A 71618-nucleotide genomic window follows, 5' to 3' on the forward strand; every position below is an offset into this window, starting at 1 on the left:
ACTAAGCCAGCCACAATCGATGACATGTGGGGCCAGCCAAAGTCCAGTCAGCAGTACAGTCAGCATTGACTTGGTCAATGTTGACCAGTCAACAGGGTTAATGGGGCCCCATATGTCAGTGTCACATGTGTTTTAACAAAAAGCTTAAAACAGTCTAATTAGAGGTGAGGCCCTACTGTAATTGACACATCAAGCTAATTACAAGTTAATTAGCTAATTAAGCTACATTAATTAATTTAATTTATTAATTGATTAGTATCATTTTCCTTTTACCCCATTTTTTCATTTTACAGGGGCGGATCCCATATGGCAGTGGCCTATAGGGCCACCAAGGGGTTGGATGGGCACGGACGCGTGCGTGCTCGCCGGTGACAACAGAGCGATGGGGTCGGTATGGAAGTGGTCCACTGGCGTCGGCCGGAGCCGCAACAGGCAGGCAGCGGAGCAGCAGAGCTGCAACGTGGTGCAGGAGCAGGCGGGGATGGCGTGGGGTGTGGCCGGGCGGAGACGGGGCAGGCGCGGCTGTGTGCGGACAGCAGGCCGCAGCAACGGCGCGGCGAGGGCAGCGGCGGGGTCCGGGCACGCGCGCAGGCGCAGCCGTGGCTTGCGTAGGGCGCGAGGACGATGGGTGCTGGGCGCGCGCGGGCAGCCAAGGTCGCCGCCGGAGCAGGGGACGCGGTCGACGACGAGCTAGGAGGGGCGGTGGCGCGTCTGTAGACCGGGGCGGTGAGCGCGGCGATGTCCAGCGGGCGCGGATGCTGCCGTCGCGGGCGAGGGAGCGACGCAGGGGAGGCGAAGCGAGGGCCGCCGTGGTGAGGTGCGAGGCACGGGAAGAAGGAGGACCGGGGTCCTCACCGGGGTGCGTAGGGACGGGGCAGCGGTGCGTGAGGAGGAGGATGGAGACGGTGTGTCATGGAGGAGGCAGACCGGCGGCGAGGACGGGGGCAGGCCGGCGAGGTGGTCCTGGTCGACGGCGAGGTGGCGATCCAGTCGGCGGCGCGGTCGGCGCGAGGCGTGGCCGCGGCTTCCGGCGGGCGTCGCGCGAGGGAGAGGAGGGGCGAGGGGTCAACGGGGGTGGGGGCGTGGTCGCCCCCGCCCCCGATCTGGATCGGGGGAGTGGGGGAGAGAGTGAGTGGGGGAGGGAGTGCGTGGTGGGGGGGTTAGGGTTTCAGGACGTGGGGGATAAGGGAGTTGGTGGTTCGGCCGGTTAGGCCTCTTTTAGTTAGGTGGGCCAAATGGCCCAGTAGGTTAGGTCCTCCGTTTTCTTTTCCTTTTATTGTTTTGTTTTATTTTTACTTTTTCTTTTCTGCTTTCTTTTATTTATTTAATAATTTATAGTTTTACAAAAAGTAAAACCCATACCTAAAATAGAGTTACAATTCCAACTACTTTCACAGAAAGTTTTGCCCCTGATCAAAATAGTTTAGCATTTTATAATATTCAAAAGGCATTTATTTAATAGTTTTACCTACTATTTTAATCATTTAAGTGCATTTAATCCTTTTATAAAAATGTGGTTTCTCCATAATAATTACCTATGCATTATTTGGCAACACCCCAACATTTTAGTTTTAATATTTGAAAATCTTTACCGTTTGACTTTATTTTAAGTTTGAATTTCGAATCGATTTTGAACTAACACGAGATTAACAACAGTAACCGTGGTGACGTGGCATCATTAACGTGGGATTATTGTAGCCTAATTATCCGGGCGTCACAGCGGCGGCGGGTGGTGGGGCGACGGGGCAAGGGGGGTGGCGGGTGGTCTGGGCGACGGGGCGAGAGGCGGTGGGTGGGCAGGTGGCGGCGGCGGGTGGTGGGGGTGGCGGCGGGTGGCTGGTGGCGGGGGCGGCGGTGGTCGTCGGGGTGGGGAGGACGGAAAGAGAGAGAGAGGGAGGGAGCGGGGTGGGGGGACGGCCGTTAGTTAGATTATCTCTTTGCCGTCCGCCCCCCTTTGCCGTCCGCTTTTTTGCTCTTTGCCGTCTGCTAGCAGACGGCAAAGAGGGGGTCGTTAGGTTTTTTTCTAAACAGCTCGTTAGTGGGGCCCACCTCTCTCTTTGCCGTCCGCCAGCTGACGGCAAAGATTCTTTGCCGTCCGCTAGCAGACGACAAAGAATTGGCTGATGGCAAAGACATTCTTTGCCATCAGCCAGTTCTTTGCCGTCCGTTTTTTGCAAGCTGACGGCAAAGACCTTCTTTGCCGTCCGCCAGCAGACGGCAAAGAATAGGCAGACGGCAAATAAGTAAATTCCAGTAGTGCACTCAAGCTTTTTCCTTCACACATTTTAATTATATTTATCTTTGTCGCACTAAATATTATCATACATTAATTATTCCGAAGCTATAATTTTGCCGACCCTACTTTTTAGCCAAGTTGTACAATGAAGGATCACTCAGATCGGCCATCATGGCAATATGTATCAATAGCAACCAATAATCAGCAGTCAATTCATGTATTTTTTATTACAACTCTATCTCCTAAAAAAATATTAGCAATCAGACTTCTTGAAAGTTCATCTCTATCGATCAAAGATTACCAAATACAATGACAATTGGCAGCAAAACAAACAACAATGCAACTTTGATGCTCTTCCCCTGTCTCTTCTATGTGTTGTCAATAGCAAAGAGCAATATAGTCAATAGCACTATTTCTTCTTCCACTGACTGGTACATTACATATTACAATATGCATGCGGATGACCAAACCCCTGAATAATGTCATCATCAGTCATCGAAGCATAAGTTTAAGTACATTGTACCTGACATGAGATTCAAAACAACATTGTACATGCAAACTAAGTTTATATATCCTTCATGTATGGAGAACGGAAGTTTGGCTCTTGGCCTCCATGGAGGCCTTTTTTGAAAAAAAATCAAAATTCAAACTTGTTGGTATAAAAAAAAGCTGAAAAAATTTGTGCAAGTAAATAAGAATGTTATATGTATGTGTGTAAAATTTCAGGAAAAAAATGTTGAAATGCGACCTGTACAAAAACACAAATTCATGGTTTGGGAGGATGAATAGTATCGTTTGTTAGAAAGGCCCGGATTTGTCCTTTTTGTGCAGCCCTCATTTGAACGCATTTTGCCCTGAAAATTTACACACATGTGTGTTATGCCTTCATGTATATCTGTGTATTTTTTTAGATTTTTTGAAATGTAGAAAATATGAAATTTGATGAAATTTGTTTTTTTTTTTCAAAACCGAGCTCCATGGAGCTCGGCCTCCAAAGACAATATTTGCTTGATGTATTACTTACTTTGCACGCTAAAAGTCTCCCAAGTAAGCAACAATGTACAAAACAATTTCGACTATTTTCAGTTATCATTTGTCAAGAAATGAAGAGGCAGCACATCAACCACACAAATCATCTGGCGCTTTTCAAGCTCCGCCACCAGCTAGATTTGGGAGGAAATGGCTTTCTGAGATAATATAGAGTGAAGAGTGCTCTATGCATTGAGAATTCACATATCTTCTATTATCAATGTCAGATTATACTTACGCGCGCCTCAACAAATATCTAATGATTAAACCCAACAATTAGTTAAGCCATGTCCTTTACATAAATTCTAAAAACAGATTCTATTCAGTGGTAGTAGCTCATTCTGTTGACATAATTTATTCTTTCTTCTCCTCTCTTTAGATGCAAGGTCCCTAATTTGATGAGTTTGTTACTGAACTTCCGCACACACTTATGGCCCCGATGACTATGGTCTAGAGAATAGGCACTGACCTGAAACTTGACAAAAAGTGGTCTGCAACACATACATCACTTTGACGAGAATACGAGATGCTGCCAAGCTTATTTTGTGGTGACTTGTATTTACGCGCCCCTGTTGACTTAAGATAAAGAAAACTATCTGTTTAAATTATATCAATGAAGGGCAAGAATGAAAAAAGTCTAATAAAGGAAGAAAACACGAATAGAACCTGGTTTGTTGAAGTGGTTGGATGTGTACTATGGAATATATGGAAACATATCAGAAATTGGTTGATCATTGAGGGGAAGGTGCATTCCATTGCACATTGAAACGTTATGTTTAAGAAGGATCTTTATTTTATCTCTTTTAGAGTTGAAGAATAACACATAGATTCTCTTGTCCTGTAGTTGACATCTTATTTGTAATTCTTCTTCCCTCTTCTTGTATATTACCATGCAAACCCCCTTTAGTCTCTCTGACTTTGTTAGCCGAGCCCTAACTCTGGACTCTTTTGTACATTTTTGCTAACTTATTAGTGGAAAAAAAATTCAATAGAGCAAACATGTTCATCATCTTTCTCTATCTCAAAAATAGCAAGATGTTCATATTTATTCCTTATATTTGCAACTCCTTGTTGACAAGTCTCGATAATAATAGCCGTTGTAGTTCGTGAAGTCGACGATGCCATTATGCTGTACTGTGAAACTGATCATGGAAATACATACTCCCAAGAAAAAAAATCTGAAGTTCATAAGCTAGTTATATGTGAAGGAAAAAAAATACAGATCTGCACTTATTTTCATACAGGGGACCACTGTGGACAAGTGCTCCCACAGTAATATGTAACCTATTGTATGCAAACTTGAGGCACTTAGACCTGGAGATAACTTTGCCATCATCATATTACAAAGAAAAACAATCCCACATGTCAAATGTTGATCATCCTAATCATATGTTTGAACTTGGTTTTGAGATTTAGAAGTATACAAATTCATGCACCGAAGAGTTACACTAGTAGGAAAAGGGGCTTTTACCCCGGTTGGTAAGGGCCTTTTGTCCCGGTTTTCGAACCGGGACTAAAGGGTCGTTACTAAAGCCCTAACCCTTTAGTCCCGGTTCTTACACGAACCGGGACAGAAGTGTTGGGGATCGTAGCAGAAATTAAAAAATTTCTACGCATCACCAAGATCAATCTATGGAGTCATCTAGCAACGAGAGAGAGGAGTGCATCTACATACCATTGTAGATCGCGAGCGGAAGCGTTCAAGTGAACGGGGTTGATGGAGTCGTACTCGTCGTGATCCAAATCACCGATGACCGAGCGCCGAACGGACGGCACCTCCGCGTTCAACACACGTACGGTTGGGGAAGACGTCTCGTCCTTCTTGATCCAGCAAGGGGGAAGGAGAGGTTGATGGAGATCCAGCAGCACGACGGCGTGGTGGTGGACGTAGCGGGGATCTCGGCAGGGCTTCGCCAAGCTCAGCGAGAGGGAGAGGTGTTACGGGAGGGAGAGGGAGGCGCCAGGGGCTGTGGTGCGGCTGCCCTCCCTCCCCCCTTTATATAGGCCCCCTAGGGGGCCGCCGGCCCTGGGAGATCCCATCTCCAAAGGGGGCGTCGGCCAAGGGGGTGGCTTGCCCCCAAGCCAAGTGGGGCGCCCCCCACCCCTAGGGTTTCCAACCCTAGGCGCACGGGAGGCCCAAGGGGGGCGCACCAGCCCACCAGGGGCTGGTTCCCTTCCCCACTTCAGCCCATGAGGCCCTCAGGGATAGGTGGCCCCACCCGGTGGACCCCCGGGACCCTTCCGGTAGTCCCGGTACAATACCGGTGACCCCCGAAACTTTCCCGGTGGCCGAAACTGGGCTTCCTATATATAATTATTCACCTCCGGACCATTCCGGAACTCCTCGTGACGTCCGGGATCTCATCTGGGACTCCGAACAACTTTCAGATTTCTGCATACTAATATCTCTACAACCCTAGCGTCACCGAACCTTAAGTGTGTAGACCCTACGGGTTCGGGAGACATGCAGACATGACCGAGACGACTCTCCAGTCAATAACCAACAGCGGGATCTGGATACCCATGTTGGCTCCCACATGTTCCACGATGATCTCATCGGATGAACCACGATGTCGAGGATTCAATCAATCCCGTATACAATTCCCTTTGTCAATCGGTACGTTACTTGCCCGAGATTCGATCGTCGGTATCCCAATACCTTGTTCAATCTCGTTACTGGCAAGTCACTTTACTCGTACCGTAATGCATGATCCCGTGACCAGACATTTGGTCACATTGAGCTCATTATGATGATGCATTACAGAGTGGGCCCAGAGATACCTCTCCGTCATACGGAGTGAAAAATCCCAGTCTCGATTCGTGCCAACCCAACAGACACTTTCGGAGATACCCGTAGTGCACCTTTATAGTCACCCAGTTACATTGTGACGTTTGGCACACCCAAAGCACTCCTACGGTATCCGGGAGTTGCACAATCTCATGTCTAAGGAAATGATACTTGACATTTGGAAAAACTCTAGCAAACGAACTACACGATCTTGTGCTATGCTTAGGATTGGGTCTTGTCCATCACATCATTCTCCTAATGATGTGATCCCGTTATCAATGACATCCAATGTCCATAGTCAGGAAACCATGACTATCTGTTGATCAACGAGCTAGTCAACTAGAGGCTCACTAGGGACATGTTGTGGTCTATGTATTCACACATGTATTACGATTTCCGGATAACACAATTATAGCATGAACAATAGACAATTATCATGAACAAGGAAATATAATAATAACCATTTTATTATTGCCTCTAGGGCATATTTCCAACAGTCTCCCAGTTGCACTAGAGTCAATAATCTAGTTACATTGTGATGAATCGAACACCCATAGAGTTCTGGTGTTGATCATGTTTTGCTCTAGGGAGAGGTTTAGTCAACGAATCTGCTACATTCAGGTCCGTATGTACTTTACAAATATCTATGTCTCCATTTTGAACACTTTCACGAATTGAGTTGAAGCGACGCTTGATATGCCTGGTCTTCCTGTGAAACCTGGGCTCCTTGGCAAGGGCAATAGCTCTAGTGTTGTCACAGAAGAGAGTCATCGGGCCCGACGCATTGGGAATCACCCCTAGGTCAGTAATGAACTCCTTCATCCAGATTGCTTCTTGCCCTGCCTCTGAGGCCGCCATGTACTCCGCTTCACATGTAGATCCCGCCACGACGCTTTGCTTGCAACTGCACCAGCTTACTGCACCTCCATTCAAAATATACACGTATCCGGTTTGTGACTTAGAGTCATCCAGATCTGTGTCGAAGCTAGCATCGAGCTCTTCGTCACCTCCATAAACGAGAAACATATCCTTAGTCCTCTTCAGGTACTTCAGGATATTCTTGACCGCTGTCCAGTGTTCCATGCCGGGATTACTTTGGTACCTTCCTACCAAACTTACAGCAAGGTTTACATCAGGTCTGGTACACAGCATGGCATACATAATAGACCCTATGGCTGAGGCATAGGGGACGACACTCATCTTTTCTCTATCTTTTGCCGTGGTCGGGCATTGAGCCGTGCTCAATTGCACACCTTGCAATACAGGCAAGAACCCCTTCTTGGACTGATCCATATTGAACTTCTTCAATATCATGTCAAGGTACGTACTCTGTGAAAGACCAATGAGGCGTCTTGATCTATCTCTATAGATCTTGATGCCTAATATATAAGCAGCTTCTCCAAGGTCCTTCATTGAAAAACATTTATTCAAATAGGCCTTTATACTTTCCAAGAATTCTATAACATTTCACATCAATAGTATGTCATCCACATATAATAAGAGAAATGCTACAGAGCTCCCACTCACTTTCTTGTAAACACAGGCTTCTCCATAAGTCTGTGTAAACCCAAACGCTTTGATCATCTCATCAAAGCGAATGTTCCAACTCCGAGATGCTTGCACCAGCCCATAGATGGAGCGCTGGAGCTTGCATACCTTGTTAGCATTCTTAGGATCGACAAAACCTTCCGGTTGCATCATATACAATTCTTCCTTAAGAAAGCCGTTAAGGAATGCTGTTTTGACGTCCATTTGCCATATCTCATAATCATAGAATGAGGCAATTGCTAACATGATTCGGACGGACTTCAGCTTCGCTACGGGTGAGAAAGTCTCATCGTAGTCCACCCCTTGAACTTGTCGATAACCCTTAGCGACAAGTCGAGCCTTATAGACGGTCACATTACCGTTCGCGTCTGTCTTCTTCTTAAAGATCCATTTATTTTCTATGGCTCGCCGATCATCGGGCAAGTCAGTCAAAGTCCATACTTTGTTTTCATACATGGATCCTATCTCGGATTTCATGGCTTCTGGCCATTTGTCGGAATCTGGGCCCGCCATTGCTTCTTCATAGTTCGAAGGTTCACCGTTGTCTAACAACATGATTTCCAAGACAGGGTTGCCGTACCACTCTGGCGCGGAACGTGTCCTTGTGGACCTACAAAGTTCAGTAGGAGCTTGATCCGAAGTACCTTGATCATCATCATCATTAACTTCCTCTCTAGTCGGTGCATGCACCACAGGAACATTTTCCTGAGCTGCGCTACTTTCCGCTTCAAGAGGTAGTACTTCATCAAGTTCCACTTTCCTCCCACTTATTTCTTTCGAGAGAAACTCTTTCTCCAGAAAGGACCCGTTCTTGGCAACAAAGATCTTGCCTTCGGATCTGAGGTAGAAGGTATACCCAATGGTTTCCTTAGGGTATCCTATGAAGACGCATTTCTCCGACTTGGGTTCGAGCTTTTCAGGTTGAAGTTTCTTGACATAAGCATCGCATCCCCAAACTTTTAGAAACGACAGCTTAGGTTTTTCCCAAACCATAATTCATACGGTGTCGTCTCAACGGATTTAGACGGTGCCCTATTTAAAGTGAATGCGGCTGTCTCTAAAGCATAGCCCCAAAATGAGAGCGGTAGATCGGTAAGAGACATCATAGATCGCACCATATCCAATAGAGTGCGATTACGACGTTCAGACACACCATTTCGCTGAGGTGTTCCAGGCGACGTGAGTTGTGAAACTATTCCACATTTCCTTAAGTGTGTACCAAATTCGTGACTCAAATATTCCCCTCCACGATCTGATCGTAAGAATTTTATTTTCCTGTCACGTTGATTCTCAACCTCACTCTGAAATTCCTTGAACTTTTCAAAGGTCTCAGACTTGTGTTTCATTAGGTAGACATACCCATATCTACTCAAGTCATCAGTGAGAGTGAGAACATAACGATAGCCACCGCGAGCCTCAACACTCATTGGACCGCACACATCAGTATGTATGATTTCCAATAAGTTGGTTGCTCGCTCCATTGTTCCGGAGAACGGAGTCTTGGTCATCTTACCGATGAGGCATGGTTCGCACGTGTCAAATGATTCGTAATCAAGAGACTCCAAAAGTCCATCTGCATGGAGCTTCTTCATGCGCTTGACACTAATGTGACCAAGGCGGCAGTGCCACAAGTATGTGGGACTATCGTTATCAACTTTACATCTTTTGGTATTCACACTATGAATATGTGTAACATCACGTTCGAGATTCATTAAGAATAAACCATTGACCAGCGGGGCATGACCATAAAACATATCTCTCATATAAATAGAACAACCATTATTCTCGGATTTAAATGAGTAGCCATCTCGCATTAAACGAGATCCAGATACAATGTTCATGCTCAAAGCTGGCACTAAATAACAATTATTGAGGTTTAAAACTAAACCCGTAGGTAAATGTAGAGGTAGCGTGCCGACGGCGATCACATCGACCTTGGAACCATTCCCGACGCGCATCGTCACCTCGTCCTTCGCCAGTCTCCGCTTATTCCGCAGCTCCTGTTTTGAGTTACAAATATGAGCAACCGCACCGGTATCAAATACCCAGGAGCTACTACGAGTACTGGTAAGGTACACATCAATTACATGTATATCACATCTACCTTTGGTGTTGCCGGCCTTCTTGTCCGCTAAGTACTTGGGGCAGTTCCGCTTGGAGTGACCACTTCCCTTGCAATAAAAGCACTCAGTCTCAGACTTGGGTCCATTCTTTGGCTTCTTCCCGGCAACTGGCTTACCGGGCGCGGCAACTCCCTTGCCGTCCTGCTTGAAGTTCTTCTTACCCTTGCCTTTCTTGAACTTAGTGGTTTTATTCACCATCAACACTTGATGTTCCTTTTTGATCTCCACCTCCGCTGATTTCAGCATTGAATATACCTCAGGAATGGTCTTTTCCATCCCCTGCATATTGAAGTTCATCACAAAGCTCTTGTAGCTCGGTGGAAGCGACTGAAGGATTCTGTCAATGACCGCGTCATCCGGGAGATTAACTCCCAGCTGAGTCAAGCGGTTGTGCAACCCAGATATTTTGAGTATGTGCTCACTAACAGAACTGTTTTCCTCCATCTTACAACTGAAGAACTTGTCGGAGACTTCATATCTCTCGACCCAGGCATGAGCTTGGAAAACCATTTTCAGCTCTTCGAACATCTCATATGCTCCGTGTTGCTCAAAACACTTTTGGAGCCCCGGTTCTAAGCTGTAAAGCATGCCGCATTGAACGAGGGAGTAATCATCAGCACGTGACTACCAAGCGTTCATAACGTCTTGGTCCTCTGGGATGGGTGCGTCACCTAGCGGTGCTTCTAGGAGATAATCTTTCTTGACAGCTATGAGGATGACCCTCAGGTTCCGGACCCAGTCCGTATAGTTGCTGCCATCATCTTTCAGCTTGGTTTTCTCTAGGAACGTGTTGAAATTGAGGGCAACGTGGGCCATTTGATCTACAAGACATATTGTAAAGATTTAGACTAAGTTCATGATAATTAAGTTCATCTAATCAAATTATTCAACGAACTCCCACTCAGATAGACATCCCTCTAGTCATCTAAGTGAAACATGATCCGGGTCAACTAGGCCGTGTCCGATCATCACGTGAGACGGACTAGTCAACATCGGTGAACATCTTCACATGTTGATCGTATCTTCCATACGACTCATGCTCGACCTTTCGGTCTTCCGTGTTCCGAGGCCATGTCTGTACATGCTAGGCTCGTCAAGTCAACCTAAGTGTATTGCGTGTGTAAATCTGGCTTACACCCGTTGTATTCGAACGTTAGAATCTATCACACCCGATCAGCACGTGGTGCTTCGAAACAACGAACCTTCGCAACGGTGCACAGTTAGGGGGAACACTTTCTTGAAATTATTGCGAGGGATCATCTTATTTAAGCTACCGTCGTTCTAAGCAAATAAGATGTAAAACATGATAAACATCACATGCAATCAAATAGTGACATGATATGGCCAATATCATTTTGCTCCTTTTGATCTCCATCTTCGGGGCGCCATGATCATCTTCGTCACCGGCATGACACCATGATCTCCATCATCATGATCTCCATCATCGTGTCTTCATGAAGTTGTCACGCCAACGATTACTTCTACTTCTATGGCTAACGTGTTTAGCAATAAAGTAAAGTAATTTACATGGCGTTATTCAATGACACGCAGGTCATACAAAAAAATAAAGACAACTCCTATGGCTCCTGCCGGTTGTCACACTCATCGACATGCAAGTTGTGATTCCTATTACAAGAACATGATCAATCTCATACATCACATATATCATTCATCACATCTTCTGGCCATATCACATCACAAGGCATATGCCGCAAAAACAAGTTAGACGTCCTCTAATTGTTGTTGCATGTTTTTACGTGGCTCTTATAGGTTTCTAGAAAGAACGTTTCTTACCTACGTAAAACCACAAGTGATATGCCAATTTCTATTTACCCTTCATAAGGACCCTTTTCATCGAATCTGTTCCGACTAAAGTGGGAGAGACGGACACCCGCTAGCCACCTTATGCAACTAGTGCATGTCAGTCGGTGGAACCTGTCTCACGTAAGCGTACGTGTAAGGTCGGTCCGGGCCGCTTCATCCCACAATGCCGCCGAAACAAGATAAGACTAGTAGTGGCAAGAAGATTGACAACATCTACGCCCACAACAAGTTTGTGTTCTACTCGTGCATAGAAACTACGCATAGACCTAGCTCATAATGCCACTGTTGGGGATCGTAGCAGAAATTAAAAAATTTCTACGCATCACCAAGATCAATCTATGGAGTCATCTAGCAACGAGAGAGAGGAGTGCATCTACATACCCTTGTAGATCGCGAGCGGAAGCGTTCAAGTGAACGGGGTTGATGGAGTCGTACTCGTCGTGATCCAAACCACCGATGACCGAGCGCCGAACGGACGGCACCTCCGCGTTCAACACACGTACGGTTGGGGAAGACGTCTCCTCCTTCTTGATCCAGCAAGGGGGAAGGAGAGGTTGATGGAGATCCAGCAGCACGACGGCGTGGTGGTGGAAGTAGCGGGGATCTCGGCAGGGCTTCGCCAAGCTCAGCGAGAGGGAGAGGTGTTACGGGACGGAGAGGGAGGCGCCAGGGGCTGTGGTGCGGCTTCCCTCCCTCCCCCCTTTATATAGGCCCCCTGGGGGGGCGCCGGCCCTGGGAGATCCCATCTCCAAAGGGGGCGGCGGCCAAGGGGGTGGCTTGCCCCCCAAGCCAAGTGGGGCGCCCCCCCCCCCCCCACTCCTAGGGTTTCCAACCCTAGGCGCAGGGGAGGCCCAAGGGGGGCGCACCAGCCCACCAGGGGCTGGTTGCCTTCCCCACTTCAGCCCATGAGGCCCTCCGGGATAGGTGGCCCCACCCGGTGGACCCCCGGGACCCTTCCAATGGTCCCGGTACAATACCGCACTACTAGAAAAAGGCTTACTAGTGGCGCACCAGTTTTGCCTACTAATGGCGCACCACTGGTGCGCCACTAGCATCACGCCACTAGTAATTTTTACTAATGGCGCACCGCTGGTGCGCCATTAGTATCTGGTACTCTAATGGCGCACCAGGCAGTGCGCCATTAGTATAGGCCCCGGTGCGCCATTAGTATGCCTCCCAATGGGCATGTGCTTTGCCATACTAATGGCGCACTGGTGGGCGATGCGCCATTAGTATCCTTTGGCATACTAATGGCGCACGTCTGGGTGATGCGCCATTAGTATGTATATTAGGGATTTTTTTTCTTTTCTGATATTTGCACAGATTACAAAATATATTATTGGACAGAATATAAACAGCACCACACAGCAACAGCAGATTCATCGAATACAATAGAAGATTAGTCTCCGAATACAATTCATCATATTAGTCTCCGAAATCAAAAGACCGAACAAAGATAGAACATTACAAGTCTCGAGACCGCGAGTAGCGAGTTTGTCGAAATTAATACTAATCCTAACAAGTCCTACTAATCATCATCATACAACTTCTACTCGTTATTAATAACAAGTCATACGATCATCATCCTCACAGTCATCGAACCAACCCTACTTAATTGTTCTTAGCACATGATCATCAGTATTAGGTAGGACCGAAATACCCTCTTTAAGGTAAAATAGCATAAAACAATATAGACCCTGACTCTCCATTATGGAGAATGGAGATCATCCTGTCTCCAATTCTTGCGCCTCGCTTCCTTTTGCTTCCAAGAAGCTCCTTGCGACTGTCCATACATTTTTTTCCATTCTTTGATTTGCATGTCTCCACTTCTTTTAGAAATCCGGTATGGACAGTTGAGATTCGTAGGATGACCTGGTTGTATATTCAAAACATCAAGCCTACCATTCTGATACATCAAATGAGGCACACAATCCTCTGGGATTATCTGTTGAAAAACATAGTAATAACTTCATAGTTAGCAATGATAATGTACTAGTTTTAGAACTATGCAAAATATGCACGGATGTCGTAATAGTAAGAAATCTTACCAGGGTATCTCCATAGTAGTTACCGTAGTTCAACACGTGCACTAGTGGCATGTATTGAGGACCATAATGATGAGGAGTTTGATTGTAGATATTGTAATTCTCAATATCAGTACAAAATCCGACCAGATGAGTTTTCTCCTTATAAGTTAACTCAGAGCCATCGGTGTAGTAGGTTCTGTCTACCATGTTCCGCACATTGTTTGAACAATCAAAATAAGCTGTCAATGAAAATAAGCTGTCAACTATTTTGAAATGAACAATATAAATTAGTTATAATTAACTATGTTTGAGAAACTCACATAGCGGTAGAACTGGAGGCGTATCAACAATGACCCAAATGTCCATATTGTCTTGGTCGATGCGAGGATCACCAAGATCCATGGTGACAAGCATACCCTCATCAAAGCCATACATCTTGCAAAATGCTTCCCAATTTTTGCAACCAAAATGGGTTACGCTCTCAGCATTATACAGATTTACTTCAAAATCCACATCATGATGTGTCCTCAGGTGAATTTTCTTCGTTTCAAAATTTTCATGATCTTCAAAATCCATCCTCTCCAAGACATAGCGTCTTGCATGGCATGGGATAAACTATACTCGAATTGTAAAAGATGAAATTACACGTTGGAATAGTTGAAGTCATGCTTAATTATGAAAAAAACACTTGTCGTCGTTGCGTACCGTTTCAACTTCGAAGGTCTCCTCGAGCTTAATGCTGAAGCGCCGATCATCGTCCAGGTGAGGCCTGTCGCACAGACCTCGACCGTCGTGGCACTAGTCGCACTCCCCCGAGAGACTTTCGTCGTCCGATGACGACATTTCCTATGTTCATAATTCAAAACTACATCATCTCTGTTGGGTCCAATAAGATAATCCACAGTGTGGTGAAAACACGCCCTTCGAACTGGTTTGAGCAATTGGTGAATGGAGATGGTCTATGATTTTCAGTAGTAAGAAGTGAAGTGGTAATTTTGAGAGCTAATGGTTAGGATGAGTGGTTCCTCTTTCCTGTTTAGCTTTACAATAGAATATTGTTAGTCATGCACACTTGTGCATTTTCAGCCAGGCCCAGTGGAGTTGGCCTAAAAACATTTCTTTCTTTAAGCCTGCTACATCCATCTCAAGTATTTATGGTCAAGGGTTAGCAGGGCCATCCAAATAGAATATGTTGGGGTTTGTCGACGCCGAGGCACCCTAAAAGCCTAAGCTTTCATCATTTAGGTTTTTATCGACACCGAGGCACCCTAAAAGCCAAGGTTTTATCCTTTAGGGTTTGTCGACGCTGAGGCACCCTAAATGCTAAGTTAAGTTTTCATCATTTAGGGTTTATCGATGCCGAGGGACCCTAGGTTGACTGTTATATATGGGTATCTTCTAATAATACACCCTATCAAGAAAAGGGAAGGAGAATTCTAAGTTGGGCCTAATCACTTGGCTCTATTGCCACCTATGGTTTAATGCAGCAAGAATAAAGGGGCAGTTGATCCTACTTAATTAAGTACTAAGATACCCCGGCCCATGCATTAGTCGCAAGTGCCCCATATGTCCTATTTTTAGCAAAGTCATGCTAAAATTCACGGAAAATTTCACCATGACCTTTGCTGAAAATAGGACATATGGAGTACCCGAATTTGCCGGAACGGAATTCAATCGACATTTCGGCAAACTCAAGGGCCTCTCAGGGTACAGCAGCAGCATCACAAGTTGACAAAATTCCCAAGTAGTACATTTCTGCAAGTAGAAGCACAAGCACCACTCAAGGGCTAGTAGTAAAGCATTGATGTATATAGCAGCAGTAGTAAATTAGATTGTACCACTCATGGTACATTTCTGCAAGTAGAAACACAAGCACCACTCAGAGCAATGGAGAGGAAAATCTGACAATAACTTAACTTAAACCAAAGAAAGACCAAGCAAACTATTGCAAGTACAGTACACTAACTACTTCACTAAACACAAATTCTAATGTTCTCCATGAAGTTAATTGTGCAGCACAACTCCACGAAGTGTCCCAAACCGATGCCACAAATGCAGCAAATCTGAGAGGCTGCATTTGAAACTTTTTTGAGTGAGGGTCTTGTTTGAATGGAGTTACATGAATTTTGTCTGGTGTTTTCTGCTTGATATATTTTTGAGTGAGGGTCTTGTTTGAATGAATCTGTTTTCTGCTTGATATATTTTTAGTAAGTGGTGTTTGCCACCTTGTGCAACAGTGCAAGCCATGTTTGTCACTCCTCGAAGGTTTTGTCTGGTGTTAAATGCTATGTTGCTGAGTGTCTTGGCAGGTCTTGGCAGGGACCTCGAAGGTTTGTCACTCCTCGAAGGTTTCGTCTCTAAATCACACTTGTACTTTTTATTATTACTCAAACAATAATTAATTATCTGGAGGTTATTCATGCCAAACATGGCCAGGACCTAAAGAGTAACAGATTTCATGGGCAGCAAAGCTTGCTCCCTTTAAACTAACAACATCACTGCTTTCAACAAACAAACTGTCAAGCTGGAACATAAACTAACAAATTGATGTGGGCATTATAGGTTCTGATTTGGACCAAGTGAAGCTCTGTAAATATTGCCTATACTCCTTATGATAATGAGAAATGAGACTTGCTTGAGATACAATATGAATCTACTTTTCAGAACTGGAGATACCATATGAAAGTGCTGAACTTGAACTTGAAAGGCGGGATGGGCGCGTCGGGGCCGCGCTCACCGGCTGCTGCAGGGGCTGGAGGAGGCCCTCGCTCGTCGGAGGGAGGAGGAGAGGAAAGGAGCGGGCGGCGCGCGCTCGGCCGATCCCGTTCGGGGGGCGCGGGGGTGGCGGGGGTGGAGTCCCGCGGGGGTCGGGGCGGCGGCGTCGAGGCAGCGCAAGACCACAGCGGCGGCGGCGTCGCCGACGGCGTGCAGGCGCGGCGGACGGAGGGGGCGGCGGCGTACGGTTGGGGTCGAGGAATGGGGGATCTTGCGAGCGAGGGAGGGAGGGAGGCGACAGTGCGAGGGGAACAAGTATAAAAATTCTAATGGCGCACCTCCCCCTGGTGCGCCATAAGTATGTCGATTCTAATGGCGCACCTCCCCTTGGTGCGCCATTAGAATTTTGTTTTACTTACAGCCCGACTGGTCAGGTTATATCCCACCTAACCCTATCTCCATCAGAACACGCCCACTAGCCCGACTGGTCAGCACGCAGCACACACACTAGGAGGTCCTGGGTTCGTTTCCCAGGCTCCCAAATTTTTTTATGCATTTAAAATGCTGTTTGATATTTATTTGTGTTTAAATATGTTCAAACTTGTTTAAATCATAACAGTAATTTTTTTATATAAAAACAGTAATAATTTTTATAAAAACAGGGTGCGGGGGGTGCTCGGCGGCGGTGGAGCGGGGGAGGGTGCGGTAGGTCGTCGGGGGTTGCGGGGGGTGCTCTGTCCTTGTCGTTACCGGTGTAGGATTACATCGTTACCCCGGAGTTCTGATAACCATCGCTCTTCATGTCCTTGTCATCGGTGTAGAATGTGTAGTTGTTGAATGCGAGGCGGAGGTTGCGGCGCGCGCGGGTGAGGGCGAGGTTGGTGTCGGCCCTGCGGCGCTGCTCCGGCGAGAGTGGGGTGGGGTCGGAGGGGAGGATGGGGAGAGGGAGGCGGCGGGGGCGCGGATTGGGAGCGGACGGAGAGGAACTGGCGCGGGGGAGAGGGACGAAGGGGAACTGGCGAGGGAGAGGGAGGAATTAGCTATAGCATTCATTTGTGACGGTGGAGCAGGCCGGAGAGGGTGCAGGGGGTCGTCGGCGGCGGTGGAGCGGGCCGGGGAGGGTGCGGTGGGTCATCGGCGGCGGTGGAGCAGGGGAGCTAGGGTGCGGTGGGTCGTCGGCGGCGGTGGAGCAGGGGAGGGTGCGGTGGGTCGTCGGCGGCGGCGGTGGAGCAGGGAAGGGTGCGGTGGGTCGTCGGCGGCGGTGGAGCGGGGGAGGGTGCGGGGGGTCGTCGGCGGCGCCCGGTGGAGCGGGGTAGAGGGTGCAGGGGGTGCTCGGCGGCGAGGGGGACCGGATCTGGCGAGGTGGGATAGCGATCGAGATGGAAGGGGGATCGAGATCAAGTGTCCATGAAATATACACTAATGGCGCACGGGGAGCAGTGCGCCATTACTAGCTTAAACTAGTAATGGCGCACTGCACCAGGTGCGCCATTAGTAGTTTTGCATAAAATTAAAAAATAAAAAAAATATTTTAGTGGCGCACTATGTTGCTGGTGCGCCATTACTAGTTACAACTAGTAATGGCGCACAATGTCCTGGTGCGCCATTAGTATGTCTGGCAAAATAAAAAAAATTGTTACTAATGGCGCACCGTTTGTCTGGTGCGCCATTAGTGTCTTTCACACTAATGGCGCACCAGCACATGGTGCGCCATTGCTATATAGCAATGGCGCACCACATTTCTGGTGCGCCATTAGTGGCCATTTCATCTATAGCCCTTTTCCTAGTAGTGCCGGTGACCCCCGAAACTTTCCCGGTGGCCGAAACTGGGCTTCCTATATATAATTATTCACCCCCGGACCATTCCGGAACTCCTCATGACGTCCGGGATCTAATTCGGGACTCCGAAAAACTTTCGGATTTCCGCATACTAATATCTCTACAACCCTAGCGTCACCGAACCTTAAGTGTGTAGACCCGACGGGTTCGGGAGACATGCAGACATGACCGAGACGACTCTCCGGTCAATAACCAACAGCGGGATCTGGATACCCATGTTGGCACCCACATGTTCCACGATGATCTCATCGGATGAACCACGATGTCGAGGATTCAATCAATCCCGTATACAATTCCCTTTGTCAATCGGTACGTTACTTGCCCGAGATTCGATCATCGGTATCCCAATACCTTGTTCAATCTCGTTACCGGCAAGTCACTTTACTCGTACCGTAATGCATGATCCCGTGACCAAACACTTGGTCACATTGAGCTCATTAGGATGATGCATTACCGAGTGGGCCCAGAGATACCTCTCCGTCATATGGAGTGACAAATCCCAGTCTCGATTCGTGCCAACCCAACAGACACTTTCGGAGATACCCGTAGTGCACCTTTATAGTCACCCAGTTACGTTGTGACGTTTGGCACACCCAAAGCACTCCTACGGTATCCGGGAGTTGCACAATCTCATGTCTAAGGAAATGATACTTGACATTTGAAAAAGCTCTAGCAAACGAACTACACGATCTTTTGTGCTATGCTTAGGATTGGGTCTTGTCCATCACATCATTCTCCTAATGATGTGATCCCATTATCAATGACATCCAATGTCCATAGTCAGGAAACTATGACTATCTGTTGATCAACGAGCTAGTCAACCAGAGGCTCACTAGGGACATATTGTGGTCTATGTATTCACACATGTATTACGATTTCCGGATAACACAATTATAGCATGAACAATAGACAATTATCATGAACAAGGAAATATAATAATAACCATTTTATTATTGCCTCTAGGGCATATTTCCAACAAGAAGGTCCTCCACGTGGCCGCTGCTGCCAGCCCAGGCAGGGGGACTTTGGTCCCGGTTGGTGCCACCAACCGGGACCAATAGGCAGGGCCTTTTGTCCCAGTTGGTGTCATCAACCGGGACCAATAGGCATCCATGCGTCAGCATTTCAGGGGCTGGGGTTTTTGTTTTTTTTAAGGGGAGGGGGGTTGGGGGGGGGGGGGTTTGGGGGTTTATTTAGGTGTTTCATATATTGTGTTAGCTAGCTAATTAATAGAGAGAAGTGTCATCTCTTATCTCCGTGCTTGGTCGACGCTACGTACTATATACGTATGGAGAGGACTAGACACGCTAGCTAGTAAGCAAATGAAGGAAACAGAAGATCGTCATGAACATATGCATACAGAGAGAAGTGATATCGACCACCTCTCCTTCTCCGAGAGATTGGTCGAACAACAAGTTCTCGTATATCTATCTGACACTACCGGCTACATATATACAATAATTATCTCTTACAATATAATCTCCTAATTAAATTGTAAGAACACAGGGTCCACATAGTATTCTCCGTTTTCAGCGATCATGTGGTCAAGGAAGAATGCCGCCAATTCCTCTTGAATTGCTCGCATACGATCTTCTGCTAGGAGTTCATCCCGCATCCGAAACATCTAATTTGAAGAAGGGGGTCAATACATATATATATGAATAAAAAAACGTATTTATTTTATTCCATTTTGTTTCTAATTACTTATGTATTTTACTTTATTTATTTTATTTTTATTTATTTTACTGCTGCTATTTTTATTTATTTTACTGCTGCTATTTTTATTTATTTTATTAAGGTTTATTTATTTTATTTACTATAGTTTATTTTATTTTATTTTATTAAGGTTTATTTATTTCTATTTATTTTATTAAGGTTTATTTATTTTATTTACTATAAAAAAATGAACATAGATGCGCCTATAGAGAAAATTCAACCTAAATTCATAATAAATTTCTATGAAATTCAAAGAAATTTACTGTGAATTTAGGTCAAATTTCCTGTATAAGGGCATCTATTTTCACTTTGAGAGGAGCTCAACAAGGCAGAGAGGGACAGGGCTTATAAATCGGTGTGAGCGCTCTTCGGTTGGCGAGGTGGGACTAAACTCTGACCGCTACTAGGACCAACCCTTTAGTCCCAGTTTGTGGTATGAACCGGGACTAAAGGGTGAGTCTCTGGTCCCGGTTCAAGCCACCAACCGGGACAAATGGTGGTGGGCCAGGAGCGAGGCCCATTGGTCCCAGTTTGTCCCACCAACCGGGACCAAAGGGGCCGGACGAACCGGGACCAATGCCCCCACGAGGCTTGGCAGGCCCCTGGCCGCACGAACCGGGACCAATGCTCACATTAGTCCCGGTTTGTGACTGAACCGGGACTAATGTGAATATTGCCCTGTGACCAAAGCCCAGTTTTCTACTAGTGTTAATTAGCAGCTAGCTTGTTGATTCATTTAGCACCGTGTGGTGATCTAGTCTATTAAGATGACTGTACCTCAAAAGGTTTTATACTTTACATGTAATTCTGTCCGTTGATGCCAAAATTCATAATACTAATATTCTTTACATACATAGGTAGCTGCTCATTGGGTGTTGTGAAATAGAGTACTAAAAATAGCTTTTACAGCTGATAGTAGTGTCATCGTCTGGAATTATTGCTAGTATACTAAAAACAACTTTATAACAGTTCTCTATATGACACTTCTGATCAATATAATTATTTCTTTCAAAATAAATATATAAAATGGGTATTGTTGGATCTCCAGAAAAATACCTTTAGAAATACTATTATCTTTTTCCCTTTTTGATTTTTCTTCAACAGGCCACATAACTATTCATTTTTGTTTTTCAGCCTTTTGTATTTTGGCATTGATGGATGAATTAAGCCCAACAAATGTTACGTTACTTCTTTTCAGTTGGCAATAAGACTATAGAAACCACCAAGAGTACCACCAGCATGTAAACACCACGCGACAAAACTTCCTTCCAAAGCTATCTCTGCATCAGAAACTTCCTCGGATCCATACGTCCTCGTCATACAGAAGCTGAGGAAACAACTAAGCCAGAATTAGAGGAATTTTATTGAATATGCAGCAAGGCATAGATTACTGGGAACGGCAGAAAAGGTAATACGAACAAAAAAAATACATGAAACACACCGGTGTTGTTGTAGAAACACTGATCCCAGTCTTATATTTTATTCACAACACTGCACTTTTTTTCTTCTTGCAAATTTCTCAAACAAATGAAAGAGGTCTGCATAAGTCGCATTAGTGCATTCTTGACAGATATTCTGTATAGGCAGTTGGCCTATTGGACAAATAGGATGGCAGGTCTGGAATCTGCACCCAATGGCATATGTTGGACAAATAAGCAGGCTTCATGCTCTTAAGACTGACTAGGGCATGCATATTAGAGGTAATTAAACTTTGTCACATTTTGATGAAAAAGAACATCAGGAACGCATCCATGTAGTGCTTGTTTTATCATGGCGCTCATGAATGTACACTTGACATCTAAATCAAATTCAATAGTACACCAGCATCCAAAACAAACGTGTGAAAATATCTAAACTCCCATGCATAGCCCGTAATCACATAGCATATTTTCACTTCACAAGATATCAGTAGCTCGCTTTGTGGCACGTCAGTGTTCACTTGAGAGGCCACATATCAGACATAGCTCTTAGATAAAATTGACTACCACCATTTGATTGAAGTACCAAGTAGAGAAGGGCCAATGCATGCATGCCCTGCCATCTCTGTTAACAAGGGTGTACAAACATAATCTCTAAATTTGATTTGGTGGCACTCCAAAGAAGATTACTTGCTCGTTGCAGCCTGCTTAACATGTACTCCGTCCGATTCCGAATTACTTGTCGCAGGTATGGATGTATCTAGATGTATTTTACTTCTAGATACATCCATTTCTGCGATGAGTAATTTGGAACGGAGGGAGTAGGAATTCAACTATAAAAGCCCAACTGTAGAAAAAGAAAACCATGAAGTTAGTAACAACTCATAGCCGAATAATAAATAATCTCACTGGAACTGGAAGCGGTGAATTAGGCCAGCACCATTTCTGCAATTTCAAAAGCATACAAGTGCAGGAACATGTGGCATTGGGAAGGAATCTGCCTACCTTTCATACGATCGCAACAAAACATTGAGCAACATGATAGCTAGAGATATTTGTAGTGCTAAGGAACATTTTGACGGGGACGAGGTAACACGTGTTTACTGGAAAAGGCGTGGGGTCAGCCGAGCACGCGGTTGAGGGCGTACGTGAACGAGCCTCCCCTTGGTCCGGGCGACTGAGCCGGTGTGCTGCACCAATGTTGCCATGCCAGGAACCGCTTGCCTGCCCTGGTGCCGATCCCTCGCATACCAGGCTCAGGAACCGCCCCATATGCCGCTCCGACTCGTAGAATCCGAATCCCCCTCAAGCCCCTGTCTTTCTCCAGCAACTCGTCGAAGAATTGGGTCCACGAAGAAACAGGCTTCACGATAGCCGGCCTGAACCAGCCCTTGATGTCGCCATTAGTGGAGGAGCCGAAACCTATATGTGCCTCCGCGACCAGCTGACGATCTAAGAGATCTAGAGAGAGAGAGCGCTTGGTGGGGGAGGTACTCCCCCATTAGGAGTAGAGAGAGATAATTATTAGTGACAAAAAGCAAAGATCAATGCATTAGCAAAGTTAGGATTTAGAATTGATTGTCATTAAACTGAATTTTATTGATTGGTAACGTGCTATCGTTCCTTGCCCGTTTGTAACATGTCTAGTTAGGAAATTTTAAAAAGGTTAGGAAAGTTTTCATTGCGAGGATTAAAAAACCAACGTGAGGAGATATAGTGGTGGGATGCATGTGAGACGAAAATAAGCTAGACGAAAGTGGTGGGACGAAAATAAACCGTGGATACTATTCAACCAACTCAGACATTAGGGCAGTTCACTCCTGTCACCAACCTCTTATAGCATCTCCAACAGCCGCCCAACACGCGGCGCGCTAAAAACCAGTTTGCAGCGCGCCCATCGCCTGGTTTGGCGCGGCGGGCAACGCTGGCTCCAGTAGCCGCGGTAAAATGCAGCGTGCGCGCTCTCGCACAAACACTACGGTGCATAGATTTAAACCATACATAATTCTCATAGCATAGATAAAAAACGATACAAAGATATTTTACATAGTTCATAGCATAGATAGATAAACAGAACTACGGTGCAACTACATAAAATTAAACTACGGTGCAACTAGATAAACTATGGTGCAGCTAGAACTACTCCGAGTCGTCCTCATCATCATCCTCATCCTCGGTGGTGTTGTCCGAGGTATCGATCCATATGTCGTCCCAACGTTCATCGTCTGACGTGAAGATCGACTTCCCACCTGCTTCAACGATATCGCACTGCGATATGGCCAGTGCCTTCCGCCGACGCCGGTCTGCCCGCTCCGTGCGGCGCCTTGCCGTCCTCTCCGCCCAGTAGGCGCGCTCGTCGGCGACGTCCTCCAGGTGGAGCCGGCGCCAGTCCGCCATGGCTCGCTCGTCCTCCTCGGCAATGAGGTGGCGGGGCTGCCGCCGACGGTGCTCCACATGGTCCTGGTCCGTGATAAGAAGAGGCAGAGGGGCGACGGCCTGCGCCTGTTCGCGCGTGTAGACGTCACGAAAGTTCATCCGCGGCGGAGGCCTCTCTAGGCGCCACGCCACCGCGTCGTACGTGCGGGCGGCTTCGTGCGCGGTCTAGAACGTGCCGAGGCCGAGCCGGACGTCGCCGGACCGGATCTCGGCGTAGTACCAGTCGTTGGGGCGCTCACGGACGCCGCGGCAGCATGGTGGCGCGGTGGTGGCGGGGCGCTGAAGCGGTGAGGAAACGGCGAGAAAGCAGTGGAAGCCGCGAGGAGGCGGGGGAAATGCGCGCGTGGCAATGTGGAGGAACGCGTGGCGAGCGCCACAATGCGGCGCGCCAAATCTATCACGCAACCGACAGCTTTCTCCCCCGCGCGCGCAAACGTTTATCGCGCACACTTGTTTCCGCCGCCGCTGGAGCGCGCGAAAACTTCCCGCGCACGCTAAATGGGCTTTTTACCCTGCGCGCACGTCTTTTGGCGCGGCTGTTGGAGATGCTCTTATGTGAAAAGGAAATTCTCTACAACTTCAGTTGCAGAATCTATCTGGATTGCATCCCAACTTGTTAATTGACTCTCAATTATTTTGTTTGGGCTGTGACTTGCAAACTCGAGACCATCCTAACTTGTATTTCTTCCCTGGGTAAGCAAAGCACACGATCTACCATCCATGGAGGACACCCTTCACAAGCAATGCAACAATGGTACCAGGTGGGAGATTAAATGCAGGACATCCCAATCTTACATACTTCTATTAAGCAGCTGAGCAGAATATTTGCAATGGCACACAACACAAGTAAACATAATGCCAGTACAAGCAAACTTGGCTTTCAAGGCTATTTCCTGAATATTTCACACAACACGACTGCTCATTAACACATAAGAGTCAAATAATATAATATAGACTTCATACATACTACTTGCCGACATACAAAATATAGAGGCAACATACAAATAATAATATATATAGTTGATACTTGCCGACATACAATTACCACTCCTGATTACAGATAGCACACTACACCTGGGTAGCGTATCCCTCCAGCAACATCTCCATCTTGTCTCTCACAACCCGGGACCATGCAACAGTAATCTCCACCTCAGAACCACAGATGAAACATCTATCCTGACTAATGTTGCACCACTTGGAAGGGAAGTGGACACGATCAGCGATAGAACCAGAATCAACATAGGCTGTTACCTCAACAGTCACTCCTTTTTCAAACTCTACTGAAATGGCGTTTCTTGACAAAGGAACATAACCATCCAAAACTACTTCGTCTTCTCTAGTAATTTTTTCAGTAGAATCAAACAGCACAACCCTCTCACGGCCAGAAACAATACAAGCAACCTGACCCCCAGAGCTAAAAGGGAACTCACCTCCAACAACACGAACGGACAATACAGTGAGCTGGACCGTCGTAGGAAAAAGCTCAAACCTCAACTCTGCAGTACATAATGGGCTATCGAAGAGTAAAGGTTGCTCACCGTCGCCGTCTGCTTCTTTATACCGCTTGCTAACACACATCAACTGTGTATCATTGTGCTCATCATCTCCATCACGTACTTTTAGTTCAACTTCAAAGTCAACATAATCCCCAACTAGAATTGCTCGAGACGGGCCAGTCAAGCGCAGATAAGAGTCCTGCAATCATTAGATTAAATCATCATTATAGTGTTTGGCTGAAGAGGAAGAAAAATACTACTTAAAAGAACCAGAGGACAAAGAAGTATATATTACTTAAAAGAAACAGAGGACAAAGAAGTATGTATTACTTAAAAGAAGAAGAGGGCAATGAAGAGAAAGTGAATATACAACAGTACATACATGTCCAGAGAGTAATTGACCCCTGATCCTCGACCGAGAGAAGAGAAGGTTGCGGTTGCAGTCTACGGTGTCTCGGGCAGCAACCACGCCATAAACAGAGAGTGGCCACTTCAGCTGCTCCGTTAGTCCAACAAGTTTGAATGAGTAGATTTGCAACGTTCTTTCAGTGACAGCGGCACGGGGCAGAAGGATACCGGGTGTGCAGTGCGTAAATTGGAGAGGACTTAATGTCGCTGCAACACAAATTAAACAAAGACCATCAGTTCACTTTCATTTTGAAATGCTTCAAGAGTTAGTAGTACAAAGAGATCTCAAGCAGATACCACTTCCCCCCTGTTTTGTTGAACCGTGTAAGTGTGAATACTTGCATTTACCGAGATACTCCTCAGTCCTTATACCACATTAAAGCTCTAATTCAATTTTAATACTTTCCTATACTATAAATATGACAATGTGAGTATCCTTGAGTTGCAGATTATTTCCTAATTTAACTGTGCCCAATTGTCCATACTCAATGGGTCTTACTTCACACTTTTTAATCAGACCAATACTATAAATAAATGACTTATTGCAGATTCAGTTTTATGTTGTAGCAAGTCCCATAGTTAACTTGCCGCTTACTGGAATTTAGTAGATCAAGCCATATATTTATTATGGTACGGTCAGATCTTCACTCATTTGCATCCCGTTTGTCCATCCGCACCTTATGACACACACAGGTACTGGCCCATAATAGGACAGCGAGTGCCAGCAAAATAGTAAGTAATTTTTTTTGTCTCAGTGGTAGTATAAAAAATCATAGTAGTAAGAGCTCACCAAGATAATAATAATAGACTAAACGAATAAAGTTGAGCATGGATATTTTACTTACTTTTATCTTCGAAGCCACCGAACCGCCCGGCCTTGCTGCCACTAGAGCGTTCCCAGATGCTACGGTGGCCTGCGAAAAATTCCAGCTCATCATCCATCCACTCTTTGAGTTGCTCCGTTTGAGATTTTGTTTGCTGCTCATCAGCAACGCGCTCCTCCTTCACCACAATCTGCTGCTTGTTCTTCTCCCTCTGCCTCCTCTGCTTACTCTTCGCCCTCTGCCTCTCCATCTCTCTCTCGGCCTCCCTCACCCTCTCATACTCCTCCTCTTCCTCCACCTTAAACAGCATGGCCAACTCATTTTTGTAGCAGTAGGGTCTATCCAGGACACTGCAGGAGAGTTCCAAGAATTCGTTGGGCAGAAAAAGCTTGCTCAGCTCATCATTCTTCTTCTCTTGAGTCTGCTTCGTCTTCCTCTCCTCCTCCGCTGCCTCCTCCATTGCCGCCCCGGTAGATTTGCAGAAATCCAGCGAGATATGCGCTAATTTGGATGCTGTGCTAACCAGCTCGTCCGCCTTGTACAAGGAGATGGGGGCATGGGAAGTCGAAAGAGAATGTGCCAAAGATAGCATCCGCTGGCCCAAATCCTCGACGTCCTCCAGAATATCGAAGTCGTCTGTCAAGTATACCTGCTGCTGTGAGTCGGACTGGAAACTGGAGGCTTGTTTGATGGTGCTCGAGTCCATCTTATGGAAGGACGAGATTGCTTCTCCAGAGATCCGATCCCTCCAGGAAGAAATCCTGGGAGTAAGAGACTCCATGAGGTCTTTCCGCTCTCTCCGCAGGGAGATGATGTCCTCCATCAGCATCTCCATGTCCGACTTGATCGACCCGCCGCCCATCGGCGCCTCTTGCCCGCACCGTCGATCTCTGTCTCCGCCGCGGCCGCTGCCTGGGGTTTCCTTTTTTCTTTATATCTGCTCCAGCTAGCTGATCTCTTGATCCCAACAGCACAAATACAAAACAAAACTAGCTTGTCTCTCTTGTTCTTCTTCCTCTAGCTAGCTGATCTCTTGTTCTTCTTCCTCTTGATCAAATCAAAAGAAAAATATGCACAAATTATTCGTGAAGTCAAAAAACAAATTATTCATGGAGTTACAAAAAACATGCAGAATCATCTCTAATCCATAGGATCGCACAGCCAGATCGGGCCTCTACAAGGCCAGCGGCCGAACCAAGTAGGAGATGGAGCTGCTCAACCGGCAAGGGCAAATCGAGCGGGTCCGTGCTGCCGGCAGCTCTCACAGGCAGATCGGCCAGGCGGCCGCGTGTGCACGACCGGTGCGCGCGCGCACGTAGTCTACGTGCCGCCGGAGTCCCGTGCTTGCTCCCACGGCCGGGCGAGCGACGGCGAGTAGGTCGCCAGAAGCTGGGGATGGGAGGGAGGGACTAGATCTTGGGGCGGTAGGGAGGGGGAAGAGAGAAGGAGAGCTTTACCTTGGCACCGGCGAAGAGGAGATGCGGCGGCGGAGGGGATGCGGCGGCGAAGGGGGAGATCCAAATCACAGGAGAGAGCGGCGGAGAGAGGCGGGAAATGCGAGCCGACAGGATCGGAAGAGGAGACCTAGCTCGCGACTTTGCACGCGTTTCCGCTCAGCCTGGCTGGGAGCCCGATTTTGCATCGGTCGGGCCTGGCCCAGTGAGACGCGCAGCCTATACCATGGAGAAAATTGCATGGTGGGTGCAATGCAGGTTTTTTTTTTTAAGGGGAGGGTGCAATGCAGGTGCAAACCTAGAAACCAAACACGCCCTTAGGGTTTCAACACTACTACAAAACCAAACACAAGTGACCACTCATCACTAACTGCCCTATGACCACACGTCAATGATGAGGGTCATCACTGGAGGCAGGGACAGCGCAGGCGCGTTAGTGATAAGCCTCTGCAGGACATCCAAGACGGTTAACACATACTGGTTAAAATTAGGTCGGTCTATATTATTGTCCTCCTCAACCGTAGCGAGGTTGATTGTTCATCACAGACCGATGTCAAAATGGACCGTCAGTGCTACTACTACTTTATCACTACCCCTGGTGGCTTGTCATTGAAGTTTGTTCAAACTTCGTCCTCTTTTTTTCCGTGGTGAGAAATATGTGAGATAGAGTATTCACGCATTCATGACTCCTCGATGACCATCGCCATCGTCTGGGCACCGGTGTGTGGGTTCACGACGAGCATGCATTGAACCGACGATGATCCCCACGACAACGACCAGTCGGCTCTCAATGTGCATTTCCCATGACACCGGTCGGCCCACATTATTCTTCGACATATTATAAATGTCAAAAGGGGATTGACACTGAAAATGAAGAACCAAAATTGTATGGCAGAGGAACACTAACGGGGTAAGTTTCCAGACGGTATGTGCTATACTTTCCCCACCAAATAACCTCAGTCCGACCCGGTTTCCCCTCTCTGTCTACTAAGAGGGTGAGGGACTGGTCCAAGAAGAAGTTATCATCTCCATGGCAGCAGCAGACAGGCTGGCGACATAAGTATGGCCCATTTCTCCACTCGTCGACCTGTCCAAGAACCTCTGTGCCCCTTATTATTTGCCTCCGGAAGAAAAATATGCTCTAATGAAAAATATGCTTACTATTCTAAAAAAATACAGGCGCTTGCCTATTTGGATGCACAGTTTAAGAGATAAAATGTTTTGAATAAACGGATCTAAAAAAAAGGAAAAACTTTCACAACCTGGGAAAGGTGGGAGTGATCTTTGAAATGAGCGCTCCTCAATTAGTGATTTCGACTTAACAATTGTGCATGCTTCAACTCATTTTGGTGGGCTAGCCTAACAAATCTCCGACGAGGCGAACTGTCGTGTACAAGCACTCTCGAGCGAAATCACTAGTTAAGGAGTACTCCTTTCAAAGATAACTCCCACCTCCTCAGGTTGCGACAAGTGACGCACTGCATGCGCGCCACTTGTCACAACCTGGAAGTTTTCCCTTTTTTCGTACATCCGTTTATTCAAAACCTTTTATCTCTTAAACCATGCATCCAAATGTCGAACCGTTTCACCGTTGGATTCCTCGCGTCGAGATCTTCAAAAACTAGATTTCATGTTGATGGGTTATGACGAAAAAAATTCAAAAAAGTCGGACAAAAAATGGACGGAAAAACCGAACTGGGAGCAAGTTTTTTTCCTTTCCGAAAGAGGCACGATTGTGCCTCTCCCGAAAGCATAACCATGCCTCTTGTGGAAGGAAAAAACAAAAAACACATGTTTTCCCGTTTCCGAGAGACACGGCCGTGCCTGCCTCTCGCGGAAGAAAAAAATAGGAAACACGTTGTTTTCGTTTTCGAGAGGCATGGCGTGCCTCTCGCAGAAGCATAACCATGCCTCTCGTGAAAGCAAAACCTTGCTTACCGTGGAAGAAAGAAAACAGAAAACACGTTTTTTTTTCCATTTTCGAGAGGCATGGGCGTGCCTCTCGCGGAAGAAAATAAATGTGTTTTTTCTTGCAAGAATAGAAATTTGAAATTTTTTCTTGTGCAAAAGCTAAGAAAGACCGGTGAAAACAAAAATGTTAAAAAATCCGCTTAAAAAACTGAAAAAGCGTGCGGAAAAATAAAAAACAAACGCGCTCTCAGCCTATCTCAAATGATTGTTGGGAGGCTTTAAAGGAGCGCTCGCCAATTAGTTGCTCACGCCAGCCCACTCGCGCCACGAGAGCTCGGCAGCAGGCTCACCAGTGTAAAGGCCGTCCGTCGCGGAGGCCAACCCACCCGATGCCGGCCCAGACTGAATACGTTATGCAGACCGACGGAGAAGCGCGCGCGTGGGCTAGAGGAGAAGGCGGGAAGCCAGGAGTACGCGTCCGCTCTTGCCCACGCACGCGCGCCCCACGTGTTCGGCGAAACACCCGACCCGACCCCGATTTGGAAGTGGTCTCTCCTCTCCATATAAAGCTGAGCTACCTCAGCCGCCAATCCAGTCAAAATCCTCTGCCCTCGTCCGCCCATCAGATCCCCTTGCTCTGCCTCAGCCGCCGCCGGAGCCGCCGCGATGTCGACGCTGCTGCCCGACGAGGGCATGGCGAGGGTGCGCCGCAAGAAGGACTTCCGCCACATGGAGCGCGTCGACGGCCGCATGCTCAACATCCTCCAGGGCCTCGAGCTCCACGCCAACGTCTTCTCCCCCGACGAGCAGGCCAGGATCGTCGCCTGCGTCCTCGACCTCCAGGACCAAGGCCGCCGCGGCCGCCTCCGAGGTATTATCCAACCTTCCCCCTCTTCTTCTCCAACACTTCTCCGATGAATCAATCAATCAATTCCTTCTTCCTCCCCCGATCTTGATCTGACGAGCTCGGTTCTTCTCCGGCGCGTGTGACTGCAGAGCGGACCTACTCGGAGCCGCGCAAGTGGATGCGGGGCAAGGGCCGGGCCACGATCCAGTTCGGCTGCTGCTACAACTACGCCGCCGACCGGGACGGCAACCCGCCGGGCATCGTGCGGGACGAGTCCGTCGACCCGCTGCCGCCGCTCCTCGCCGCCATGGCGCGCCGCCTCGTGCTCTGGCGCGTGCTCCCGCCCTCCTGCGTGCCCGACAGCTGCATCGTCAACGTCTACGACGTCGACGACTGCATCCCGCCGCACGTCGACCACCACGACTTCCTCCGCCCCTTCTGCACCGCCTCCTTCCTCGCCGAGGCGCCCATCCTCTTCGGCAGGGACATGCGGGTGGTCGCCCCCGGGGAGTTCTCCGCCGCGGCCTCCATCCCGCTGCCCGTGGGGTCCGTGCTCGTGCTCGCCGGCAACGGCGCCGACGTCGCCAAGCACTGCGTCCCCGCCGTGCCGGCCAAGAGGATCTCCATCACGTTCAGGAAGATGGACGCCTCCAAGGTCCCGTTCGGCTTCCGGCCCGACCCGCTGCTGCAGAGCCTCGCGGCTGCTGTGGTCCGGCCGGCGATGACAGCGGCGAGCGCGCCTCCGAACAGAGCAGCCTGGGAGCAGGGCCAGGGCGAGCCGGCCAAGCATGCCACACCTCAGCAGCAGCAGCAGCAACCGGCGGCGCCTCTGTACCAGGCTGCTGCTGCTGTTAGGGCGGGACAGACACAGTCACAGAGCCCCGGCGGCGGAGTGCCTTTCAGCCTCTCCACCGACGAGTTCCCGGCGCTTGGTGCCTCGCCGGCCAGCGGACGAAGGCCGGGAAGGAGATAAAAAACTCAATTTTTTGAAAGATGATGAGTTGCGAGATACTGTACTTCAGTTTGTTGGAGCTCCATGTATTAACGACATTCATTCATTCATCCCATGTATTAAAGAAAGAAAACTTATATTACTATATGAGTACATTGATGATGATGATCTACTCTGATTGAGTTGGTTTGATGATCCACTACAATCCGTGGCTCATGAAATTTCAAAGATGGCACTATCAAATGACCGCCGATTTCTAAATACTAATAGTGACTTACTATACATTTTCTTTTTACCATTATGTTCAGCATATTTTTCAGTTTTGTCTCCGCAAATAAAGTTTAAACAGCGAGAAGGGGTGTGTTCCTTGATTCAATTCATTACGGCATCTCCAACACAAGCCCTCAAACTGCCCGCAACTGTTTGAACTGGGCGGCCCGAACACACTTTTCCATCCAACACCGTTCAAACCTTGCCACATACACAACGGACACCCCGGATCCATCCAAAACCTCTCCCGCGCCCGCATCCTCTCTCATCCGCGCCCGCGGCATTAAAAACAGGCGTGTTGGAGAAACCCACTCTGATGCCTGCTTGCCCTAGCTGGTCCCCGCTATTTTATAATTGTCCATGCCTGACACAATCCGCACCGCCCCACCGTCGCTCCCGCTCCTCCTCACTGCACCACCTCCACCATGACCACGAGCCCTGAAGTGACCTGGGATAACCTTACGGCAGAGCAAAAATACTATCTCTCGACTCATCTTAGAGTAAATCATCATTAGAGTAACCCGATTTACTCTAATTGATCTGCTATAATGATCAGCTCCAATCAGTGGTTCATGAAGTTTCTAAGATAGACTATAAAAGTAGTGGGTTCAATTCTATCAACAGTAATGAGATATCCTCTTACCACTTCATCGGCAGAAATAAAGTTTAAACAGCAAGTAGAGGCAAAAGGAATTAATGATCTCATGTGGACTTGAGAAACAAAATCTGAACTACAGAGAAAATTGCTGCCTTGGAAGAAAAAATTGTTGAAAATCAGGTCACTGGAATCTACTGCCTGCCAAATCACCATCTCATGTCGATTTCGGCTACTGCCGTAGTATCAGACCGTTTCTCCATTCAGCTACTTCTACTCGGTACCTATTTTCATTGCAGCATTCTTTATACTGAAAAAAAAAAGTTGACCTGCAGCCATCAAGAACACAAGTGTTGCACGATTGAACCAACGTCTTTGCCAAGGTGAACAAATAAAGTATATAGTTGAAACCATCTCCATACCTTCTACTCCCTCCATTCCAAATTACTCGTCGTGGTTTTAGTTCAAAATTTGAACTAAAACCACGACGAGTAATTTGGAACGGAGGGAGTATTGATTAGGTTCATTCGTAAAACAAAAATTGAATACACCACGAAGTACCAAATTTCAAATTACAGGTTACAACATTGTGCACAACAAGAAGACTAAACCAATATCTATTATGACGTGCTCGTCGTGTTGTAAGCCATGTCCGCAGAGGACGTGTCCATGTCATTCAAGCCCAGCTCCTCGTTTTGCTCCCAGCTCCTCTCATACTCCTCAACTGCAATTCAATTCACAGACAAGCAGGTACTGGAATATTAATACATATTTTCAGCAATTCAAAACAATGACAAAACAAAAAAGTTTGCAACGAGCAGTATCATTTCTTGTTAGCTGTTTGTCATCTTACTTGTTAGCTGTTTGTCATCTTCTAGCGAATCTGTCGCTGGAGCAATAAACGAAGCCGCCAATGCATCATCAAGAATTAAAGTCCATGGCTCTTCTAGATTTAGAAGCTGAAATATACAGATACACATTAAAATATGTATGTAACAGATTGAAGGAAATCATTAACAGATTAACTCATGGCATCCTTCGACACCTATGCTGAAAAGGGACACCCAAAATAGCAGGTTATTTTCCACATGTTAGTAATAATTACATTCAATTCTGGACAGTAATTCAAAAAAAAAAACGATTTGCTCCATGTTTACCAAGAAAAGAACGCTGCCAGACAGCTTAGACTTTAACAAGTACTCCTTCCGTCCCATAATATAAGAGCGTTTTTTACACTATACTAATGTAAAAAACGTTATACTAATGTAAAAAACGCTTTTATATTATGGGATAGAGGGAGTATAACTTTGCTCAAGAACTGATGTGTGCTTTATAATATTCTGAAGATTAGGTGAAATAGAACCCTTGCTACAGCGACAATGTTCAACATATCAAAAGGAAAAAATACCAACCTTTGCTAATCTCTCTGTGAAACCATCCCATTTCTTCTTCTTCCATTCATATGTGCTGTCACCCAACTGGAATCCATGAACTCGCTCCAGTGCTGCAAGCCCAAAAAGATGCATATATTTGAGTTTCAGGAGGAAATTTGTACCCATAACAATTCTAACGATCACATCGTATTCTGGTGTACTTCACATCGACATAAGTTGCACAAACTCTGTTGGAACACAAAAGCTTCCACAAACTTCAATTTTTTTAAATCTTCCTCTAAATCTAACGTATATGCATACCTGAAAGTGCAGAGAGTAACAAACATACATGTGCCACAATATTTCGAATAAATTCCTGCCTAGTCATATACTGTTAAGCTGTTGGCAAAAGAGATGGGCCTACGTCTAGCTATGAGAGGAACATCAACTATGCAACTTACCTACTAGATACTTCCATCTCATACAAGCTACGAAAAAAAATACTGGAAGACACACCTTTGACTAGAATTAGCATGGCTCTTGCAGTCAATTTTGGTCCCATAAACAGAAGAGGCATGAGTATATAAGTGGCGAACATACCCTCGCATATTTTCACAATTAAACCTTCAACTGTTGTCACAATGCCACCCAGTGTTCCGCTTGACAGCTCCAACTCAAGTTCAGGTACACTAACTGCTGCTGAATCTGACTGAAAAAGTTAAGAGGTCTGAATCAACTAAGTTACATATGATCCTTTTTGGTTTTGCTAAATAATGGATAGTGGAGCCTATTCATCCATTTTGGTATGAAGAAACTGTAGTAAGATTCAACCCAACACATATCATGTTCCTTAATTACACAAGTATCACAAAGTTAAACTGTATTCACTCGCTAAAAGCTCCAGGTTAGGTAGTCCAAAACAGCCGAGTCATAACTAAATAACTACCAGCTCAATTGAAGAAGAAAATTACAAGGGGTAAGACACAAAGAAGTAACACTAATGTTCCCCGTTACATATGTACAATCATTAATCTAATGCACATATATGGAAACTAAAAGATTTGCATGGAGAATGAGAGAATGGGAAAGAGTAAATTTCTAACCTTTATGACATCACGACTAAGATCTTTTACATTTCGCACAATCAGTGTTGTTTTCTTTCCTTTAGCTGGGATTTCACCACCAGGCTTCAACTGGTTAACGAGACAGTGGCATTTTTTAGTTCAGAAGTGTGACCAAGTACAACACTGGTAAATCCAGTTCTTTTTTATATGGAAAAAAATAATCAAATATGACACTGGAACTGACCTCTGAGTTGCGATAGCCACATGCATCACATGATGTAGCCATAACAATCACCTCTCGAAAATATGGGATTTCTACCAAAGGTTAAGGATCAGACACTAGTAAATACTGATTACTTGCAGCATTGCACCTCCATATAGTAGGATTGATCACATAAACAAAGCTACCAGAACCAAAAACTACAGTCTTTCTGAGATTGAATTTAAGGTGGAAAGGATACTTGTAGAAAAGAATCGTGTGACACACTCAGTAGCACAGGCCGCACATGTTGATGGTAAAGTATCAACCTGCCCAATTAAATTTTGTGAGGCATAAGTAAGAGATCTTAATAATTGTTGATATAATTTTTAGGCGGCTGAACAGACGTACCTCTTCTGGTGCTGAATATCTATACAGGGCTGCAGTAATTTCATCAGAGTTTCCCTGAGCTATAGCACGGCGACCTGCAACAGCTCCAACTGAACCATGTGGAATCCTTTGCAGCCCACCAGAGTTTCCTTCCACTGTTGAAGCATCCTGAGAAGAGTCTCCAGATTCTTTGGTTGGTTCAGCAAGAAAACCAAGTGCTGCTTGTTGTTCATATGTCCTCTCATAGAATCTCAAAGATAACAAAGGATCCGATGAAGGTGCATTCCTGTTGATATACGCAGATAGATCAATATACGTCCAATTGCAAGTACTTAATGTGTGTGTGGAGCTATCAGCTATGTGCACCATAAGCCGTCACTCAAACTACTACAGGTTGTGCAGATTGCTGAATGAAGATTGAAACTCTGTGCTCTTGCCAAAGTACATTTCTCTACCCTGAACTCTAAAGACCATTTGAATTGCAACCCTCAAATATGAAAGGAATTTACTCCACACCCCTCAGTTGACTACGCAGATTTTTTGGCTGACATGTGTGGCACATGTTTTGTTTAGTTGATGTGGCGCCTACATGGGAAATGTAGATAACAGTGGGAAAATCAAGGAATTATTTAATGATAAATAATTTCTACATCCCATAATTTATTTACAGATTAGTTGAATTTCATAATTAATATATAATAATCCAAATTTACAGTTTTAAACACACATGCCTTACCCATATTTCCTTGGATATCATTCACAATTTTCTGTTTTAGTATTTATCTTTACTTTTACGACCGTTTCTATTATTTGATGAGAAAGAAGAAACAAATGTAGTTTGAAGTACAGATATGCTTAGAAGTTAGAACTATTCTTTCATGACAAAGCAATTTTAAGATTCCAAGTATTCTCATCTCAAATAATATGAACTCTGAAGGCTACAAAAAACTTACGGGTTCTCGATGAAGCTGTTACCAGAAGCATCATCAAGAATAAAGGTAAAATCAGCTTCCCCTGATCCAAGAGATCTCAATTTTACCAAGAACTGTTCAATAGCTTCAGCCTTTTCAGGATCCACTTTCTGCAGGTACCAAAAGACAATTAGTGTGTATCACTAGGTGGCTCAATTGTAATTCAAAAACTCAGCAGACAAGCCACAAGCTTCACCTTTCTTTCATCCTGAAGTGCTTGCAACTCACTAACAGCTCGCATAATGCTCCCTTCCACCTAATACGTGACAAAAAAGCTAAGTAAACTAACAATACAAGAAAATAATTTAGAAGGAACCATCTCCCTGGAATTATATACAGAAAATGATGAAGCGTACTGTTGAAAGTGTTCCACGTTGAGCTTCCGGAGGGATCTCAAAGTCTAGTTCTGGAATCTGCATATAAGTCAAAGTGTAAAAGAACATAAAACACAGTGAATATGTGTATAGCACAAATCCATTAATAAGTGCACGGATCAGCATTACCTTAATAGTTGCTGAATCAGATTTCACAACTTGGCGGTTCAGTATCTGTACCAGAACAGCTTGTCAGTGACATGAATATGGATAGGAAGCCAAATGCATATGGATTTAAATGCGAAGTGAGGCTCACAGCTGTTAATGCAGTGAGGTATGGAAGAAGGTGGTTCAGTAATAGAGATCACAGCAATAATACACATCACAAGTAAAAAAAAGGTGCCAGCGCAAGATATACACAGATAATAATGAATAATACAGTGAGCCTATATAATCCATTAACATAAATGTGGTGGCAATTAACTGGTGAACTGGGACTCGTTGCAGCGAAGAACATATGAAATGCGTACAACAGCAAACAACTTTTCAGGTGCAAATTGTAACACTAAAACAATGCAACATTTCAATCATTTGGAGTCGCCAGAAACAGATGTTACAATCTATCAAACAAGATCATGTTTTGTGGTTGGAATACACAAGTATGTGAGATGTAGGTGTTGGATATCAATCAAAATGAAGTGATGCTCTTAAACAAACTTCACAAATTTTCTGCAATGAGAAATTGAGAATGCGCCATGGGTAAAGTTGATCTGGTTACTCTATGGACCTGGTGCCCATCATGCTCAGGTTTATCTTGGTGGAGGAATGTTATTGGCATTTAAGATATTAACCACAGTATTACTCACTACATCCCAAGTTATGGAGCTTCTATCTTGCTTCGGAGAGATTTTTAGTCCAACCGAGAGATACTGGCTGACAAGTTTAACTGCCTATTTTTTCGCTCTCAATCAAGATGCCACAGTTCAAGAATTCTTAGCTACTGCGCACTTACATACTCTCTTAGCTTTCTCCCTTTCAGTTCAAGCATGTGAGGAGAGCTTCCGCTCGTTATCCAGCTATACGTGACTCTGTTATTCACGCGCTGGATCAGAATGATATTAGAACATTTGCTTGGGGACCTCTCACTATTTTTTGGTGAACAGGTTCTACAGATTTTTGTTTGAAAGAGTACCATCAGACCTAGCGTTGAGAAGTATTTGGAAATCTAATTGTTTAATACTCCACCTGAACACGAAGGGTATGATGCTCCATTGACAGTGGCAGCTTGATTCATGGTCGCAAGTGTGATTTATATCCTAATAACGTCCTGGAAACTCGTGATCGTTTGTCTGGCTGTAATTTTGCGTGGGATTTCTAAGCATTCATTGGGACCTTCACAGGCCAATTGCCCCATGCCTCGGTTCTGCTTTGCAGCACTTTGTTGGCCTTTGTTTCGTGGACATAGTAGCAACGCACCATGCGCCTCCTGGAATATTTGGAAGGAAGGAACGGGTTCATCTTTCAAGGACAGCCACCCTCATTTGCTTGCTGGAAAATTCACTTTCAAAGTAACCTACAGCTTCGCCGTTTGAGTGAAGCTGTAGGTTACTTGTCTAGATACAGAGTAGTTTAGTTCAACCTCTACTTGACTGGTTGCTTAATCTGTTTGTTCAAGTTCCTTTTCTTTTGTTCTCACTTCTATCCATCTTGGATATGTACAGTTTGTAAGATATACTACTTCTTTATTATGAAATCCACACCCTACGCTGTCTCAGTCAATAAAAAGAGAAGACAAGAAAGAGAGAGGTACCTCAGGCTGCCCCTTGGGGACTTTCAAAGTGTAGCAGCATCCCTTGGGCTGGAGCTGCCCAGCAAACTGAACCTCGTTGTTCCTAGCACACAGGCACACCAGGGTAAGACTTTACTTATACACTATAAATAATCCAACAATTCTACACTTGTGCTGCGACACGGACGCCACGTTACCTTTCGCTGCAATGCGGGCACTCGAAAGCCATCAGAACAACCTGCAGATTCACAGAGAAAATTTTCAACACATATCCCAAATCAAAACAGGAAGCTTTCTCCACGGACAAAGATCGAACAGTAGTAGCTCCAGTTCACCTCCCGGAAGTGCGGGATCAGAGTCAGCAGTATCCTCGTCGTGCCCTGACAACCACAGCAAATCACAATTTACAAACGTCAGTAATATCCAGCCGAGGAACACAGTGCAGAAAGCAGAGAGGAAAGCGAAGGGAAAAGAAGATCGAGAGGCTCTCACGTTCTCGCCGCAGCGCATGCAGAGGGACTCGACCACGTGGAGCGGCGTGTCGCGCGCGCCCTCGTCGCCCGCCGACTCTGCTGCGGAGCGGATATCGACCACCACGCCCCTGTCCTCGCCGGAGCTCGCCATGGTGTGGCGCGGCGTCGCGCAGGGAGGTCGGTGCGGGCTGGGCTTCCCGAGGGAGGATGGTTCTTTCGGAAGCTCGCTGGCCGGGGAAGCAGGGTGGAGACCACCGGCACGGACGGCGGCAGGAGGGCGTGAGCGGCGGCGGCGGCGGCGCGAACCCTCGGGGGAGGCTTTCGTGGCTGTGGAGGAGGAGGATTTTGGGTAGTTGGGCTGGGGAAGATGCCGACCCAAATCCAGTAGAAGAAGAAGTCAGTCTCTAGGCAAAGATGGGCTGGGTTACGTGAAATGGACCAGGACATGGGCTGAAACCTACATGGGCTGAAGCCAACATCTTGCCAGGCTCAGGCCCCATTTGGGCCTGAAGGCCCGACCTGAAAACCCCAAACACAGAGATGTTAAAAATGGAAGTTAAAAAAAGTAAATAATATGCTTCAAAAATTATTAATACAAACTCCATCCCAAATTGCGTTAGATACATTCGCATCTAGACAAATCCAATACAAGTAATTTGGGACAGATGGAGTATGTTTTAAATAGGAAAATAACAATGTTTTTTTTTTTGCCCTGCATCAGACTCAGGCTTGGGTTATGCATAGGTACGTAATTTTATTGAATAATTATTGACGGGGTCAAAAAACATGTTCTGACTATGAGGCGATTGAATTTCTCATAGTCATGATGACTATGTCGCCAATGCAAGGTCGGATCACCAACGCAAACACTCACTATGTAAGAAGCATAGTTGCAAGTGGGAGTGTTGGCCCCAAAGAAGAAGTCGTAGCCCTAAGGGCAAGATGGATGGTCAGAGACAATGAGGGTCATGGAGGGGGTGTGGAGGCAAGGTTGCGCTGTTGGTTGAGGGCCGGAAGGAGCAAGCAGGGTTGTAGAACGGACCAGCTTGATGGTGAGTCGTCCCCCGATGATATGCAGTGTACCGTGAGAAATGATAAGGTGGGAGCGAACCGGACAAGGAGGAAGAGATGGAGGGGGTTTTGGATCATTGAAGAAAGATGGGATGGCTTGGGATGGAGATGAGATGCCGTCTTGAACATTACCATACAAGATTGTAACTCTTAACTTTTAAGTAACTATACAAGAATATTTCGCAAGAAAAAAGAGGTTGAATTGCTAATAATTCTCTGCACAATTTCCATGTTTTGAGGAACTTTTATTTTTACGTGAATATGACTTTATTCTTCAGACGACAGCCGAATTGTTTACAATCAGTGAAAAAATAAAATCAGAGGAATTATTGTCCAAAAAGACGGAGATCTACAACTATAACAAGATTTAGCATTACCATCAGCAACTTCATTTGCCTCCCTTTTGCACAAGGTGAAGTTCATCATCCCCAAAATCCATTAGGCACTTCAGTTTTTTAGACCAAACCACCTTAGTATACTTTTGCTTGTTTTTTGTCGAAACAGCGCACTTTATTTATTCAAGAATGTTCTAGGGGTACAAACGTTAGTAGGAGGACTAGAGAGCCAAATATGGAGACCCACATCTAAGCTAGTAGCCATCCTTGCAATGTTATGAGCTTCAAAGTTATGCTCGCGCTGCTCGTGGTATATTTCATATGCCAAGAACCTAGAACTACGAATTTTGATTTCATTCGCAATCATGCAATAAAACTCCCAGATTATTAGCCGCCTGAAAGATCGTGGATGTCGCCTAGAGGGGGTGAATAGGCGCTTTAAAATAATTACGGTTGAGGTTTAAACAAATGCGGAATAAACCTAGCGGTTAATTTGTCAAGCACAAAACCTACAACAACTAGGCTCACCTATATGCACCAACAACTTATGCTAAGCAAGAAAAACTACTTAGGTGATAGCAAGATATATGACAAGAAACAATATGGCTATCACAAAGTAAAGTGCATAAGTAAAGGGCTCGGGTAAGAGATAACCGAGGCACGCGGAGACGACGATGTATCCCGAAGTTCACACCCTTGCGGATGCTAATCTCCGTTTGGAGCGGTGTGGAGGCACAATGCTCCCCAAGAAGCCACTAGGGCCACCGTAATCTCCTCACGCTCTCGCACAATGCAAGATGTCGTGATTCCACTAAGGGACCCTTGAGGGCGGTCACCGAACCCGTACAAATGGCAACCCTTGGGGGCGGTCACCGAACCCGTACACTTTGGCAACCCTTGGGGGCGGTCACCGGAACCCGTCAACCGATCTCCACAACCTAATTGGAGACCCCGAACACCACCAACCGTCTAGGGAGCCCAAGCACCCAAGAGGAACAAGCTCAAGGGTACCAAGCACCCAAGAGTAATAAGCTTCTCAACTTGTAACTTCCACGTATCACCGTGGAGAACTCAAACCGATGCACCAAATGCAATGGCAAGGGCACACGGAGTGCCCAAGTCCTTCTCTCTCAAATCCCACCGAAGCAACTAATGCTAGGGAGGAAAATGAGAGGAAGAACAAGAAGGAGAACACCAAGAACTCCAAGATCTAGATCCAAGGGGTTCCCCTCACATAGAGGAGAAAGTGATTGGTGGAAATGTGGATCTAGATCTCCTCTCTCTTTTCCCTCAAAAACTAGCAAGAATCCATGGAGGGATTGAGAGTTAGCAAGCTCGAAGAAGGTCAACAATGGGGGAAGAACACGAGCTCAAAGGATAAGGTTCATTGGGGAAGAAGACCCCCTTTTATAGGAGGGGGAAAATCCAACCGTTATGCTTACAGCCCGCACCGAGCGGTACTACCGCTCCTACGAGCGGTACTACCGCTACGGCGGAAGAAGCCCAGTGAAACAACACTGCAAACGGGCAACAGGGCGGTACTACTGCAGGAGCGGTACTACCGCCTGCCCTTGCGGAACTACCGCGCGACCACGGAAGTAAAAAATAACTGCCGCGCCTACAACCGCTGGAGCTAGCTACGAGAAAAAGGCGGCACGGTACTACCGCTCACAGGGAGCGGTACTACCGCGCAAGGGCGGATGTAAAAAATTACATCCGCGCCTACTACCGCACGCAATCAGCGACAGGATGCGAGGCAGTGGTACTACCGTTCACCAGGAGCGGTACTACCACGCAGGACGCGGAAGTAAAAAATTACTTCCGCGCCTACTTCCGTGCGCGCCAGCGTTCTGGGCTAGAGGCAGCGGTACTACCGCTCACAGGAGCGGTACTACCGCTCCCTTGAGCAGTACTACCGCACGCCACAGAGGCTTTAGCACTTGGATGCCTTCAAAACGCAGCTAAAGACAACAGATGGATCCAATAAAACCAGAACTACCATAACTTCTGCAAATGAGCTCCGAATTGAGCAAACTCAAGCTTGTTGGATGCAAGACAACGAGTGGCATCAAAACAGTAGGGGAGGTATGCCTAACACATAGAGGAGTGAAACCTCCAACAGAGAAGAACCGACATAACCTCCAACATCGAAAACATCATAGAAGATGCAAGTGAACTCCGTTTTCGATGAACTCGAGCTTGTCAACAAGATGACCAAAAGCTCCAAAACTCACAAAGAGAAGCAAACAAGAACCAAGAAAGATGATGCAAGGATGCAATGGTTTGAGCTCTCTACGAATGATACGATCAAGCTACTCATCGAGAGCCCCCCTTGATAGTACGGCAATCGTTCCTATAACCCGGTCTCGCAACTACCATCATGAGACCGGTAAAATAGAAAACCTATGAAGGGCAAACCTTTGCCTCGCACATGGTCCACTTGAGCTAGATGAAGACGATCTTGACTCCCTCAAGTTGGACCACCTTTCTTGATTGCGTTGGCTCGATGAAGACTAGTTGATTGCTCCCCCATACTCCACTATGGGTGAGCCACTCTTCCGCACATCTTCACAAGTCCATTGTCACCACAAAGGACGACAAGCTTCAAGCATTTGATCTCTTCGTGATGCTTCCTTGAACTTGCACACCGCAACCTAACCCCACAAAGAACTCTCACGAAGATCATGGGTTAGTACACAAAGCGTAATTGACAATGCTTACCATACCATGGGATCGCTTGATCCCTCTCGGTACATCTTCTACGCTTTGTGTGTTGATCAACTTGATTCACTCTTTTACTTAGTCTTGATCAACCTCTCACAAGACCAATCTTTAGGTGATTCCTTGAATAGTACCTTGGTCATCACAAACTCTCCTTGAAACCAACAAATGTACTCCAAGAAAAGCCTATGGACAAAACCTTCAAATATGACTCAAGGCAACCATTAGTCCATAGAGATTGTCATCAATTACCAAAACCAAACATGGGGGCACCGCATGTTCTTTCAATCTCCCCCATTTTGGTAATTGATGACAATCACTTTCAAGAGAGTTTATATAAGGAATTATGCATCACCATGCAATGCAACAATCAATGATGCATGAGAATGGGATGCAAATGCTTAGGAACAAAACCAAAGCAAGAAGAGATGACTCTCTAAACTTCTCCACAAAACTCTCTGAAACTTCTCCCCCATTGGCATCGATTGCCAAAATGGGTGAAAGTCTTAGAATGCCAATATAACTTGTGTTCCTCCATAAATTGTGTATTTCTCAACTTGAGAGTGGAATGCAATACACATATCCAACGGTAAATACTTGGAGGAAGACAAACTATATTGAGGCCCAAAGATTGCCAAAAGAATGATATGCCACAAAGGCATAACAAAGAGAGAAACAAGCACTCAAGCAATCAAACCATACCAATTGAAGCAAGCTATCAAAAGATACCAATTGAAACAACTAGACTAATGATCCTACATGCCACATGAATAAAAGATATTATGGTATGAGCAAAGGAGTGTTCCAGAGAAACTAGAGAAGCTCCCCTTGTTTTGTGCACAATTTAGTTTTGCAATTGCATACAACGAGCACAAAATAGGATTGTCACTCCCCCAAGATCAATAAAACCTCATGACAAGTGCAAGAGACCAACGAAGCATTCTAAAAGACACTAGTGAAGCTCCCCATGATTTGTGCACTCCTTAGAATATTTTCATTAGGGTACCAAGTGCACAAAATAGGATCATCAGTCCCCCAAAATCAATAGAAACTCACAACAAGTGCAAGTGAGCATGTAGGAAACAAAGCCTAGCACTTGCAACAAACAAATGGTTGAGCAACATATAAAAGAGGCAACTTAAGAATAGGCTCAACCAAACTGATGTGTGTGAGTCATGGCAAAGCACTTGAGAAGACTAATGTACGAATGAGCATTAAGCATCAACATAGTCTTGGATAGTGGAGATACAAGGTGCATGACATGTCCTCCCCACACACACCAAGCAAAAGGGTTCACAAGCACACTAAAAATGCAAAATGAATAACCAACACTTGTGACAACCCATGGTGAAGATAGAAGATGAAAGCCTCATCAAGACGATGGATACCAATTAAGATGGCAAAAGCCTCGTAGAGATAAGCATGAGGAAAATAATCTTCACCACACAGGAGTGCATCAAGATGCAACGAGATAAGACATGCACTCAAGGCAAAAGCTTTCACGGAGCCACCAAAGAAATAACAAGAAAGACAAGGTGGAAGTGAAAGAAAAGATATCATCTAGAGATGTAATTTCTCTCAAGTGTATAAGGTTCTAGGTAGACGAGATCATGATGATATATATCTACAAAGAAGGATGTACACCCGAAATAGTTACAACACGAAGGAACAAGATATCCAAAAGGAAGTCATAGATATACCAATAAGATATTTGCTTGGAAGCATAGCACATGGCTAGATATGGTCTTATTGTACATAAATAAATTCCTACCACACAACCATCAAAGACATCACAACTAGCAACAAGAGATCATTGTTGGGATGCTTTGAGAAAGGAAACAAGTATCACAAGAGAGAATGAATAACATGCCATGATACAACCTACACAAGGTTGATGCAAGAAATGTGTGCATGAAGTATATGAAGATACTTGTTACCGAGTTAACATTGGAAGGATGTAGTAGATACCAATTGAAGGTACAAAGTAGTTCATTGATCATCCTAGCTTGACTCCAAAAAGCACATGGTGACAACACCTTTCTTTTGAGTGAGCCGAGCATCCAATGCATCTCCAATTGTTCCTAGAACAACAACACAAACAAAATGGTACCCAAACTCATTGGGACCAAAGAGTTAGAAACACCAACAATACATAGGACAAACTCCACATAAATATGTGCATATAGATATGGAAATGAAATTCATGCACATCTCATCCAATTTGAGACTTGGTGGAGTTTCTCCTATATATTGGGTCAAAGAGAGAAAGCATGCCACGGAAACTACATGAAGTTAATATGCATGTGTTGGGGAACGTAGTAATTTCAAAAAATTTCCTACGCACACGCAAGATCATGGTGATGCATAGCAACGAGAGGGGAGAGTGTTGTCCACGTACCCTCGTAGACCGACAGCGGAAGCGTTATCACAACGCGGTTAATGTAGTCGTACGTCTTCACGATCTGATCGATCAAGTACCGAACGTACGGCACCTCCGAGTTCTACACACGTTCAGCTCGATGACGTCCCTCGAACTCCGATCCAGCCGAGTGTTGAGGGAGAGTTTCGTCAACACGACGGCGTGGTGACGATGATGATGTTCCACCGACGCAGGGCTTCGCCTAAGCTCCGCAACGGTATTATCGAGGTGTAATATGGTGGAGGGGGGCACCGCACACGGCTAAGAGATCTCAAGGATCAATTGTTGTGTCTCTGGGGTGCCCCCTACCCCCGTATATAAAGGAGCAAGGGGGAGGCAGCCGGCCAAGGGGAGAGGCGCGCCATAGGGGGGAGTCCTACTCCCACCGGGAGTAGGACTGCTCCTTGTGGGAGTAGGAGAAGGGAAGGGGGAAGGAGAAAGAAGGAAGGGTGCGCCCCCCTTCCCTAGTCCAATTCGGACCAGACCATGGGGAGGGGTGTGGCCACCTTTTGAGGCCTTTCTCTCCTTTCCCGTATGGCCCATTAAGGCCCAATACGAATTCCCGTAACTCTCCGGTACTCCAAAAAATACCCGAATCACTCGGAACCTTTCCGAAGTCTGAATATAGTCGTCCAATATATCGATTTTTACGTCTCGACCATTTCGAGACTCCTCGTCATATCCCCGATCTCATCCGGGACTCCGAACTCCTTCGGTACATCAAAACTCAATAAAACTGTCATCGTAACGTTAAGCGTGCGGACCCTACGGGTTCGAGAACTATGTAGACATGACCGAGACACGTCTCCGGTCAACAACCAATAGCGGGACCTGGATGCCCATATTGGCTCCCACATATTCTACGAAGATCTTTATCGGTCAGACCGCATAACAACATACGTTGTTCCCTTTGTCACCGGTATGTTACTTGCCCGAGATTTGATCGTCGGTATCTCGATACCTAGTTCAATCTCGTTACCGGCAAGTCTCTTTACTCGTTCCGTAACACATCATCCTGCAACTAACTCATTAGTCACAATGTTTGCAAGGCTTATAGTGATGTGCATTACCGAGTGGGCCCAGAGATACCTCTCCGACAATCGGAGTGACAAATCCTAATCTCGAAATACGCCAACCCAACAAGTACCTTTGGAGACACCTGTAGAGCACCTTTATAATCACCCATTTACGTTGTGACGTTTGGTAGCACACAAAGTGTTCCTCCGGTAAACGGGAGTTGCATGATCTCATAGTCATAGGAACATGTATAAGTCATGAAGAAAGCAATAGCAACATACTAAACGATCGGGTGCTAAGCTAACGGAATGGGTCAAGTCAATCACGTCATTCTCCTAATGAGGTGATCTCATTAATCAAATGACAACTCATGTCTATGGCTAGGAAACATAACCATCTTTGATTAATGAGCTAGTCAAGTAGAGGCATACTAGTGACACTCTGTTTGTCTATGTATTCACACATGTATTATGTTTCCGGTTAATACAATTCTAGCATGAATAATAAACATTTATCATGATATAAGGAAATATATAGTACTTTATTATTGCCTCTAGGGCATATTTCCTTCAGTCTCCCACTTGCACTAGAGTCAATAATCTAGTTCACATCGCCATGTGATTTAACATCAATAATTCACATCACCATGTGATTAACACCCATAGTTCACATCTCTATGTGACCAACACTCAAAGGGTTCACTAGAGTCAATAATCTATTTCACATTGCTATGTGATTAACACCCAAAGAGTACTAAGGTGTGATCATGTTTTGATTGTGAGATAATTTTAGTCAACCGGTCTGTCATATTCAGATCCGTAAGTATTTTGCAAATTTCTATGTCTACAATGCTCTGCACGGAGCTACTCTAGCTAATTGCTCCCACTTTCAATATGTATCTAGACCGAGACTTAGAGTCATCTAGATTTAGTGTCAAAACTTGCATCGACGTAACCCTTTACGACGAACCTTTTGTCACTTCCATAATCGAGAAACATATCCTTATTCCACTAAGGATAATTTTGACCACTGTCAAGTGATCTACTCCTAGATCACTATTGTACTCCCTTGCCAAAATCAGTGTAGGGTATACAATAGATCTGGTACACAGCATGGCATACTTTATAGAACCTATGGCCAAGGCATAGGGAATGACTTTCATTCTTTTTCTATCTTCTGCCGTGGTCGGGCTTTGAGTCTTACTCAATTTCACACCTTGTAACACAGGTAAGAAACTCTTTCTTTGACTGTTCCATTTTGAACCACTTCAAAATCTTGTTAAGGTATGTACTCATTGAATAAACTTATCAAGCGTCTTGATCTATCTCTATAGATCTTGATGCTCAATATGTAAGCAGCTTCACCGAGGTCTTTCTTTGAAAAACTTCTTTTAAACACTCCTTTATGCTTTGCAGAATAATTCTACATTATTTCCGATCAACAATATGTCATTCACATATACTTATCAGAAATGTTGTAGTGCTCCCACCCACTTTCTTGTAAATACAGGCTTCACCGCAAGTCTGTATAAAACTATATCCTTTGATCAACTTATCAAAGTGTATATTCCAACTCCGAGATGCTTGCACCAGTCCATAGATGGGTCGCTGGAGCTTGCATATTTTGTTAGCACTTCTAGGATTGACAAAATCTCCTGGTTGCATCATATACAACTCTTCTTTAATAAATCCATTAAGGAATGTAGTTTTGTTTATCCATTTGCCAGATTTCAAAAATGCGGCAATTGCTAACATGATTCAGACAGACTTTAAGTATAGATACGAGTGAGAAACTCTCTCATCGTAGTTAACACCTTGAACTTGTCGAAAACCTTTTGCGACAATTCTAGCTTTGTAGATAGTAACACTACTATCAGCGTCCGTCTTCCTCTTGAAGATCCATTTAATCTCAATGGCTCGCCGATCATTGGGCAAGTCAATCAAAGTCCATACTTTGTTCTCATGTATGGATCTTATCTCAGATTTCATGGCCTCAAGCCATTTCGCGGAATCTGGGCTCACCATCGCTTCTTCATAGTTTGTAGGTTCGTCATGGTCTAGTAACATAACCTCCAGAATAGGATTACCGTACCACTCTGGTGCGGATCTTATTCTGGTTGACCTATGAGGTTTAGTAACAACTTGATCTGAAATTTCATGATCATCATCATTAACTTCCTCACTCATTGGTATAGTCGTCACAGGAACCGTTTTCTGTGATGAACTACTTTCCAATAAGGGAGCATGTACAGTTACCTCATCAAAGTTCTACTTTCCTCCCACTCACTTCTTTCGAGAGAAACTCCTTCTCTAGAAAGGATCCATACTAAGCAACAAAGGTCTTGCCTTCGGATCTGTGATAGAAGGTGTACCCAACTGTCTCCTTTGGGTATCCTATGAAGACACATTTCTCCGATTTGGGTTTGAGCTTTATCAGGATGAAACTTTTTCACATAAGCATCGCAACCCCAAACTTTAAGAAACGACAACTTTGGTTTCTTGCCAAACCACAGTTCATAAGGCGTCGTCTCAACGGATTTTCATGGTGCCCTATTTAACGTGAATGTAGCTGTCTCTAATGCATAACCCCAAAACGATAGTGGTAAATTGGTAAGAGACATCATAGATTGCACTATATCCAATAAAGTATGGTTATGGCGTTCGGACACACCATTATGCTGTGGTGTTCCAGGTGGCGTGAGTAGTGAAACTATTTCACATTGTTTTAACTGAAGGCCAAACTCGTAACTAAAATACTCTTCTCCACGATCAAATCGTAGAAACTTTATTTTCTTGTCACGATGATTTTCCACTTCACTTTGAAATTCTTTGAACTTTTCAAATGTTTCAGACTTATGTTTCATCAAGTAGATATACCCATATCTGCTCAAATCATCTGTGAAGGTCAGAAAATAATGATACCTGCTACGAGCCTCAATATTCATCGGGCCACATACATCTGTATGTATGATTTCCAACAAATCTGTTGCTCTCTCCATAGTACCGGAGAACGGCGTTTGTCATCTTGCCCATGAGGCACGGTTCGCAAGCATCAAGTGATTCATAATCAAGTGATTCCAAAATCCCATCAGTATGGAGTTTCTTCATGCGCTTTACACCAATATGACCTAAACGGCAGTGCCACAAATAAGTTGCACTATCATTATTAACTTTGCATCTTTTGACTTCAATATTATGATTATGTGTATCACTACGATCGAGATCCAACAAACCATTTTCTTTGGTGTGTATGACCATAGAAGGTTTTTATTTATGTAAACAGAACAACAATTGTTTTCTAACTTAAATGAATAACCGAATTGCAAAACACATGATCAAATCATATTCATGCTCAACGCAAACATCAAATAACACTTATTTAGTTTCAACACTAATCTCGAAAGTATAGGGAGTGTGCGATGATGATCATATCAATCTTGGAACTACTTCCAACACACATCGTCACCTCGCCTTTTACTAGTCTATGTTTATTCTGCAACTCTCGTTTCGAGTTACTACTCTTAGCAACTGAACCAGTATCAAATACCGAGGGGTTGCTATAAACACTAGTAAAGTACACATCAATAACATGTATATCCAATATACCTTTGTTCACTTTGCCATCCTTCTTATCCACCAAATAGTTGGGGTAGTTCCGCTTCCAGTTGACCAGTCCCTTTGCAGTAGAAGCACTTAGTCTCAGGCTTAGGTACAGATTTGGGCTTCTTCACTTGAGTAGCAACTTGCTTGCCGTTCTTTTTGAAGTTCCCCTTCTTCCCTTTGCCCTTTTCTTGAAACTAGTGGTCTCGTCAACCATCAACACTTGATGTTTTTCTTGATTTCTACCTTCGTCGATTTCAGCATCACGAAGAGCTCGGGGATTTCTTTCGTCATCCCTTGCATTCTATAGTTCATCACGAAGTTCTACTAACTTGGTGATGGTGACTAGAGAATTCTGTCAATCACTATTTTATCTGGAAGATTAACTCCCACTTGATTCAAGCGATTGTAGTACCCAGACAATCTGAGCACATGCTCACTAGTTGAGCGATTCTCCTCCATCTTTTAGCTATAGAACTTGTTGGAGACTTCATATCTCTCAACTCGGGTATTTGCTTGAAATATTAACTTCAACTCCTGGAACATCTCATATGGTCCATGACGTTCAAAACGTCTTTGAAGTCCCGATTCTAAGCCGTTAAGCATGGTGCACTAAACTATCAAGTAGTCATCATATTGAGCTAGCCAAACGTTCATAACGTCTGCATCTGCTCCTGCAATAGGTCTGTCACCTAGCGGTGCATTAAGGACATAATTCTTCTGTGCAGCAATGAGGATAATCCTCAGATCACGGATCCAATCCGCATCTTTGCTACTAACATCTTACAACATAATTTTTCTCTAGGAACATATCAAAAATAAACACAGGGAAGCAACAACGCGAGCTATTAATCTACAACATAATTTGCAAAAATACTATCAAGACTAAGTTCATGATAAATTTAAGTTCAATTAATCATATTACTTAAGAACTCCCACTTAGATAGACATCCCTCTAATCCTCTAAGTGATCACGTGATCCATATCAACTAAACCATGTCTGATCATCACGTGAGATGGAGTAGTTTCAATGGTGAACATCACTATGTTGATCATATCTACTATATGATTCACGCTCGACCTTTCGGTCTCCGTGTTCCGAGGCCATATCTGTTATATGCTAGGCTCGTCAAGTTTAACCTGAGTATTCCGCGTGTGCAACTGTTTTGCACCCGTTGTATTTGAACGTAGAGCCTATCACACCCGATCATCACGTGGTGTCTCAGCACGAAGAACTTTTGCAACGGTGCATACTCAGGGAGAACACTTATACTTTGATAATTTAGTGAAGGATCATCTTATAATGCTACCGTCAAACAAAGCAAGATAAGGTGCATAAAGGATTAACATCACATGCAATCAATATAAGTGATATGATATGGCCATCATCATCTTGTACTTGTGATCTCCATCTCCGAAGCACCGTCATGATCACCATCGTCACCGGCGCGACACCTTGATCTCCATCATAGCATCATTGTCGTCTCGCCAAGTTATTGCTTTTACGACTATCGCTACCTCTTAGTGATAAAGTAAAACTATTACATGGCGATTGCATCGTATACAATAAAACGACAACCATATGGCTCCTGCCAGTTGCCGATAACTCGGTTACAAAACATGATCATCTCATACAACACATTATATCACATCATGTCTTGACCATATCACATCACAACATGCCCTGCAAAAACAAGTTAGACGTCCTCTACTTTGTTGTTGCATGTTTTACGTGGCTGCTACGGGCTTATCAAGAACCGTTCTTACCTACGCATCAAAACCACAACGATAGTTTGTCAAGTTGGTGCTGTTTTAACCTTCGCAAGGACCGGGCGTAGCCACACTCGGTTCAACTAAAGTGAGAGAGACAGACACCCGCCAGTCACCTTTAAGCAACGAGTGCTCCGAACGGTGAAACCAGTCTCGCGTAAGCGTACGCGTAATGTCGGTCCGGGCCGCTTCATCTCACAATACCGCTGAACCAAAGTATGACATGCCGGTAAGCAGTATGACTTATATCGCCCACAACTCACTTGTGTTCTACTCGTGCATAGCATCAACGCATAAAACCAGGCTCGGATGCCACTGTTGGGGAACGTAGTAATTTCAAAAAATTTCCTACGCACACGCAAGATCATGGTGATGCATAGCAACGAGAGGGAAGAGTGTTTCCACGTACCCTCGTAGACCGACAGCGGAAGCGTTCTCACAACGCGGTTGATGTAGTCGTACGTCTTCACGATCCGACCGATCAAGTACCGAACGTACGGCACCTCCGAGTTCTACACACGTTCAGCTCGATGACGTCCCTCGAACTCCGATCCAGCCGAGTGTTGAGGGAGAGTTTCGTCATCACGACGGCGTGGTGACGATGATATTGTTCCACCGACGCAGGGCTTCGCCTAAGCTCCGCAACGGTATTATCGAGGTGTAATATGGTGGAGGGGGGCACCGCACACGGCTAAGAGATCTCAAGGATCAATTGTTGTGTCTCTGGGGTGCCCCCCTGCCCCCGTATATAAAGGAGCAAGGGGGAGGCAGCCGGCCAAGGGGAGAGGCGCGCCATAGGGGGGAGTCCTACTCCCACCGGGAGTAGGACTCCTCCTTGTGGGAGTAGGAGAAGGGAAGGGGGAAGGAGAAAGAAGGAAGGGTGCGCCCCCCTTCCCTAGTCCAATTCGGACCAGACCATGGGGAGGGGTGTGGCCACCTTTTGAGGCCTTTCTCTCCTTTCCCGTATGGCCCATTAAGGCCCAATACGAATTCCCGTAACTCTCCGGTACTCCGAAAAATACCCGAATCACTCGGAACCTTTCCGAAGTCTGAATATAGTCGTCCAATATATCGATTTTTACGTCTTGACCATTTCGAGACTCCTCGTCATATCCCCGATCTCATCCGGGACTCCGAACTCCTTCGGTACATCAAAACTCAATAAAACTGTCATCGTAACGTTAAGCGTGCGGACCCTACGGGTTCGAGAACTATGTAGACATGACCGAGACACGTCTCCGGTCAATAACCAATAGCGAGACCTGGATGCCCATATTGGCTCCCACATATTCTACGAAGATCTTTATCGGTCAGACCGCATAACAACATACGTTGTTCCCTTTGTCACCGGTATGTTACTTGCCCGAGATTTGACCGTCGGTATCTCGATACCTAGTTCAATCTCGTTACCGGCAAGTCTCTTTACTCGTTCCGTAACACATCATCCTGCAACTAACTCATTAGTCACAATGCTTGCAAGGCTTATAGTGATGTGCATTACCGAGTGGGCCCAGAGATACCTCTCCGACAATCGGAGTGACAAATCCTAATCTCGAAATACGCCAACCCAACAAGTACCTTTGGAGACACCTGTAGAGCACCTTTATAATCACCCATTTACATTGTGACGTTTGATAGCACACAAAGTGTTCCTCCGGTAAACGGGAGTTGCATAATCTCATAGTCATAGGAACATGTATAAGTCATGAAGAAAGCAATAGCAACATACTAAACGATCGGGTGCTAAGCTAACGGATTGGGTCAAGTCAATCACGTCATTCTCCTAATGAGGTGATCTCGTTAATCAAATGACAACTCATGTGTATGGCTAGGAAACATAACCATCTTTGATTAACGAGCTAGTCAAGTAGAGGCATACTAGTGACACTCTGTTTGTCTATGTATTCACACATGTATTATGTTTCCGGTTAATACAATTCTAGCATGAATAATAAACATTTATCATGATATAAGGAAATATATAATACTTTATTATTGCCTCTAGGGCATATTTCCTTCAGCATGCTCAAGACTTTCAAGAACCGATACCAAAATACAAGGAAATACCAAATGGAGAAATCATCACTTGAAAGATATCATTAAAAGATACATCAAGGAATGAGATATCCATTGGAACCCACAAAATGATATCAAACTCCCAAAAGAGAGGATGGTTCCAAACAAACCAAGCTCTCTACAAAGTTTCATGATGGCACAAGTACCAAAAAGAAACGGCTTGTCGTCCACCAACACACACTTGATAAGGATCGCAAGATGAGTGTTTTATAGAAAATAGGATAGCTCCCCCAAGACTAGTGCATTATAGAGAATTTGCATTTGAATACAAAATGCACAAGGTGGGATCACCACTTTCACTATATCTAGAAAACACTAGACAAGATCAAGAAATTAACAAGATCCACAAGTGGTATGGAAGACAAAGGGAGTTGATACATTCCTAGGCAAGAGAAAAAGCTACTCATCGAGAGCCCCCCTTGATAGTACGGCAATCGTTCCTATAACCCGGTCTCGCAACTACCATCATGAGACCGGTAAAATAGAAAACCTATGAAGGGCAAACCTTTGCCTCGCACATGGTCCACTTGAGCTAGATGAAGACGATCTTGACTCCCTCAAGTTGGACCACCTTTCTTGATTGCGTTGGCTCGATGAAGACTAGTTGATTGCTCCCCCATACTCCACTATGGGTGAGCCACTCTTCCGCACATCTTCACAAGTCCATTGCCACCACAAAGGACGACAAGCTTCAAGCATTTGATCTCTTCGTGATGCTTCCTTGAACTTGCACACCGCAACCTAACCCCACAAAGAACTCTCACGAAGATCATGGGTTAGTACACAAAGCGTAATTGACAATGCTTACCATACCATGGGATCGCTTGATCCCTCTCGGTACATCTTCTACGCTTTGTGTGTTGATCAACTTGATTCACTCTTTTACTTAGTCTTGATGAACCTCTCACAAGATCAATCTTTAGGTAATTCCTTGAATAGCACCTTGGTCATCACAAACTCTCCTTGAAACCAACAAATGTACTCCAAGAAAAGCCTATGGACAAAACCTTCAAATATAACTCAAGGCAACCATTAGTCCATAGAGATTGTCATCAATTACCAAAACCAAACATGGGGGCACCGCATGTTCTTTCACCGCCCCTAGCTGTTGAGTGACTCTCAGACAGTCAGTAGCGATGCAAATTCTACAGAACACCAAGTCTTTCGCAAGAGCTTGGTCCTTCCTACATGCATATGCTTCAAGCATGCATTTCCCGATCGGTGGCGCCTTAAAAAAAAACTTCGCTAATCCCGACGGTGGTGGATTCCATGCATTCTCCTTGGTCGGAGGCGAACGGCCACGACCGTATGTGCTTGCATGGCATGCACAGACTTCATCAAAGTACCTACATATGAAGATGTAAGTAGACAATGGGCTCTGAAATTCTTCTCATGGATAGCCATACGCCTTGCCACCATATCGCCCACCGCGTGACAAGAACCTCCACGAATTGACCATGTTGCAAAGTTTTTGCTAAGTTGAACAACGACAACTTCGCATTTGGAGTCTCGTCCCCAATTAGCGGCACAATCACACCATCCTCATGCATCACCCAAACTGCCTTGGCCATGTTGCAATCGAGCAAAGCATGACGCCATGTATCACATGCTACATTGTATATAGTGCACACAGTCGAGGTGGTCATATGTCTACGTGCACATTCCTCGCCGGTCGGCAACGATGATCGCGCCAATCTCCAGGCAAAGACCCTGAACGTGGGCGTCACTTTGACACGCCACATCGGTTTTCATCCCTTATCTTCGTGCTCATAATTTGAGGCTACTGCTACTCCATTTAGGTAGTCTTCTCTTCACTTTTTAGTATCAAGAATCTGTTTATAGGATGACCTAACTGAAAAAGACCCGGTTCGCTCATAGTGCCACGCCTAGAAATTTGATTGGGAGACATGGCTACTAGGTATCTGCTTAATCCTTTCCACATCCATCGGTAACAAGTATTGTTCCAACGCAACCACATCCCAAGTCTGGGTGATTGGAAAAATCAACTCAGCCACGTCTTTAGGAGGATTCAATGATATAGAACAAATGGGGGCGCAAATTATGGTCTTTAGGGATCTAATTATCATTCCATATACTGGTTGTTTGGTTGTCACCAATTTTTCTAATGAGACACAATCTTAGAATATCTCTTCCTTCATAAATCGATCTCCATACATGAGAGGGATGGTCAACTTCTGCATTCAATATGTCACTAGTTGGAAGTAGACCGCCTTCAACATTCGGACACTCCACGATGTTGGATCTTGCAGTATTTGTCGCGCCTGCCTGGCTAAGAGGGCGAGATTAAAAATCTCAAGATCCCTAAACCACATGCTTTCCTTGTACTTTGGCATCGTCATATCATCCCAAGCCTTCCTTTCCCCGACCTTGCTATCCCACCCAAACTTCCAAATAAGAGATGTTAAGTGCTGTCACACAAACCCCTTTGTAATTTAAAGATAGCCATGGTGTAAGTAAGGATCGATTGTAACACTTGTTTGATCAAAATTTCCTTGCCACTCTCAGCCAATGTCTTCCCTATCCATCTCTGAACACATTTTTAGATCCAGTCTTTCACATAAGCAAACACACCATTTTTTGACCGCCCCATATCCGCTGGCAATCCCACATACTTATCATTCATAGACTCATTATGCATCTGCATCACATCTTTTATTCCTTGCATGACCACTTCCAAGCAACCTTTCCCAAAGAATATGGTAGGCTTATGAACATTATTGCGCTGGTCTGACGACACACAATAGACGTCTAGAACATGCTTCAAAGCTATTTTTTCGAGGGATGTTTCAAATCTATTACTTCCTCATTCTTGGCTTTTTTAGAGAGACTTCATTCTTGGTTTTTTTTTTTGGGGAGACCTCATTCTTGGCTTTGCAGAACAAAATGCAATCATCTTTTCTTTTTGAGCAAATCAAAATGCAATCATCTGCAAATAATACTCTTTCCGCTTCTAAATATAAGTCTTTTTAGATACTTCAATGTGGATTAAATACGAATGTATATAGACGGGTTTTAGAGTGAAATTCACCGCTCTGTACGTAGTCTATATTGAAATGTGCTTGGTTGGGCTGCGTGGGACGGGTCACCGAAAGCCCAGTCCAGTCTGCGCCGTTCCTGGCCCAGCTCCCGAATCTAACTGCCTTCCCGTCCCCGTCTCCCCGTCAGCCATCTGACTTCTCCGCTCCACTGCGCATCCGTCGCCGTCGCCTCCGCCGCCGCCCGCTCCGGCCCGACCCGGCGGGGGAATGGGGAACATGACCCGGTCGGACTCCCCCGTCTCGCGCCGCATCGTCCTCTCCTTCCTCGACTTCCTCAACTCCGGTCAGCTCCGCCACCGCCCCCCTCCCCCCTCCCAGGCCCGGTTCCCCATCCCCCCTCCCCCCCTCTGCCTTTGCCCGCCGCCGACGGAGCTCGCGCCGTCGTTTCGATTAGCTCCCCGCGCTGGTGGACGGATGCGTTGCTTGCTTTCTGAGCGGGAGGGGATCGGATCGCCTGCGCCGGCCAGGCCATGCGATTCTGATATGCTAGGGTTCGGGTAGCCACGCCGACTAGGTAGCCTGGCTCGATTTCGGATCCCGCGGCCTTTGTCAGGCAGTTTAACTGACTAGAATTCACGATGTTGGAATTGGGCTCTGTTTGGTGTGATACCGCTGATATTCATGCGTATGACCAGATTGCACTGCTCTAAGTGGCAGTTTTAGTTTTCTTTAGGAAGCGGAGGCTTGCCGAGGGGACGCTGGCCGGTTAGACGGTTCATGCGCACATGCCACTTGTTAATCGCATCCGGCTGAAAATGGAATCTGCGGTCATGGTCCTCGTGGTACATTTATTTGGCACTTGCGCAGGCTAGCGATGTCATTGTGTGGTGTTGCTCTGTGCCTTTTCGCATTTGTGGCTTTCAATTGGTGAAAAGGCACATGGATCTTAAATGGGGGTTATCGGCGAACATCTACGAGTTAGAAAGTTGCAGTTATAGGTTTGTTTAGGAAGTGGAGGTTTGCCGAGGGGACGTCGGCTGATCAGACGGTTCATGTGCACATGCCACTTATTAATCTCCGGTTGTTTGCCTTATCAGGGATGCGGTGCCGTGTTATGATATGTTTTGTGGTGGGCACACCAGGCATCTGGCTGAAAATGGAATCTACGGTAACGGTCCTTGTGACGCATTATTTGGCGCTTGTGCACGATACTGATGTCATTGTGTCGTGTTGCTCTGTGCCTTTTCGCATTGTGGCTTTCAATTGGTGAAAAGGGATATGGATCTTAAATGCTGGTTATGGGTGAGCAAATACAAGTTAGAAAATTGAACCACAACCCGCTGACTTGCAGAAAGCCTTTCATGGTCAACGATTGTTGCAAGGTCATATACTATGCTTGGCAAACCGCCTAAATCTGGATTTGTGGAGCCCTAATGGAAGTATGGCCTTATACTCTGTAAATAAAGGGAGTTATAGATCTTATGCCGACTTGCCAAACATGAAACTAACAGAAGTTTATCGTTTTCACAGGGTATAGGATTAGTTTTAACACGTTTTTATATAGCTGGTGCGATAGATGGTGGATGCATCGTATACAACTGCTTACCTGCTTTTTTTCTCATTGAATAAGATACGGCGTTAAAATTATCACCATAATCAGTTTGTGTTTCTTGTTTCTTTTTTTGTCTCTAGATGAAAACGTCCGATTTCATGAAAATTGCATGGAATTTGCTAAAAGCTACCAGCTAGTTTTGTTGGCTTTTTGCTACAGTTGTAATTAGAAGAGGCGCTAACTCTTGTATAGCGCAACAGTTGGCTCCCCAGGTGACAGGGCTGCCGGCCAGGGCTCGAACCCAGGTGGCACCAATGATTTGTGGAACCAAAAAAGGCCCCTTTCTGGCTCCCTGTAAGTCGCTGTTGCGCTGGCCTGTTCCTGGAGCGGGCGACATTGTGGACGGGCCCTACGGGTCGATGACAGGGTCCAGGGCCTTTTCTCCTTATGTTTGACTGAGAGCTCTTAGTACAATATGGAGGGGCTGTCTTTCCCCACCAGCCGAGTGTTTTTTATTCAGAAGAGGCAAATATGTCAATAAAATAACTTGCACTCAGAGAAAGAAAAGGGTCACAGCTGAGGCACATTACTGCTCTGGGTTTTCCTTTATGTTTTTTTTTATGATCAGTCCTTCTGACATTGGAAGCATATATGGAATGCAGTTGAGTTAGCTCCTGGGGCTGACCCTGAAGCTCTTGAAGTCGCTAAGGATTGCCTGGAGTCCCTTTTTAGCATCTACTCATCATCAACTAGCGAGAGGATACAGCCAGGACTTCTCCTTGAACTCTTTACTTCTCTGCAAGCTAATGAACAAGATAGGGCCAGACCAGATCCCGTGTCACGATCAGTGTCAAACAAACCTTCCTGCAGTGCAAGTACTTCCAATATCCAAGAAGAGTCAAATAAATGTACAACATCAAATGTATGTCCCCTCTCATTTGACACACGATTTTCATGTTATATGATTTATATCTCCCATCATCACCTATCCTTGTCATATTAATACATTGCACATCAGTTAGATATATGCATTATGCTTTATTTGATCAGTTTTTACTATTTTCTTCCCCAAATACCCTTCACAAGATATGAGCTTTTGATATATTCTTTGCATCTTCTCATCAGAGTGAAGGCCAAGCGGAAGAGACCTTTGACCTAGGTATGACTATGGCTTAAACTGTAGACCATCCATGACGAGTTGTCCATACATTGTCGGAAACTTTTAAGTTTGTTTTTGTAAATCTTTGTTGCCTTTGTGCTACTTGATTCCATTTGTAGGGTCTTGGGGTCATTATCTCCTAATGAGGGCTGTAGAAAGAATCAGTTTGTCTCACGGCCTTTGATTTTTTTGTCAGATCATGCAGGAGATGAGCTGTTTGCAAAATTCTATGCCGCGCTTGATGAAATAAATTTCTTCAAGGCATCGCCAGCTGGTGCTGAGGATCCTGATCAACTTTCAAAGGCATCACAATTCTTCGATGATGCATTACTGGTATGATGTGTTGTTTTTGTTATTTGCTTGTCTAGCATCTTCAGGCTTAAGGGAAGACTATTACTTTTCCACTTAATTATTTACATTGTTTTAGTGATAAAGTATGGTTTATCTCTGTTTAGGTGGTGCGCAAGTCGGGAAGAAAAGTGGCAGGCTTAGTAGACCTTGCAGAATTCTTTAAATCAAAAGGTACTTAGCTAGAATCCTTGGTTGTTTCATATGTAAGTTTTGGTGTCACAATCTTTTTTGTCCGTTCATTAGTTTGTGGAGCAAATTTACAGCAGCATGACTTAGAAATCTTAATTTTCCTTTTCGTCATAAAGAGCTTTGCAGTTCAGGCCTTCTATGTGCATTATCTTATTATTTCTGCGGATGTGCAGAGTTTTAGTAGCTAACTGCATATTTGTTCATCAGGCAATGACTTCATGAGATCAAAACAACACCTAAAAGCTGTTGAGCTGTACACTGGTGCCATTGCATTGAGCAGAAAAAATGCCATTTACTATTGTAACAGGTATGCATTAAGTTACTGGAATTTCGGATGACTGTTTTGGTAAACGGGTAGCTCGTAAATGTGCAATTGCAGCTTGTTGGATCTAATTGTGAAATCTCATACCAAGTTGAACTTCACCGAGTAATTTCAGAGATGATGATCAGAATGGGTGGAACATTACAAATGGATCTTTCATTAGTAACGTGTAATGGAATTTTCAAGTATCTAATGGTGCTTCTTTATAAGCATCAACTCTGCGTGTTGGCATAAACTGGTTTAAATGCATATTGCTACATTGCCCACAAATTCCTGCTCCTGCACTCTTATTCCTACTGCTTATATAGCCTGCAATATGTTGATGAGTCTCTTATTGATTCCTAATCTGGGCTGCTGGTACTAAGAGTTCTGAAAACCACTTCAAACCAAGCTACAGCTGGTTACAAACTGTACTTGTCTTGGGCTGTTTCACCAGAGAACTCCTGGAAATCTGATATTAGAGATTATTGAATGCTTAGGAAACACAAGCTTGGCACTTCAGAATTCATAAAATGGAATGAATGGTCCCTGTAGATACTGGCTGATTTCTTATGCCAGCAGCGGCAAAGCTAGCATAAATCATTTATGGTGTGAAATGATTGCCAACGATTTTGTACTACTATTCTGTAGTGACAAAGTACTGTTACACATGTGCAGTGACCCCGGTCTATTTGGAAGAATGAACACCGGCCATTTTTTCCCTGGCTTCGTCTCTGGTTGCCAGAGTGAACTTTATGCTAATTCTTGTTCCGGTAGCAGTGTTATGAACTCTTATAACAAGTACTCTTGATTGCTGTTCATAAGATCATTTATTCTGTTCATGCTTTCCTGTAACATGAAAAGTACATGCTTCTTTCAGGGCTGCTGCATATACGCTTCTTAACATGTGCAATGAAGCTGTTGAGGACTGCCTGAAGTCAATTGAAATTGATCCGAACTACAGCAAAGCATATAGCCGACTTGGATCTGCTTATTTTGCAATGGGGAATTTTCATGATGCTTTACACAAGGGATACTTGAAAGGTGGGTAGAGTAGAAACTTTAAGTTGATTTTATTGAAACAGTGAAGTATAATGCTGCGTATTACATTATGAGATGCATATGGAAGTCCTTATTGGTGCTGTTGTGTGTGTTAACTAGTTCTTTTGGTAAGAATTGTTTATTTGAATTTTGGGCTGAAACATTGAGCCCTGTTATGACCTGTTGTTCCACAACCTACTAAATTGATGTGACTCTAAATTTATACATTTATAGTGTACTATACACAACCAATCAAGTCGAACAGATATTTGCTTTTCGTGCCATGTTATCTGATGGTGGCTTGCATTCAGTACTGTGTAAACTCTGGTTTATTTATTGGATATATTCTCTTCACATTCCAGTGATAGTGATTGTAATATTTAGCGGTAATTGTTTTCATCTTGTGCTCAATCAAATTAACAGTTCCACATGCAATCTTTAGATGAACCTACATTGTTATATACAGTAACTATGGAGTGTATAGTGAACTCACTTTGTTCTTCCTGCAGCCTCTGAACTTGAGCCTGGCAATGAAAATGTTCGACTGAATATTGAGGTAGACTTGTTTTGTTCTCTTCTCTTTTCCAGTAGGGATCTGGATAGAGTTCGTTTTCCTTTTATTAGCACTAATCACTATTGAAGTTTTATTTTCCTCTGTGTCAAAAACTTTAGGCCACCAAAAGGAAGCTGGCTGAACAGCGAGCTGCACCAGGACAGGTACTGTAATCAGAAATCTACATGTGCTTTTTGAAATGAACTATGAAATATATCCCATTGGCTTAACAAATCAGGACCGTTGTTTTTCTTATAACAATGTGCACGATCAGGGCTCCTACTTGGAACCTCCTTGATATGTTAATATGTATAGAATGTTGATATTGCTATGTGTGTATGATTTAATTTCTTCACTCGGACTTCTCAAAATCACCGAGTAATCCATCTCCTTGTTTGTAGAACACACATGGACCTCATTCATGGTTTGGTGGCCAGGCAAGCGGTGGTGCTCCTTTCACAGTATTCCCACCTGGAAGTGCTCCACCTCCTCCTGAATTCTTCAATATGATGAACCGTGGGTCTGGTAATGGGCAACAGCCACCTCCGCACTCCGTAAATATAAATCTGAACGACTTCTTTGGTCATGCAAACGTCAATGGGAATGCCCAAGGACCACCGTCCGGGAATCCAGGCACCCATACCCCATCAGCTCCTTTCCCATCAGTTCCTTTCCCATCAGCTCCTTTCCCAGCCAGCGCTGGAGTCCCTCCAGCTTTTCCCTTCATGGGCTCAGGCACCGAAGCAAACCATGCACAGCAGGCTTCAGGCGGACATGGAGGAGGGCACAGTGAACCAGGTGCCCAGACAGACGCTGGCATCCACATAAATATTGGGGAGAGCATGGTGAGCCCAGAGCAGGCTGCTGAGGCTCTGAGAGCTGTGATGCAGATGTTTGGACCGCAGATGGGTCCCAATGAAGGCGGTGGTGCGCCTAGAGGTTCGTCGACTCTCTCTTTAAAGACTTTACAAGGGCCTTTCTTCTTTTCTCACTGAATTTCACACCTCGGTTCGTACCTGAAACACAAGAGTGGGGCTAACGTGCTTTGCCTTTTTTCCCCTTAAAACACAAGTACTACTATGATTGTTTCGCTTGTGACATCATTAAAATTCGCTTAAAGAAAAACAAATTGGTAGTATTTGTTCAGTAATGCATGGATATAATTGTAGGATAGTAGAAGGTTGTTTGGTCCTGGGTCTGTTGTTGCATCAATGTGTCCTTTTTACGTAATGATGATTGTCCGGTGTAGGAATTCTTGTACAATGGTGCAATGTGCTCGTAAAACCGAAGCGGTTGGTTTTTTCATAAGCACAACCGGTCCTTATTTGTACAGCACAGCCGCTTACTTACTTAGCACCTCCGTCTGGTGTGGTGCTTAATCAAAAACAGGAGGGGTTTTATTTTTAGAAGCAAGCACCCCTCTAAGCGCAATCGCCTTGCACGAATAGTTACATGTGCGAATGGGAAGGCTGACTGACTGCTGTACTTTGCTGTGTTTAATTCTGCAGGGCCACCACCACCACCTGGTTCAATCTGATCTGATCTGAGAAGCCAAGCCAAAAGGAGTGGAGTGTAATGTTGTTGTTGTTCATAGTCAGACATGCCGTGTGTGGCCGTGGTTACCTGCTCATCAACAAGATGCTGTTGTCCTTGTGGTAGAAGATGTTGTTGACCTGCAGTTGTATCCTCTCTGCATATTATCTGAGAATCAACAATACCTGCAAAAGCTTGACTTCCCTAGCCGTCGGTCGCATTGAATTGAATTCTTTACCGTGGCGGGACGGGAGGAACGTAAATGAAAGAAATGTTGGCACTGATTTACACAAGTTACCTGATTGATGATGAAATACGTGCGTTTGTGTGGTACTATTGGTGTACGTAGGCACGTAGCATCTGAGTAGATAATTACACTCTGGGTAGCAAGCAAAAGCACAGGTTGGCAGCTGGCTGGTCTGGTCGTATATGGGTATCTTTCCTGCGGAGGTCCAGCACGGTAAATGAGATGATGATGCCAGGGTGAGGGTCAGGTGGTCGCTCGGCCTTGGTTAGCTCATCTCTATCTGCAATCTGCATGCATATCTAATAATCAACCAATTCATCCGTCCCATGATGTAAGATTTTTTTTAGATGTTTTTTTTTGGCGCGCTGCGGCCGGCGTATGAGCGGGGTTTCCTGCTGCTGGTGGACGTCTGGATGCAGCCTCGCATTTTTGGGCAGCCAAAATTACAACCATTTCTGTGGACAGCCAAAATTACAACCATTTCTGTGGACATTCAAACAAATGTATTAAAAAAAACGTCCTACATACGTTCCATGGCGCGCTGCGGCCGGCATACGAGCGGGGTTTCCTGCCGCTGGCGGACGTCTGGATGCAGCCTTGCATTTTTGGGCAGCCAAAATTACAACCATTTCTGTGGACCACCTAGTGGCGACTACAAGCACTAGAGCGAGCCGAAGGTGTGTCGCGGTCATCGCCCCTCCCTCCCCGAAGCCATGCAAACCATGTTGTCTTGCTAAGGCCCCAACGAGCTTCTCAAAAAGGGAAATGTATGTGGCATTTCAGAAATGTTCACTCCTTTCGAAAATTTGTATGTGATATTCTGGAAAATGTTATACAATGTAAGAAAAAGTGGTATAATTCAGAAAAAAAATTGGTTCATAACATTCAAACAAATGTATATTTCATTTTAAAAAAATGTTCATAGGTTTCAAATGTATGTTTGTGATATTTTTTTAAATGTTTACACAATTTTAAAAATGTTCGCATGGATAATTTGTGTTCTATCATTAAAAACATTCAACGTATTTGAAAAAAAAATTAATGCATATTGAAAATAATTTGATTTTTTAGAAACATGTATTTAAAAAAATGTTCATAATGTTTCTGTAAAAATGTAAAAAATGCATAAAAATGATAAAGAGGTATACAAAACATGTACATGTGTATGGAAAATTAAACATCACACCATATAATTAGGGAAAATGTTAATTATGTTTTTGGAAAATGTTAAACATGTAAAAAAGTGTGCCTAATTTATACAGAAAATGTATAATGCGTATGAAAAGCCATGTGTTGAGAAACAAACACAAGGAAAAATATTCAAAAAAGCAGGTGAAAATAAAGAAAGGAAGAAGATCACAGAAACATGATAAAAATCAGAATGAGGCGAGCCGAAGTTAAGTCTCGTATTAGGCGAGCGCAAATGCTATATCTCGATTAGAGGGTGATTAGTTTAGCATCCGTCTCGCCTGAAGGCCTCGCGCGTATGGCTCGGCCTATTAAGGATGTCGCTCGATGGTTAGTTCAGTCGCTTGCTCGCTCGTTTTACGTACGGTTTCGTCGGTATTTTTACATTTTTTTTCCTTTTCTGTTATTCTTTTCTTCTTGGGATTTCTTCGGTTGTCTATTTTTTAATCATTTTATTTGTTTCTTTCACACTTTTTACCTTTTTTTTTTCTTTTTTCGGTTTTAGTTATGGTTTCCCCCCCTTTTTGGTGTGTTCCTTTTCGGTTTTCCTAGGTTTTACTTTGTTTACGTTGTACATTTTTCTTATACACCAGGAACAATTTTTATATAGACGTTCAACATTTTTCAAATATGTTATTAGCATTTTTGAAATTTATATTTTTTATATTTAATTTTCCATGCACATTATGTATTTTTTGTATACATGAGGAATATTATTTATATCCATGTTTACATATTTTAAATATATAATTACTTTTACTTAATAATGTACTTTTGGTTGTCTATTTTATCCATAAACCTTTGTACATATTTTGCATTCATCAGGAATATTTTATATAGACATTTTTAGCATTTTCCAAATTCATTACAAATTTCTAAGACATACAATTTGTATGCCTTGTTTTTTCATGCACAATCTAAAAAAATTGTATACATCTCGAACATTTTTATATACATGTTTAATATTGTGTAAACACATGTACTGCTGTATGTGGTAGTATCAGCTTACACTTTTGGAGGCTACACGAGGGGAGGGGAGCGCAAGAGAAAGTGCAGCATGTCTATGTGCTTGATGTAGCAATGTAGCATATGGCAGACAGGGAGTATGATCCATCCAACCAAAGTGCACCAATCATTTGGTGCACTTCTTTCACCTTTTTGCATGCACGCATGCCAGGAGGATCTAGGTTTAGCTTGGTTGTTCTCTTTTTTTTTTCTACTTTCTTTTTTGAGGTTTTTATTGAGATTTTATTCTTTCAACTCATCCAAGAAAGGTCCATCGGTCAGTACTACTAGTAAAGGACGGCCCAGGTAGTTATGCCGGTGGGCTCTGGTGTCAGTTTTGTGCCTGCAAGTTTGCGGCCCAGCAGGCGAGCGTAGGTGTTGACACGGGGCGCGTACGTGTTGGTCCGCCCGGCGCCGATGACGAGAACTGAAAGAACGGTGGAGACATGTGGCATTGGATGGCCGGTGGGTCCCACAATCTCGATCCTCCCTCCCAGACCTAGATAGAGCATCCTATCTGGCACCAGTGTCTTGTCTCTGTGACACTGGGCTTGAACGAGCACCCGTACCATCAATGGAGCATCTCGTCTATCCACATACACCAGTAGAAAAAGGGTCAAATGTCAAGCACATTAGTGCCGGTTTGCTTTTGAGCCGGCACTAATGTGTGCATTAGTGCCGGTTCCAACGGCTAGCCGGCCGCTTTCATTAGTACCGGTTCGTGGCTGACCTTTAGCACCGGTTCGTGTCACGGACCGGTACTAAAGTGAGTCGTGGCAGGATGTTGTCAGTCCGGGGCCCCTCCAGCACCTTTAGTACCGGTTCGTGGAACAGAACCGATGCTAAAGGTCGTCCTACATAAATCCTTCGTCCACCCGAGCTCGCTCTGTTCTTCCCCTTTCCCCTCTCCTCTCTGTTCTTCCCCTCTTCCTCTCGAACTCATCACACATTTTGCCCAAAATTTGTCAAGATTTGAAGGCCCCCATCCATTCAAATGATCACAAAGGTTAGCAACTTTGTCCTTTCATCTCTCATTGCTAGATTAGCTCTTGCAATGCTTTGTATACTGATTAATTTATGAGTTTAGTAATTTGGGAGGAAATATATGTGCTAGTATTTGATTTATATGCAATTTGAGGTCAAAAATAACACTTAGTTTGCATATGTAGGTGTGGTTTACTTAGTGCCTTCTAAATCTCCGTCGTAACCACAGTCGATCGCCCGCACCGTTCCGTCGCCGGCACCACCTTGTGGTGAGCCTCTTGTTCATGAATGTTTTACATTACCAAATTGATGTTTGTGTGATTTGGATATATAGTTACTCGTATAATTATCTTACCCGTACGTTGTTTGTTATACATAGTGCCATGGTTTTGATATCCGTCCCCGTCGGCCCTCGTCCTTGTTATGATTCGGATGTGGTATATTCTCTTTTAAAACTAGTTGTTGCATTTCGTGTTTATGACAAATTATGCCCATCAAGTTGACATAGATATTTTTGTCTAGGAGGTTTGTGAACCGGAAATTCCAACCGACCCTATTGTCGAGAGGTTAAATTTAGTTGAAAGAGAAAACGAGTATTTGAAAGAAAAATTAAAAAGAATTGAGTGGGAGAAGATGGAATTGGAGTTGCATGTTGCCGATGTCATCGATGATCACAAGATCAAGATGGAGAAAATGCGCTTGAAGATTAGAAAGATTAGAAAATATGCCATTGATAGTGAGGCTTGGTATCATTATGCTGTTGGATCAATTGTTACCTTAGTTGCGATCTTGATCGCATTTGTTGTTGCATTTAAATTCTTTAGTTTGAGAGTTATTTGTTTGTTGTATTTAAGTCTTGTATGAACTTTATGTATGAACTTGTATTAATTTGTGAAGGAAATATGCCCTAGAGGCAATAATAAAGTTATTATTTATTTCCTTATTTCATGATAAATATTTATTATTCATGCTAGAATTGTATTAACCGGAAACATAATACTTGTGTGAATACATAGACAAACAGAGTGTGACTAGTATGCTTCTACTTGACTAGCTCGTTGATCAAAGATGGTTATGTTTCCTAGCCATAGACATGAGTTGTCATTTGATTAACGAGATCACATTATTAGGAGAATGATGTGATTGACTTGACCCATTCCGTTAGCTTAGCACTTGATCGTTTAGTATGTTGCTATTGCTTTTTTCATGACTTATACATGTTCCTATGACTATGAGGTTATGCAACTCCTGTTTACCGGAGGAACACTTTGTGTGCTACCAAACGTCACAACGTAACTGGGTGATTATAAAGGTGCTCTGCAGGTGTCTCCGAAGGTACTTGTTGGGATGGCGTATTTCGAGATTAGGATTTGTCACTCCGATTGTCGGAGAGGTATCTCTGGGCCCTCTCGGTAATGCACATCACTTAAGCCTTGCAAGCATTGCAACTAAAGAGTTTGTTGCAAGATGATGTGTTACGGAACGAGTAAAGAGACTTGCCGGTAACGAGATTGAACTAGGTATTGAGATACCGACGATTGAATCTCGGGCAAGTAACATACCGATGACAAAGGGAACAACGTATGTTGTTATGCGGTCTGACCGATAAAGATCTTCGTAGAATATGTGGGAGCCAATATGAGCATCCAGGTTCCGCTATTGGTTATTGACCGGAGACGTGTCTCGGTCATGTCTACATAGTTCTCGAACCCGTAGGGTCCGCACGCTTAACGTTACGATGACAGTTATATTATGAGTATATATGTTTTGATGTACCGAAGGTTGTTCGGAGTCCCGGATGTGATCACGGACATGACGAGGAGTCTCGAAATGGTCGAGACATAAAGATTGATATATTGGACGACTATATTCGGACACCGGAAGTGTTCCGGGTGATTTCGGAGAAAAACCGGAGTGCCGGAGGGTTACCGGAACCCCCCCCCCCCCCGGGGAAGTAATGGGCCTTATGGGCCTTAGTGGAGAGAGAGAGGGGCAGCCAGGAGGGGCCGCGCGCCCCCTCCCCCTCTGGTCGGAATTGGACTAGGAGAGGGGGGGCGGCGCCCCCCTTTCCTTCTCCCTTTCCCCTTCCTTTCCCCCTCCTAGTAGGAGTAGGAAAGAGGGGAGTCCTACTCCTACTAGGAGGAGGACTCCTCCTCCTGGCGCGCCAACAAGGTCCGGTCGGCCTCCCCCTTGCTCCTTTATATACGGGGGCAGGGGGGCACCCCACAGAGACAACAATTGATCTATTGATCTCTTAGCCGTGTGCGGTGCCCCCCTCCACCATATTACACCTCGATAACATCGTAGCGGTGCTTAGGCGAAGCCCTGCGTCGGTAGAACATCATCATCGTCACCACGCCGTCATGCTGACGGAACTCTCCCTCAACACTCGGCTGGATCGGAGTTCGAGGGACGTCATCGAGCTGAACGTGTGCTGAACTCGGAGGTGCCGTATGTTCGGTACTTGATCGGTCGGATCATGAAGACGTACGACTACATCAACCGCGTTGTGTTAACGCTTCCGCTTTCGGTCTACGAGGGTACATGGACAACACTCTCCCCTCTCGTTGCTATGCATCACCATGATCTTGCGTGTGCGTAGGAAATTTTTTGAAATTACTACGTTCTCCAACAGTGGTATCCGAGCCTGGTTTTATGCGTTGATGTTATGCACGAGTAGAACACAAGTGAGTTGTGGGCGATATAAGTCATACTGCTTACCAGCATGTCATAATTTGGTTCGACGGTATTGTGAGATGAAGCGGCCCGGACCGACATTACGCGTACGCTTACGCGAGACTGGTTTCACCGTTGCGAGCACTCGTTGCTTAAAGGTGACTGGCGCGTGTCTGTCTCTCTCACTTTAGTTGAACCGAGTGTGGCTACGCCCGGTCCTTGCGAAGGTTAAAACAGCACCAACTTGACAAACTATCGTTGTGGTTTTGATGCGTAGGTAAGAACGGTTCTTGCTAAGCCCGTAGCAGCCACGTAAAACTTGCAACAACAAAGTAGAGGACGTCTAACTTGTTTTTGCAGGGCATGTTGTGATGTGATATGGTCAAAGCATGATGCTAAATTTATTGTATGAGATGATCATGTTTTGTAACCGAGTTATCGGCAACTGGCAGGAGCCATATGGTTGTCGCTTTATTGTATGCAATGCAATCGCCCTGTAATGCTTTACTTTATCACTAAGCGGTAGCGATAGTCGTAGAAGCATAAGATTGGCAAGACGACAACGATGCTACGATGGAGATCAAGGTGTCGCCCCGGTGACGATGGTGATCATGAAGGTGCTTCGGAGATGGAGATCACAAGCACGAGATGATGATGGCCGTATCATATCACTTATATTGAATGCATGTGATGTTTATCTTTTATGCATCTTATCTTGCTTTGATTGACGGTAGCATTATAATACGATCTCTCACTAAATTATCAAGGTATAAGTGTTCTCCCTGAGTATGCACCGTTGCGAAAGTTCTTCGTGCTGAGACACCACGTGATGATCGGGTGTGATAGGCTCTATGTTCAAATACAACGGGTGCAAAACAGTTGCACGCGGAATACTCAGGTTAAGCTTGACGAGCCTAGCATATAACAGATATGGCCTCGGAACACGGAGACCGAAAGGTCGAGCATGAATCATATAGTAGATATGATCAACATAGTGATGTTCACCGTTGAAACTACTCCATCTCACGTGATGATCGGACATGGTTTAGTTGATATGGATCACGTGATCACTTAGAGGATTAGAGGGATGTCTATCTAAGTGGGAGTTCTAAGTAATATGATTAATTGAACTTGAATTTATCATGAACTTAGTACCTGATAGTATCTTGCTTGTCTATGTTAATTGTAGATAGATGGCCCGTGCTGTTGTTCCGTTGAATTTTAATGCGTTCCTTGAGAAAGCAAAGTTGAAAGATGATGGTAGCAATTACACGGACTGGGTCCGTAACTTGAGGATTATCCTCATTGCTGCACAGAAGAATTACGTCCTGGAAGCACCGCTGGGTGCCAGGCCTGCTGCAGGAGCAACACCAGATGTTATGAACGTCTGGCAGAGCAAAGCTGATGACTACTCGATAGTTCAGTGTGCCATGCTTTACGGCTTAGAACCGGGTCTTGAACGACGTTTTGAACATCATGGAGCATATGAGATGTTCCAGGAGTTGAAGTTAATATTTCAAGCAAATGCCCGAATTGAGAGATATGAAGTCTCCAATAAGTTCTATAGCTGCAAGATGGAAGAGAATAGTTCTGTCAGTGAGCATATACTCAAAATGTCTGGGTATAGTAATCACTTGATTCAACTGGGAGTTAATCTTCCGGATGATAGCGTCATTGACAGAATTCTTCAATCACTGCCACCAAGCTACAAGAGCTTCGTGATGAACTATAATATGCAAGGGATGGATAAGACGATTCCCGAGCTCTTCGCAATGCTAAAGGCTGCGGAGGTAGAAATCAAAA

At 44.8% G+C, this 71618-nt stretch overlaps 5 protein-coding genes across 5 annotated transcripts; 2 read left to right on the forward strand and 3 right to left on the reverse strand.

Moving 5' to 3' along the window:
* Positions 1-23402: 23402 nt before the first annotated feature.
* Positions 23403-23798, reverse strand: LOC109785395 (uncharacterized). The gene has a single exon (XM_020343993.1). It carries the CDS (start codon positions 23796-23798, stop codon positions 23403-23405), a length of 396 nt encoding a protein of 131 aa, XP_020199582.1.
* A 670-nt stretch (positions 23799-24468) lies between these two features.
* On the reverse strand, positions 24469-28007 carry LOC109785391 (uncharacterized). The gene is made up of 4 exons (XM_020343990.4): positions 27885-28007; positions 26449-27474; positions 25578-25810; positions 24469-25394 (listed from the first exon to the last, which is right to left on the reverse strand). Exons 2-4 carry the CDS (start codon positions 27287-27289, stop codon positions 24768-24770), a joined length of 1701 nt encoding a protein of 566 aa, XP_020199579.1. The 5' UTR covers positions 27290-27474; positions 27885-28007; the 3' UTR covers positions 24469-24767.
* A 2370-nt stretch (positions 28008-30377) lies between these two features.
* On the forward strand, positions 30378-31763 carry LOC109785392 (RNA demethylase ALKBH9B). The gene is made up of 2 exons (XM_020343991.4): positions 30378-30663; positions 30789-31763. The coding sequence occupies exons 1-2, from the start codon at positions 30459-30461 to the stop codon at positions 31610-31612; spliced, it is 1029 nt and encodes a 342-aa protein (XP_020199580.1). The 5' UTR covers positions 30378-30458; the 3' UTR covers positions 31613-31763.
* A 1204-nt stretch (positions 31764-32967) lies between these two features.
* Positions 32968-39406, reverse strand: LOC109785396 (uncharacterized). Its single transcript, XM_020343994.4, has 16 exons — positions 39049-39406; positions 38892-38936; positions 38754-38794; positions 38578-38659; positions 36957-37001; positions 36810-36866; positions 36650-36709; positions 36436-36563; positions 35504-35768; positions 35355-35421; positions 35138-35208; positions 34933-35022; positions 34430-34538; positions 33869-33960; positions 33310-33415; positions 32968-33180 (listed from the first exon to the last, which is right to left on the reverse strand). The coding sequence occupies exons 1-16, from the start codon at positions 39178-39180 to the stop codon at positions 33077-33079; spliced, it is 1494 nt and encodes a 497-aa protein (XP_020199583.1). The 5' UTR covers positions 39181-39406; the 3' UTR covers positions 32968-33076.
* Positions 39407-57144: 17738 nt separating this feature from the next.
* On the forward strand, positions 57145-64008 carry LOC109785397 (uncharacterized). The gene is made up of 11 exons (XM_020343997.4): positions 57145-57379; positions 59251-59510; positions 59714-59747; positions 59944-60080; positions 60203-60269; positions 60495-60594; positions 61469-61632; positions 62139-62185; positions 62302-62346; positions 62584-63121; positions 63691-64008. The coding sequence occupies exons 1-11, from the start codon at positions 57304-57306 to the stop codon at positions 63717-63719; spliced, it is 1497 nt and encodes a 498-aa protein (XP_020199586.1). The 5' UTR covers positions 57145-57303; the 3' UTR covers positions 63720-64008.
* The last annotated feature ends 7610 nt before the right edge of the window (positions 64009-71618 follow it).

Source organism: Aegilops tauschii, chromosome 2, assembly GCF_002575655.3.
Source record: "Aegilops tauschii subsp. strangulata cultivar AL8/78 chromosome 2, Aet v6.0, whole genome shotgun sequence".
NCBI lineage: Eukaryota > Viridiplantae > Streptophyta > Magnoliopsida > Poales > Poaceae > Aegilops > Aegilops tauschii.

Bases quoted from the DNA above. Each gene is read 5' to 3' on its own strand.
- LOC109785395 (XM_020343993.1), bottom strand. From the start codon at position 23,798: ATGAACTTTCGTGACGTCTACACGCGCGAACAGGCGCAGGCCGTCGCC.
- LOC109785391 (XM_020343990.4), bottom strand. From the start codon at position 27,289: ATGGGCGGCGGGTCGATCAAGTCGGACATGGAGATGCTGATGGAGGAC. The intron at 25,811-26,448 runs GTAAGTAAAATA...TTTGTGTTGCAG, and splicing joins CGGTGGCTTCGAAGATAAAA to CGACATTAAGTCCTCTCCAA. The intron at 25,395-25,577 runs GTATGTACTGTT...TAATGATTGCAG, and splicing joins GTCAATTACTCTCTGGACAT to GACTCTTATCTGCGCTTGAC.
- LOC109785392 (XM_020343991.4), top strand. From the start codon at position 30,459: ATGTCGACGCTGCTGCCCGACGAGGGCATGGCGAGGGTGCGCCGCAAG. The intron at 30,664-30,788 runs GTATTATCCAAC...GTGTGACTGCAG, and splicing joins CCGCCGCGGCCGCCTCCGAG to AGCGGACCTACTCGGAGCCG.
- LOC109785396 (XM_020343994.4), bottom strand. From the start codon at position 39,180: ATGGCGAGCTCCGGCGAGGACAGGGGCGTGGTGGTCGATATCCGCTCC. The intron at 36,564-36,649 runs GTGAAGCTTGTG...TGGTACCTGCAG, and splicing joins CACTTCAGGATGAAAGAAAG to AAAGTGGATCCTGAAAAGGC. The intron at 34,539-34,932 runs GTTAGAAATTTA...TAACTTTTTCAG, and splicing joins TTAGTCGTGATGTCATAAAG to TCAGATTCAGCAGCAGTTAG.
- LOC109785397 (XM_020343997.4), top strand. From the start codon at position 57,304: ATGGGGAACATGACCCGGTCGGACTCCCCCGTCTCGCGCCGCATCGTC. The intron at 60,081-60,202 runs GTATGATGTGTT...ATCTCTGTTTAG, and splicing joins TCTTCGATGATGCATTACTG to GTGGTGCGCAAGTCGGGAAG. The intron at 62,186-62,301 runs GTAGACTTGTTT...CAAAAACTTTAG, and splicing joins ATGTTCGACTGAATATTGAG to GCCACCAAAAGGAAGCTGGC.